We start from the raw sequence: 72089 nt of genomic DNA, 5'->3' as shown, positions 1-72089 counted from the left end.
CTAAGGGACTTACTGTAAGAACAGTATCCCGGCGGAAAGGGTGTTTCGGTATGCTGTGCACCATGTCACAATCTCCACGAACCCTAACCCCGCCAATTTATTAATCCTGCGGGGTCGAGGTTCAGAGAAAAAGTTTGACACAATTGGCAGACGTCATGAAAGATGCGGGGGCATACTCTCGGGCAGACGGGGTCAGGCCCGGCCTCAACGCGAGAGTCGACTCTGCTACCAACACACCGGGGAGACAACCACCCCCCCATGTTTATTGTAACAGGAGGTGGTTGCTCCCTTAACCCACTAAGAAACCCCAGAAACATAACTGCGCGTATACACAGGCTATACAATGTAGTTCAAGCGTTTCAGGTTTAAAAAGGGTTAACCCAGGCCACAGGTCATTGAGGGGGAGACCCGACCTGGGCCTGGAGGACTGGGACCTACACAGGGATGCATAGAGGAGTTGACAGAAGCAGCCTCCCCGACAGCCCCCTCCCATCCCCGGTTTAGCAGGGAGGGAGGGGTGAAATGAATAGACAAGGACCAACCCCCTAACATTGTGCAAAAAGGTACAACACAGTATGGACCAATCATGCCCCTGTTAAGGGCAACTCGAGGTGGCATCTATATGACACACACATTCATGACATCAACCGACCTGGCATTTTCCCCCCGGAAAAGCACAGAGTCCTTCGGGGTACCAGAACCTGTCTGTGCCCCGGCGGACAACGGGTTAAACTGATCCGATCCAGCGCGACCAGGACCAGTCCCGTGCCCTAGTCACGCCGCCGCCCTCAATCCTAAGATGGGGGGTAGGTACGAGTGTCGATCCAAAACATCACAGAGGGCGCCACCAAGACGGTCAGTACGCGAACGCACTGCTCCTGGTGGCCCACCCAACGGGCGTGAAACCCCCCTGCCAATGTTTTGATCTACCCCGTCATCTCCCCCGGAGATGTACATGAGCTGTCGCGTCTAACCTAGTGCACTGGCTCTCGGTACAAACAAAAAATCTCCTTCCCAGCTGACCGCATAAAAAATGCCATTATTATGCTATATTGGGCAACCAAGGCGCACCGGACCCACAAAGCATATTCAGTCATTGAAAAAACACCCTGGGCCAGCGCTGATCGGTCTCGTAAGACCATACGCTGATTTCCCCTTGCTGTCTGGGACGAGCAGCAGGGAGCCGGTCTAGAGACACAGGCTCACGAGCCTGGGAATAACAACCGCGTCAATTCTGCTCTACATATAAGAGGGGAAGACAGCGGTTATCCCAGAGAGACCTCACCGTGAGTAAAAACAATTGGAAAAGGTTCATGTGATAATTGGGCTAAGTGACAAAACCCAATAAACACTACTGATAGAGCGCAGAGCCAAAGAGCAGAAAAGTCTCGACTGCATTGCATCACCTAGCTTTTACAACGACAGCGGCCTGTAGCACAGGTCCTGAACTCACGGATATGTCTCATGGCCAATAAGAAAACGCGCCTGTGACATTTTCTATGGCCGGGGAGGGGTTATTTGTCCACCCCTCTCAACCACCTCACCCCAGATACGATGCAATAGAAAAAGGCAGAGCCGTGACACCAGTTGCATGGCGTGCTACATGAAAGCACATACTTACCTGTAGAGTAAAAGCTTTACATCATGCACGCCAGCCACAGCCGATAACCTCGTTTGTGTAAAAAACTGGTTTTATTCACAGCTTTCTCGTTTGTGCGAAAAAACCTGCCACCCGCTATTTTTGCCTCTACCCTTAAGCAAAGAAAAACTATTAGGCTAAAGAGACGGACTCAAAGGCCCTTGGTCATATGCCACATATGTACAACTCTGTAGGCTAACACCCAGACCAGTTGTGGACTCAATGCTACGTTCACCTAAACACACACAACTCTCATCATACAATAAAAACCCCAAGTTCACTTTTACTCACGTAAGAAAGAACGCTGTCTTTAAGTAGAGAGGACATAAGCCTTGGCCAAGTACTAGAACTACAAGCCTTGCTAAGCTATACACAATAGCGACCAACACAATTTTCAGAGAAAACTGCACAACACTCCAAGCAAGAATCGCAACCCCAGCATTCTTAGCTGTGGGCTTAAATTGCACATGTCGTATCCCCCAAAATGTAGTGAATCAACACACGTTTTGTTAACAAAAAATAGTCCCTCTTCAAGAGGGACCCTTTATTTAATGGACAAAATCTTATATATTTTTTTAGGGGGGGGGGGGCAGGGGTAGCAGGGGTAGAGTCAAGTTCAAGTTTCAAGTTTCTTTATTAGTTGACATGCAAAGATACAGAATACCTTCACATGGAATGCTTTTTTCTGTTATGCTCCTATGAGGATCATAGGACGCTTGGATCATACACATACAGCTCATTACAGTAATATTCCACAATTATTACATTTTAGATAGTAATAATGGTACAGAGCCTTGAGACAAACATATGCATATTCACCACCGCAAACAGACTGGCAGCCGTCATAGGCAGCGCCATTTACGGAAGGAGGGGGGAGTGGGTTGGGGTTGTTACAGGGCTGTAGGGGGGGGGGGGAGTGATCCCTCACACGAGGCAGCCGACAGTGCAGCGCCAATGCAGAGGAAGGGGGGGGGGGGGGGGGGGGTGGGGGGGAGTGCACAAGCCAAGTCCTGGGTGGGGGAGGTAGGGATTGCGGGTGGGGAAGCCGCTCGCCACTCTTATCTCCCAGAGGGCCTTCGACTCCAGCAGCTCCCTGTTTCGACCTTGGTCCAGGAATTTGTTTTGGCTGACTGACTGGCCCATTTATCCCAGCCACGTCACTTTAAATTTTATTTGAATAGAGTGAAATATAACTCTATTGATTTGAGTGGAGTGAGTTTTAACAACTCCGTCCAAATGACTGAATGCATTATTAGTCCAAGTGTCCAAGTGTCTTATCAGTTCATTTTGGTAGATCCTGTGCGCGGTAAACAGATCCAAAATCTTCTTATTGCAGTCCAAAAGCTTCGATAATCCAAAAATGACCACGTCTTCAAGTTGGTAGCCCGATTATGATGTCCCAATAGGCAGAGAGGGTTAGCCTTATTCTGCTTCTTGAAGAAAATATGCAATCCACTGATTAGATCCATTTAGAGTTGATTTGAGTATAGTCCGGCCACCGGCACGAAGCAGAGCATAGCAGCGTCGGGCTCCATGGAGCAGTAGAGGCGGCGGTAGGAACGGCCTTGAAGGCCTAGGGAGAGAGGAAAGAAATGCGACTTGTCTCTGCAAGAGGTGGGAGGAGAAGTGCCGCCCGTCACTTGTGCCGCCCCCCGCGCGCAGGGTGTCGCTTGCCCCCACGGGCAGCTGGCCCAGAGGGAAGGTGCTGGGGAGCCGCCTGGCCGTGTCGTTCCCTACCGTTCTCCCCGGGCGCAGGATGACTGGCAGCACTTGTGGTAGTGGCTCCTCCACTCTTGGCCTTCTTTTTTGCAGGCCCAGCAGGGGCGGTGGCAGTGGTGAAGGACGCAGATCTCTGCCGGCGTTGTCTCCGCCTCACGTCCCTAGTCGCAGTAGGGTCATTCTACGAAAGCTTGCCATTTTCACTTTTTAATGTTTGATTTTGAAAGTATTGTTTTAAAAGTTTTGGATAATTTTTTTTTATTAAGTGGATTCTTATCTCTCAGACAAATGTACCGTGCCATCTCAGGCTATTATATTTTTAATTGTTTTCACATTTAAACAACATGCATATTTGTTTTTCGTCAGCCCTGTTACTACATATCAATTACTGTTTGAAAAGGTTATAAATACATATTTAGAATTATGATATCATATGTGTAACTGAGGGGTACAATTCCCTGACTGTATTGATAAGTATGGTATCATTAAACCACTACCGCTTTATGTACTTTAATTACTGGCCATACAGTACATGATATATAAATATGATGAACACTTCCCACATTGAATCGGTTCCACACAAAGGTATAATCAAGTATTTATTGCAGCAAAAGATTGATTGATTGAAAAGTTTATTAACAGATTGCAGAATGGGTACAGTACAGTACAGCTCAATACATACAATTGTTAAGGGGATGCAGACCAGAGAAAGACTTTCGTCTTGTTTACATCAGGGTCCCCCATTTTCAATTCATCATAACATATATGACATACATGACATACAGATAGACAGTACTGCTACATCTATACATTTATGACATATCAGATTTGCAAATACAGTACTGTTTGTGATACAAAAGTGTCCAGCAAAGGAGTGTATATACATTTGGCATAGAAACTGTACATTGGAGGAGGTTGGTTGGGTGGGGTTGGGTGGGTTGGGTGAGGGCTGTACATTGGAGGTGGGGGGGGGGGGGGGGTTGGGAAGGGGACACACACACATTTTACACTGTACATTGGAATATTGACAAAGCCTTACTTGGTCATTTACTGTACAACTAGGTTAGGACATTTGTAGGGGCCAGTTTCGAATTGCAGTCTCACGTAGGTGTTTTTTGAGAGTGTTTTTGAAGGTGGGTAGTGATTCACATTCCTTTACAGCTTTAGGCAGGGCGTTCCACATTGATGTGGCATAATTGCGAAACGTGTTTAGTCCCTTGTTTGAGCCGAATCTGGGTTTTACATGATTTGTGGAGCTCCCTCTGGTGTTGTGATCGTGGTATTCACTGACCTTTGGGAAGTATTTTGACATGTACATGGGTACCTTGGTCGCGTAGTGTATCTTGTAGACCAGGCCCATTGCAAGTTGCTGTACTCTGTCGTCTACTCTAAGCCATCCTAGGTTGTCAAAGTGGGCAGGGGTGAGGTGGGTTCTAGGAGTCAGGTCAAGTAGTAGTCTGACTAGCTTGTTTTGAGATGTTTGTAATTTGTTTTTTAGTGCCTTTGAGGTGCTTTGGTACCATGAGGTGCAAGCATAGTCGTAGTACCCTTGAATGAGTGCTCCTGCTAGAGTCTTCAGGGTATTCTTGTTTACCAGAGAGGAGATCCGGTACAAGAATCGCGTTCGTTGGTTGACTTCTTTTATTACATTGGATGCCATTTTGTCACAGGAAAGATTAGCCTCTAGGATGGAACCCAGGTAGGTAATTTCATCTTTCCTTGTGATAATATTGTCACCCACTGTAACCGAGAAGCCGTCGGTCTTGCTGAGTTTGTTATTTGAACCGAAGAGAATGGACTCTGTTTTGCCCATGTGTAATGATAGTTTGTTGTCGGCGAGCCATATGCAGATTTTGCCTAGTTCCGAGCTGAGGGCTTTTTCAACCTGTAACTTGTTCTTGTCAGAGACCAGCAGGGCTGAGTCGTCCGCAAACAGGAACAAGTTGCAGTCACAAGCTGACGACATGTCATTTGCATAAATTAGGAATAGTAGCGGTCCTAGTATGCTTCCTTGTGGAACACCACAGCTCACTGTGAGGGGGGGGGATAGTGTACCGTTTACTTCCACCATCTGTTCCCTCCCCTCCAGGTAGGATTGTATCCAGCTCACTGATAAACTATCAAAACCAATTGCTTTTAGCTTGTCAATCAGAATGGTGTGATTGACAGTGTCGAAGGCCTTTTGTAGGTCCAGCATGACCATGCCGCAGTATTTGCCCGCGTCCACCTCTTGTTTGATGTGGTCGTTCAAGTAGAGAAGGCATGTGTCAGTGGAGTGGGATGTTCTGAAGCCAGATTGGAATTCGTAGATTAGATTTTTTTCCGCGAGGTACTTTTCGATCTGTTCGTATACTATTTTTTCCATGACTTTCGAGATGGATGTAAGGATAGAAACAGGGCGGTAGTTACCCGGGTCTAATTTGCTGCCCTTTTTGTGCAGGGGTGTTACTCTCGCAATTTTGAAGTCCTTGGGGACGTGTCCCTGTTTTATGGAGAGGTTTATTATGTGTGTGATGACTGCGGTGATGGCTGCTGCTGAGTCTCTGAGGAATTTGGAGGGGATGTTGTCATGGCCAGTGGCCTTGTTTGGATGCGCTTATAAGGCGCTTATAAGGCAAAGGAATGTGCGTAGGCAAATCAATAATGAATGTCCATTCTCTGGTTACGCAGGAGGTAATTATACAACCTGAATCTTAGGGAATTATATCTATGGTACACTAGTAATATATAGCGGGAGATACTGGAAGGGTCCCCCCGGTTGTAAGCCAGCAGGGGTAGAGGATCTGTCGGTAGTAGAGAGTCTGGTCAACGATGACTAAGGAGACTCCAAGTACAGGAGACGGTGCAATAGTCTCTTGATCCACAGACGAATACAGCTGTTCTCCGTAGACTGTAGCTCCACAGTGAAGAAAGCTAGCCGGCCTCAGGCTCTCTGAGGCGCCGACTCGACCTGGCTCCTCACAGGGTAAATCCCACACGTGTAGGCGTCGGCGATTCTCCGCTCCATAAATCACAGGACCAAAACAAATATAATCCAGCCGCAAAGGGCTATGTAGTCGTCAGGTAGATTAATCCAGTGTACATGTCCACACGGTTCTCGTCTAGGTCTCCTCGGGTGAAAGCGCCATGAAAGCAGCCCAGCCTGGATAAGCACTCTAGCTGGTACGAGGAAGCGTTGGTGATGCTGGTCACTGTAGAACTTTAGCCGCACGATACACTATACACAAATAGACTATTACTGACTTAATAGAAATATGTCGCACTCGACGGTATAGCGCCAAACTCTGACAATTCAGTTATTAATTCGCACGCGGTCTCAATGCTCTATTTGGGGCCAAACAGGCCATACTTCACCGCACGGAGTATCGTGGGTGAGGCTTCAACTTATTGGGTAACTCTAAGACTTCTGACTAAGTGCTTCTGTATTCACCTGCGCCATATTTATATGCACGGCGAACAATCTAGTGCCAACCTCATTTCTGTCTCGTATTCCTGGGCAAGGCCGGGCATGTACAGACATGTCCTGACGGTAGCCTTGAACCTGACTCTGGAGGCATGGCCCTGGCGCCTGTGGACCGCTGTCCAATAGGAGAACGAAACATCATGGTCCGTACTAGGCTAAAGGGATATTCCGTGTATATGTACAAGGAATATACAAGGGATATCAAACGATATACAAATACTATGCAATATATATCAATCAATAAATATATATATTCGGTTTAATCTGATCCTTTGTAACAGCCGCCTCCTAATTAGTCCCACCTAATTAGCTAAGCAGAGACAGATTAACCGCACTGTCCACTACTCAATGTCTGTTGTGAGGGGTCGGGCAGTTCACAAAGTCATGGGGTCATGGTCGTCATCGATAGTATCGGGGAGCCTTGGCAGTTCTATTAGCCTCGCCACGGGTCGGGTGTAGATCCGTCCTTGGACGAGCACTTCGGCTGCTCGGACCTTTCCGTCGGCACCGGTGATCACTTTGCTTACGCGGCCAGCCGGCCACATAGCTCGGGGTAGTGACTGGTCGATAATCATGACGACTGTTCCTTCTGTCAAATTGTCTCTCTCTTTCACCCATTTCTGGCGGGTCTGTAGAGACGGTAGATAGTGGAGTAGGAAGCTGTTCCAAAACTTGTCAGCCAATACTTGACTGTACCTCCACATTCTTCGGCCGTTCGCTTCTTCAGGCCTGTACATTGTCTGTGGTAGCGCGGGGTCCAGCCGCCCCATCAAGAGTGTGTTGGGGGTGACTGGGTCGACATCTGCTACATCACTTGAGACGTAACCGAGGGGCTTTGAGTTCAATACTCCCTCGATCTCCGTGAGGACTGTCATTAGGACTTCTTCCGCCACGGTCTGGGCCCCAAGCACGGCGTACAGGGCTGTCTTTATTGAACGTACTTCTCGTTCCCAAGTTCCACCGAAGTGAGGTGCGTTCGGGGGATTCAACTGGAAGTCAATCTGGGATGGAGCGAGGTGGGTCTTAAGTTCTGGGCCCATAGCTTGGAAGCTCTCTCTCAGCTCTCTTTCTCCGCCTTTGAAGTTTGTCCCGTGATCAGACAATAATATAGACGGTTTGCCTTTCCGCGATGTGAATCTTCGGAAGGCCATAAGGAATGAGTCTGTGCTCATGGTTGGAAGGAGTTCTATATGCATCGCTCGGGTGGTCATGCATTTGAATACAATACCCCACCGCTTCTCGGTTCCTCTTCCTTTCTTTATATACAGCGGGCTGAAACAGTCCATACCGGTGGAGTGAAAAGGCTTGTCGCCGAGTCGGAGGCGACAGGGAGGTAGGTCAGCCATCCGGGGTATACTGGGCTGCGCTCGCCACTTACGACAGTCTAGACAGGTTCGCTGGAAGCGCCGCACTGCTTCTCTCCCTTGCAGTATCCAATAACGACGTCTGATCTCCGCGAAGACTCTCTCTGCCCCGGCGTGATGCACATCCTCATCGTATTTCTTTATGATCAGCTCTGTGACCTTGTGTCGGCTGTTTAAGACTATCGGGTACTTGACGTCATCCGGTAAGTCTGGAGCTCTCCGCAGACGACCACCCACTCTGATGAGACCATGGGCGTCGTTCTCGGGGGCTAGGTGGAGCAGTCTGCTGTCTGATGGGACGGGCTTTGCTCCCTGTAGACAGTCTAGCTCATCGGGGAACGAGTCTCTCTGGGCTCGTTGTAGGAGAAGAAGTTCTGCTTCTTCGTAGTCAGCTGCTGTAATGTCGGTAGTGAGCTGAACCTCTGGGTGGTGCCACAGGAATGTCTTTAGCTGCGCACTCTCTAGGGTGAGGCAATCGTCTATGTCGGGGTCTGTGGAGACGAGTGTGTTCAATCCACAGAACATAGATTTCTTGTTTTCTGCCTCCTCTTTACTCGCTTCCCGTGGGGTGGGTGTAGGCCACTCTTCTTCCGGGAGCTTGAGGAACTCTGGCCCGTCACTGTATAGGTTGTGACGGGTGAGGTCATCCAGGGACATTCCCCGGGTGATGACGTCAGCTGGGTTGTGTTTTGTGTCCACATACCTCCAGCTTGCTACTTCTGTTAAATCTTGAATCTCTGTGACTCTGACTCCCACGAAGACCCCGTATCTGCACGAATCAGACCGGATCCATGTGAGTACTGTCGTGGAGTCTGACCACAAGATTGTTCTTTGCACCGGAATGGTGAGTTCACGTTGGATTAACGTGGCGAGTTGCACTCCTGCTAGGGCTGCGCAGAGCTCTAGACGCGGGATAGATTGTTGCTTTCGTGGGGCTATTCTTGAGCGAGCCAGGATGAAAGCAGTATGTATTTCTCCTCCCTCCTCTCGGGCACGCAAGTAGGCCACCGAACCGTAGGCTACTTCGGAGGCGTCGCTGAAGACGTGCAGGTCCATCTGGCACGTCTCCAGCCTCACTGTGGGTGGGAAGTAGCTGCGGCGTATGTTGACACCTGGGAGTGAGCTGAGTTCCGTCTCCCACTCTCTCCATGTGGATGCAAGGTGTTCGGGTATGGGGTCGTCCCAGCCCTGGTCCTTGTCCCATAGCGCTCTTACAATCATCTTTGCCCTGGTGGTGTAAGGTAGAATACATCCCAACGGGTCATATTGTCTGGCGAGTGTTCTGTATACACTCCGTCTGGTGGTCGGTAGTGCAGTCGACCTTCCCTGCTCCTTGGTCAGGGGTGTGTGTTTATAATGGAGCGAGTCTGTTTTGAAGCGCCAGACTAGTCCTAATGTCATTTCTTGGGCTTCTCCTGGGATGGTCGCCATCCAGGTCTCGCTGCTTGCTGCCTTGTCCTCGGGGGAGAGGCTGCGCAATACTTGCGGGTCGCTGCTGGCCCACTGCCTGAGATCAAAGCCGCCTTTGATCAGGGAGGCGCGGAGCTTGAGTAGAAGGGCCTCGGCTTCTTCTGGCGTCGAGACGCTTTGCAGACAGTTGTCCACGTAGAAACTATTTCCTACACTTTGTCGGACCTCTTCATCAGCTGCTGGGTCCTCTGCGACGTGTTTTTGCAGTGCAAACGTAGCACAGCATGGGCTGCATGTGGTTCCGAAAGGGAGGACTTCCCATTGATAGATGGCTGGTTGCTCATCCCCGATCCTCTCTCTCCATAGGAACCGCAGCAGGGGCTTGTCCTCCTCCACTAGTCTCACCTGCAGGAACATCCCTTTGATGTCGCCGCTGATGGCCACCTTGTCTTGGCGGAAATGTAGTAACACGCCTAGTAGAGAGGGGCCGAGTGTTGGGCCGGGCAAGAGCTCTTTATTCAGATTTTGTGATCCGATCTGGTAGCTGCAGTTGAACACAATACGATCCTTGCCGTTGTGGTGGACTTTGTGGTGCGGCACGTACCATGATTCGGTCGTCTGATCGGCCTCTTTAATGTCAATTTTCTTTATGTGTCCCGCTGTGATTAGCTTGTTAATCTCAGCGCGGTACACAGTCTCTTGAGCGGGGTCTCTGGCTAGGCGCCGCTCTGTGTTCAATAGATACCGCTCCGTCGCTTCTTTTGGGGCGTGGAAGGTAGGCATACCCTCTCGCCTCAGGAGTGGAGTTGCGTATCTCATCACTCCGTTGACTTTGACTCTCTTTGTCCCCTGCTCGAGGAGGGCTATAGCGTAGATGTCTTCCTTGGAACGAATGTCTTTCTTTTCGTTCTTAAAGGGCATTGTCTCTAGTGTCCATAGCCTCTCGACATGCTGTAGGAGGGTGGTGTCTTCTTCTGTCACTCTGGAGTGGAGGCAGTTAGTGGCTGCTGTTCGGTTAAGAGACTTAGCGAGGGGGCCTTGTAATGTCCATCCTAGGCGGGTCTCGACTGCTGCAGGACAGCCTCTGGGCCCTGTGTGGACCCGGTCTATCGGGACGATGAGGTCTGCATGGTCGGAGCCTATCAGCAGGGTCGGGGTGGCACCGTCTATGAGCGGTATAGGTAGTTGACGCAGGTGCACATATTTATCCATCAGCTTGGCGATGGGGTAGGTGTACTGCGACAGGCCTATTTCTTGGCTGGTGAAAGCATTAGTAATCCTATACCGTCTCTCTGGCTGCCCGCTTGCTGCGATAGTGAAGGAGACATTCTCGCCCTTTATCGTCTTTAGATCTCTTCTTATTGTCCGAATCGTCATCTGGTTTTCGCTCCCCCGCAGCCCCAGCTGGGCCGCAGCGGACGCGAGGAGAAGGGTCTTCTCTGACCCGTCGTCAAGGACGGCGTAAGTGTCCATGACCTTGTCTTGGTAACTCAGTGTTACGCGGACCACCTTTAAGAGCACCCGGGCGCCCCCGCTGCTGGCGGGGTCAATGTACATAACACTTGCCTTTGTGCTGCTTGAGGGTGCAGGCTTTCTTCTGTTACTGTCGTGTAGGACATCTAGGTGGGCTCCGTCACACCGATTACACCTCTTCTTTAAGCGGCAATCGGCTGCCATGTGACTGCGCGCACATCGGTAACAGCGTCGGTTGGACTTTATCCATTGACTCACCTCGTCGGCGGTCATCTTCTTGAATGTGTCACATTGTGACAACCAGTGTTCCTTTTCGCAGTACGGGCACACCATCTTCCACTTCTCTTTCATCGAGGGGGTACTGTGGTTCTTGCTGCTCGGTACTGATTCTGATTGGTGCATGACGGTCACCAATCTGCGGCCATCGTTTGCTCTCCTAGGTCCCTCTCTGGAGCTTGGTGTGCTCCGCATGAACGTATCCAACCGTAGGCTGTTGACTTCTCTCGCCAGGAAGTCGGCTAGGTCTAGGAGGGATGGCTCGGGACCGTTAGGATCACGGTGGTCTCTTTGCCGCCTGAAGCGCTCTTGTCGGGCGGGCGGAAGCTTCTCTAAAATCCTCTCGACATTAGAGTTCGCGTACAGTTCGTGCATACCCTTTTCTCTTTGCGCCCCCAGCATCCCTACCAGGGATTGTACCTTGATAGACAGGTCATCTAGTGAGCGATTGTCTGTGGCTGGGGGTAGGCGGTCAATATGCCTTATCTCTTGTATTACGTAGTCCCATATGCGTCCATATCTTTGGTCGAGTGCTGCTAGAGCCGCTGTGTATGGGGTAGTAGAGGTGGCATAGGCCAGCGCTATATTGTGCGCTCGGGGCACCTTGAGGTGCTTCAGTAGGATAGCATACTTCTACGGTTCATCAGCTACATCGGACATCATTGTCTCTAAGCACATTCGTAGCTCCGTGTACTGTGCTCTGTTCTCGTGGGTGAAGTCCGGAAACGTCGGTGTGCCAATGTATGATGCCATGGATGGCTGGCACATCGGTGAGCGTTGGAAGAGAGGCCTCCTAGGCGAGTCTCCTCTTACGCCTCTTGGTGGGCTGGTACCTGCTGGGTACCATGGCCCGCGTATCCAGGTGCTGTTCCTCGGGGCTGGTCGTGCGTCAAGCTCACCCGTGAATTGAGTCAGGGTCTGTAGCGCAGAGCCGCGGGGGTAGAGCCTGGGCTGTACTGGACCTCCTGGTCCTGTGGAGTACTGTGCTGCTGTCGGGCTTGACTCTCCTCCTCTCCCTCTTCTTCTTCCTCTGGCAGGTCCTCTAGATCCTGTAGTCGTCTATTTAGCCTCTCCGCGGTGTAGACCGTTTTTTCCTTGTAGCTGGGTCTCACTCGGACCGGTCGGGGAAGGGGTTCGGAGGGGGGTATAGGCTCTCTCTGGTGGTCGGGCTCAGGGTCGCTTGATCGGGTAGGGGAGGGTGCCCTTGACCCTTGTCTTGACGAGGCCCTGGAACCCCGTGCGGAGGGAGGGGGTGTTGCCCTGGTGATCAGCTGCTCCATTATCTGCGCTTGTAATCGGTCGCGCTCGGCTTCGCGCTTGGTGAGAGCGAGGTCGCGCTCTGCTTCTCTTTGGGCACCGGCAGCGGCGCGCTGGGCTTCGGCGGCGGCGCGCTGGGCTTCGGCCCGGTCCCTTACCATATTCTCTTCCGTCTGAAGGCGTCTAATCTCTAGACGTATACGATCTTCGTCGCTCCGTTGCTGCGCCTGAAGGCGTTCTCTTTCCATGGAAGAATGTTCGCGCTCACTAAGCGTCTGTGCTTGGAGTCGATCGCGCTCTGTTGAGGCTGCTAGGCTGGCGAGGAATGCCTGTGCCAGCATCTTGTCCGCCTCGCTGGGGGAAGACGCTGGTTGAGGTGATCCGCTCCTGGCAGTACTCGTTGGAGATCTGTTCTCCTGTGGCGAGTCCTGGAGATCCATCTCCGGGGTGCTCTCCTCTTCTTGTAGCGGGTAGAGTTCCATCCCTGGAGAGCTGTCTTTATCCTGGAGCTCTCCGGGGACTACTTCTTCGGTCTTGGCGGGGGGTAAAGTCATGTCGGGTCCCTCCTGGTCCCTACCGTGAGCTTGGTCAGTTACGTTAGAACCCACTAGGGCCTCTATTGGCGGGGTAGCCTGGTCGATAGGGTCGGACATAATTTTACTATCTACTTTTTCCGCGTTTACCGTCTGTAGAAAGCTAGGTAGTATATTGGCAACGTAATCCTCTAAGTACTGAGGTGTCTGCCGTCTACGCTGCGGGCGATCTACTTTAGGAGAACCGTTTTGTGGAGTGTTCATCATAGGCCATGTCAATATTAATACCACTATATTAATATTACACTAGTTACCCTCCGGCTCGAAGGACCAATTGTAACTGAGGGGTACAATTCCCTGACTGTATTGATAAGTATGGTATCATTAAACCACTACCGCTTTATGTACTTTAATTACTGGCCATACAGTACATGATATATAAATATGATGAACACTTCCCACATTGAATCGGTTCCACACAAAGGTATAATCAAGTATTTATTGCAGCAAAAGGTACATAATATACTTCTCTATTATACTTTGGATGCGCTTATAAGGCAAAGGAATGTGCGTAGGCAAATCAATAATGAATGTCCATTCTCTGGTTACGCAGGAGGTAATTATACAACCTGAATCTTAGGGAATTATATCTATGGTACACTAGTAATATATAGCGGGAGATACTGGAAGGGTCCCCCCGGTTGTAAGCCAGCAGGGGTAGAGGATCTGTCGGTAGTAGAGAGTCTGGTCAACGATGACTAAGGAGACTCCAAGTACAGGAGACGGTGCAATAGTCTCTTGATCCACAGACGAATACAGCTGTTCTCCGTAGACTGTAGCTCCACAGTGAAGAAAGCTAGCCGGCCTCAGGCTCTCTGAGGCGCCGACTCGACCTGGCTCCTCACAGGGTAAATCCCACACGTGTAGGCGTCGGCGATTCTCCGCTCCATAAATCACAGGACCAAAACAAATATAATCCAGCCGCAAAGGGCTATGTAGTCGTCGGGTAGATTAATCCAGTGTACATGTCCACACGGTTCTCGTCTAGGTCTCCTCGGGTGAAAGCGCCATGAAAGCAGCCCAGCCTGGATAAGCACTCTAGCTGGTACGAGGAAGCGTTGGTGATGCTGGTCACTGTAGAACTTTAGCCGCACGATACACTATACACAAATAGACTATTACTGACTTAATAGAAATATGTCGCACTCGACGGTATAGCGCCAAACTCTGACAATTCAGTTATTAATTCGCACGCGGTCTCAATGCTCTATTTGGGGCCAAACAGGCCATACTTCACCGCACGGAGTATCGTGGGTGAGGCTTCAACTTATTGGGTAACTCTAAGACTTCTGACTAAGTGCTTCTGTATTCACCTGCGCCATATTTATATGCACGGCGAACAAACTAGTGCCAATCTCATTTCTGTCTCGTATCCCTGGGCAAGGCCGGGCATGTACAGACATGTCTTGTCGGTGACTTTGAACCTGACTCTGGAGGCACGGCTCTGGCGCCTGTGGACCGCTGTCCAATAGGAGAATGAAACATTATGGTCTGTAATAGGCTAAAGGGATATTCCGTGTATATGTACAAGGAATATACAAGGGATATCAAACGATATACAAATACTATGCAATATATATCAATCAATAAATATATATATTCGGTTTAATCTGATCCTTTGTAACAATATGAAAGATAAAAGCCCCTTGTTACAATAGTGTGTTTGTAGAGTTAGAATATTGACGAGTTAACTTTTTTACCATGAATAAATATGCCCATTCACAATGGACCCTTTCACAGCATCTTTGATTTAAGAAAAAGTTATGAAAGCAAAATAATAATATCCCAATTTCTTTAAGGGAGCCACTGGTTTCTATTACTTAACATATAAAATGAGTTTGTTTTACATTTTTATTTTATTTTCTTAAATTACATCAGAATATTGTACAATTAACAGGGCTGACACCCTCCCATTCTCCACTGCAGATAGAGTCATCCTAAGAAAATCATATAAAATACAAATACAAAAGTCACTTTAACATTGGCTGTAACCTCTTACTATTGGTAAGGGAACTATATTTTCATGTACACACAAAAGCATATACTTTTGTCAGCCCTGTTACCATTCAATCAACCCTGTTACCCATTGAAAAGTAACAGGGCTGATGGTATCAGGGCTGACGAAAAAGGCAACTAGCAGCCATTACTAGCCATATGCTAATGGTCTTGACACCACATGGTGTGCATTCATGAGAGGAAATAATGATGTTAAATATGTATATTCACAATTTCAAACAAATAACTTTTTAACATGCGCATTTATGGTAACAGTTCTGACGCAACAAGCTCGTCCCCCTCTGTTGGACATCACATAACTCGAAGAAAATGCATGAAAAGAGGAGCACACTTACTTGTCTTTTCTCCACCATCTTTAGAAAAGGAAGATGATGTCAGTTCCTGGGCTATATGTAAATTTCAAAACAGTCCATTATCTCTGAAGGGGTGTAACAGGGTTGACAACAGGGTTGACAACAACATGGGGACACAACTAAAAAGAAGTTTTTTGTACACATTTGCAACATATTTTAAAAAAATGCATTCATGCGTAGTGAAACAACACTTGTGCCTTGATATAGGTTTAAGTTTTTTATGTTCTAGTTTGGATTTTTTGGCCTTAATAGCTAGTGGAAGTAGAACAATCTTACTGAGGGACAGGTCATTTTTCATTTTTTTGCAAGATGCTTCGCACAAAAGTGTTTAAAATTCTTTTAAAAACAAAAAGCAAAATACATTTTATTTGTTTTTATGTTACATGACACATCAGGAATCTAAATTATGAAATGTTTTATTGTTCATTCTTTTTTTATTAAAATTGACAGAGGAGTTTTGTTCGAGGGACACAAAATGGCAAGCTTTCGTATAATGACCCAGTAGCGTCGGGTCGGGGAAAGTGGGACTGGAGCACGGAGCGCTGCTCCTCCATGTCCCTGCAGGCAGCCGTCATCTGGTGCATCGCCGATCCAAATAGTCCAGCGTCAAAGAGGGGGGCCATGAGAAGGGGGATCCTTCGCTGATCCGGTACCTCCGCCTGCTCGAGCCAAAGGTGGCGCTGGATTAGAGTGGCCAGGGCGCGCTGTTTCCCGGCGGCTATCGCCTGCAGCTGCGTCAGGTGCAGGATGGCTCCAGCCGCCTGGGCGTGGAGGTACTGTTGATGGTCATCCTGCACCGCCCCGTCCGCCATCAGCCCCGACATGTAGCGCGCCAGCTGAGCTGATAATATGGCCATGACCCCGCTTATATAGGAGCGGATGTGGGAGTGGTCAGGCAGGTGGGCAGGTGCGGACACGTGGTGAAAGTTTTCATGATAGTATATGATTAAAGGGATAGTTCCAATAGAGCAGAGCGTAACATAACAAAATATAACCCAAGTAGGCAGGTGCACGGTCTGTTGCTCCGCTCGCGCTCATTATAATACTGCGCTGGAAAAGCGCAGACTTATCTAGATTAGAAGAATCGTCACAACAACACGGCGGCGCTTCCAGTTCCAGACACATAATGTAATATTTGTCACGCGAGTATAAAGGCTATTTCCTTTACATTTATTATTCGGACGTTATCAAAAATAGGTGTTGCATGCATATATACACTCGCGGTGCTGACATCACACAACAAGCGCAGTTCTATCTGTTGCTGCAGCGAGAAACATTCAATAATCTGCTTCTCGTTTTTGCATTGGACAGCACTCTCTAAACGGAAAGGAAATTGTTGGGTCGGTAGTTGTTGGGTGTTGTGTGTCTCTCTCTCTCTCTGGTTCTCTCTATCTCTGACTCTCCGTCTCCCTCTCTCTCTGGTTCTCTCTATCTTTCTCTCTCTCTGTGTGTCTCTCTCTCCCCCCCTCTCTCTCTCTCCCCTTCTCTCTCTCTCTCTACTATCTCTCTCTCTCTGCCTCTCTCTCTCCCCCCCTCTCTCTCTACTCTCTCTCCCCCCCCCCCCCTCTCTCTCTCTCTCTCTCTCTCTCTCTCTCTCTCTCTCTCTCTCTCTCTTTCTCTGGTCCTCGTCAGAACGGACAGTAGCTGCAGCAGCGATGAGCTTCTTCGGTTTCGGCACCAGCGCCGAGCTGGACATAGTTCTGAGTGACGCCGAGACGAGGAAGAAAGCGGAATACAAAGGTGAAGACGGCAAGAAGGACCGGTACTTTCTCTTCTACGACGGCGAGACGGTGTCGGGGAAAGTCAACGTGACTCTCAAGAACCCCGGCAAGAGACTCGAACACAACGGGATCAAGATCGAGTTCATCGGGCAGATCGGTGAGTGGTTCTGGTTCTGAATACTCTCTTTTTTTGACACTTTTGTATCACAAACAGTACTGTATTTGTAAATCTGGTATGTCATACATGTATAGATGTAGCAGTACTGTCTATCTGTATGTCATGTATGTCATGATGAATTGAAAATGGGGGACCCCGATGTAAACAAGACGAAAGTCTTTCTCTGGTCTGCATCCCCTTAACAATTGTGTGTATTGAGCCGTACTGTATTGTACCCATTCTGCAATATGTTAACAAAGTTTTCAATCAATCAATTACACGCTGTTCGGCATACAGTCAACAACAGTGTCGTTACAATGTAACGAGTCACCACCACTAGGAAGTGTCATGTTGTCACGTGACAGATGTGCTCACGCAGCCGCCTGATCCAGTTCTGTTTCCCTGCGCCGTTCAGTCGGTCCCCGTCAAGTCAGAAATTTCTGAGTTTATATACCACCAGGAAGTTGCACTCGAACTCACTTCTATGTTCACTTACTCACTATGAATTGAAAATGGGGGACCCTGATGTAAACAAGACGAACGTCTTTCTCTGGTCTGCATCCCCTTAACAATTGTGTGTATTGAGCCGTACTGTATTATTGTACCCATTCTGCAATCTGTTAAATAAAGTTTTCATTCATTCATTCAACTCGGACAGGTTGCATGGTGATGACCCGTCATGGGCCATGGCGTTGTTTCACTCACTCTTTTCTGGTGCAAATATACTTTATTATGAACACGCGAATAGAGCTGCCGCGGTATTGATGTTTTCCTTACCGCACACATTTGCAATATATTTCCTACCGCCGCGGTATTACCGCACACACACAAAAAAAAAAAAGTTTGAATGCATTTTTTTTGTAGTCTACTCTTTATATAGCATATAGCCTGCCTCTAGTCTAAATGTCTATCTTTAGAGGATGACTTTGCAGCATGAATATTGTTTGGGATTCGGCATGCACGCATTCGTTATTAAAAGTGAAACACTGATTCGAAGTCTCCCCTCGGTGTCGCGCCCGCCGGTTACCCCCCGACCCTTTCTTCTTCTTATTATTATAACGTTACTACTTATGATTACAAAGGCATTCGATTTGTGGCATTAACGTTAGTATAGTTACACGTTCGTATTTACCGGACCACATAGCAAGGCAAGCGTTACTCAATTAATATCTAAGTTCCTTTCTTTGCTCAGAGCGTGCCGAGTTGTACCCATTCTGCGGTCTGTTAATAAAGTTTTCAATCAGACAAGTGTATAGAACGAAGGGCTTTTATTATAACATTTCGTTGCAGTAAAATCATTATGCCTCGTTCCCTGAGGAGCGACGGTACGTCGGTAATACACTCCGGTCTCCGGTGGGAGCTAACGTATATTAGCCGTGTTGTGACTGAGCTCTGATCAATGGCTGAGATTCAGGAAGTAAAAGCACTGCAAGACGATCCAACGTGTGAAGCGTCTCTCTTCTGACCAATCAGTGGTCTGCAATGTTTCATGTGACTTTTCTGGTACCCAATAGGGTCGCTTGGAATCTCGACAGAGAAGTAGGGTATATCTGCAGAGCCGCAAGCCCAACGAGAGCGTAATAATAATAATAATATAATAAAAAACAGCGGTGATGCCGGTATTCAGCCCAACGCTGCGGTGGGCATGATGTAACAGCGATACCGCGGTAATACCGATACCGCGGCAGCTCTACACGCGAGTATCATGGGATCATCATCATCATCCGAAATATGATGTTGTTGACATGCTGGGATTCCTTACAAAATCACCCCCAGAGGACGGTCCCTGGATCTATATAAGGACATATTTGGAGAATAGTTATGACTGAAAGTAGGATTGTTTTGTCTGTATTCTCCACTTGCACAACCTGAAAGTAGGCACTTCCGGCTGACTGGCTGCGAATGGTACTTCCTGTCCCATCCAAATACATTGTTTTTAGCTACTTTTCTCCCGTTATTTAAACAACTTTGTCGTCACAGAGAGCTGAGAGAGGCAATGAAACGTTTGTATTATTATAGTATAGAATGTATTTAATAAGCAAACGTTTGTCAGCAGGGTTTTTGGGCTGTATTTCATGTAAAAACGTTTACTGTTAGTTTACTTGCTCACGCTAATTAAGGCTAATGCTGGCTAACAGAAGCTAGCGCAAGAAACGACGCCGCAAAGTATTGTTTATAGTGCATTTCTTGCCACCTTATAGCATTTGTACATTTGTATGACAGTCTATAATGCTCCCGTGAGGTTTTTCCGGACGTTTTGGTAATGATTTTCACTATAAAATCATATTTCTAAATTACAGGAAGTTGATGAAAACTGGCCGGAATAGCTTTGAGCTAACGATCTTTGCTGATGCATTCTATTCTAAATGTAACGTTAGTTGTTCAAAACATTACCTGTCTATATAATTTGTTCCTCAACGTTATATAGACAGGTAATGTTTTGTAAACTAACTGCAGCCTGCTACAGTTAGAAGCTAACGTTAGCCAGCAAGCTGCAGCCTGCTACAGTTAGAAGCTAACGTTAGCCAGCAAGCTGCAGCCTGCTACAGTTAGAAGCTAACGTTAGCCAGCAAGCTGCAGCCTGCTACAGTTAGAAGCTAATGTTGAGGAACAAATTATATAGACAGGTAATGTTTTGAACAACTAACGCTACGTTTAGAATGGAATGCATCGGCAAAGATCGTTAGCTCAAAGCTATTCCGGACAGTTTTCATCAACTTCCTGTCATTTAGAAATATGATTTTATAGTGAAAATCATTACCAAAACGTCCGGAAAAACCTCACGGGAGCATTATAGACTGTCATACAAATGTACAAATGCTATAAGGTGACAAGAAATGCACTATAAACAATACTTTGCGGCGTCGTTTCTTGCGCTAGCTTCTGTTAGCCAGCATTAGCCTTAATTAGCGTGAGCAAGTAAACTAACAGTAAATGTTTTTACATGAAATACAGCCCAAAAACCCTGCTGACAAACGTTTGCTTATTAAATACATTCTATACTATAATAATACAAACGTTTCATTGCCTCTCTGTGACGACAAAGTTGTTTAAATAACGGGAGAAAAGTTGCTAAAAACAATGTATTTGGATGGGACAGGAAGTACCATTCGCAACCGGAAGTCAGCCGGAAGTGCCTACTTTCAGGTTGTGCAAGTGTAGAATTGTACTGTTTGTGAGTTTAGTTTTGTCTGTATTGTATTGTACTGTATTGTATTGTTTGTGAGTTTAGTTTAGTCTGTATTGTACTGTATTGTATTGTTTGTGAGTTTAGTTTGATTTGTATTGTACTGTTTGTGAGTTTAGTTTTGTCTGTTTTGTACTGTATTTATGTTGAGCTGTTTTGTGTTTCAAACTATTAATAAAAAAAAATTAAAAAAAATCACCCCCAAACCACCGGCATCAAGAAATAAAGGTTGACTAATCTGGTGTTGAATCTGCTGCCTTGCTGCACCTGATCGGTCCTGCCTTTGCTAACTAGCACATCCGAACGTTTTGTCGCCTTGTACCATTTTGGTCACGTGACAAATGTCCGACTTCACAAGGACCGACCAAATGCACCATATCGCTCCAGACACATGGGGTGGGGGGGGGAGGGGGGGTTAGCCGTTGAGCCAGGGACAGGGAGGAACCTTGAGCTATCTGTCGACCTTTGACATGATTCATGCAGTGAGTGATCGAAACTCTTAAAGGGGCATGTATCATTTTTTTTTACTATTTCACAATGTGTCTCTCTACCCCTATAGTCATTTGAATTGGATAACGGAACAGTGACAGAACTACTAAAGTCTAAAAATGGTGACATGTGCCTTTTTGTTTTCAGTGGAAAGGTTAACGGCTAAATTGATTATTACGTATTAGATCTGTTTTACATTCCCAGGGTGGCTGTTTTCAGCCAGATATGAAATTGTGAGGTCAAAAATACAATAGAAGCAGATTGAAGAGTGCAGCGTACATCCAGAACCGTCAAGGCAGGTGCTGGACTAAACAAAAATATTAGTGCTGTCAATAGATTACATTTTTTTTGACTAATTAATCTCACAATTTTCTGTAATCTAGATTATAATAAATAGCATTTTTCTACTTAAGACCGAAGCTTGTAACAGATATCTACTTGAGTAAAATCATGGAATTAATGTAAAATCAACACAAAGAAAGTATATTTAGATTCAAAGACTATTTTAATAGCTTTCTTTGAATACAGTTTCTCTCCTGTGAAATACAAATGTTCAACAAAACCATCAACATTGACTCAGCTTTAAAGACCTCTTTCTTATATCCGCGGCGCTAGCAGAAATAAAAACAACCCAGGCCTATGTTAAAGTGCAGATTGGCTTAGAGGACGATAATGTCTTGTATGAACTACCAGTAATATAAATCATATTAACAACAAAAATGTGTTCCATCTTCATGTCAGATGATTTTCAAAAAGGTGCATGAGTCAATGCAAAAAAAGAACAAGCAAAGATACTGCTGAAAGTTCAGAACGTTGAAGATTTTTCACTCCATAGATTAATCTAGATTAATTTATTTTAATGCTTTAAATAATAATAAAAAAAAATGTGTATCTCTCTTTCTCCGATTTTTCTCTGTTTTTCTCCCCGTCCCAATTTAGTCGTTGTGCCAATTCCCCCCCTCCCCTACCTGGTTGTTGTGCGCATGTTCTCCTACTGGTCGGTACAAGGGAACCCTGAAGTCCACCACATGCTTCCTCCGACACGTGCGGCGACAGCCAGTGGCTCTCTTCTCACCTGGCAGCGAGGGCTCTCATTGGTGAAGCGTAATGCGTGGGAGGTCACGCTGCCTTCCTCAAGTCCTGCCTCCGCTGAGCAAGCGCCCAGACCTGACCTGTAGGCGTCACTGTCCACAACGCCAGTCCACCCACGGCTCCCCTCCCCCTAACCCAGCCAAACGAGTTAGTATGACGATCAGCCCAAGCCAAGGCAATGCTGACTCCGGGAGTCGAGACCGCAGCCTCTTGCATTGGTGACGAGCGCAATCTCCGCTACGCCACCTGACCGCCCTAATGCTTTAAATAATTTTAATTAATCTCCAAAGTTAAAGCATTAACTTTGACAGCCCTAAAAATTATACATACAGAAATATATGTACAGAAATATATATGTACAGTATATATGTATACAGAAATAAGTAAAGTCTGCATACTGTGGCTTCCTTTATACTCACTGCTTTATACTCACTGCTGCCAGGATGTCGAACTTCTAGCAGTTAGTATCAGGCCCTACTATGTTCCCCGGGAGTACTCTCACATAGTCGCCATTGTTGTTTACATCCCCCCTCGCGCTGTCCCGGCAGTGGCGTGTGACGTCATCCACCACAACACTGTCGCGAGATTTCAGACTCGGCATCCTGATGCATTCATCCTGATCTCCGGTGACTTTAACCATGTCAGCCTTGCCTCTCATCTAACTGGCTTTGTACAATATGTTAACTGCCCCACAAGAGAGAACAACACACTAGATCTACTGTATGCAAATGCCAGGAAAGCATATACTGCCACAGCACTCTCACCAATTGGCAGATCAGATCACAATTTGGTTCACCTTCAGCCCTGCTACAAACCCTGTGTGCAGAGGCAACCTGTAACCACTCGGACATTTAGAAAATGGACACCAGAGGCCAGTGAGTCCCTGAGAGCCTGCTATGAGTGGACAGACTGGGATGTATTGCAGGACACAGATGGGGACCTTGGACATTGACAGGAAGGCTGACTGTACCACCAGTTACCTGACCTTCTGCAGGGACATGATTGTACCAGCAAGGACTGTGCGCTGTTTTCAAAACAACAAGCCCTGGATCACCGCTGACCTTAAGAGGCTTGTTAATGAGAAAAAGGCGGCATTCAGGAAGGATGATATAGAGAGGCGCAAGCAGGTGCAACGGGAATTAAAGAGGAGTCTGAAGCAGGCCAAGGAGGACTATGAGAGGAAGGTGGAGATGAAGCTGCAGCACAACAACACCAGAGAGGTGTGGAGGGGAATGAAAACCATCACCGGCTATAAGCAGGTAAACTGCCAGGCAGAGGGTGATGTGGACAAGGCCAACGAGTTTAACCAATTCTACAACCGGTTTGACACGGCAGCCAGGGCTCGCTCTGCCCCTGTTGACCAGGCCACACCAACACCCCCTCCCACCTCTCCAGCTGCAGCTCCTCCCCCTGCACCATCTCCTCCTCACTGCTGCAACCACAACTCTGCAGTTCCGTTCCCTGGCCCCACCCCCTGTCACCTAGCCCCCCCCAGTGACCTAGTCCCCCCCCCTGTCACCTGCCCCCCCCCCCCCCTGTGTCACCCAGCTTGTCCCTCACAGTAGATGAGGTGAGGGCGGAACTTAGGAAACTGCGTCCAGGAAAGGCGGCTGGCCCGGATGGCGTGTGTTCGAGGCTGCTGAAGCTCTGTGCAGACCAACTGGCTGAGCCGCTCCAGAAGCTCTTCAATATGAGCCTGCGGGACGTGAGGGTGCCGGTCCTGTGGAAAACATCATGTCTTGTGCCGGTACCCAAAGCTGGGCGCCCGGCAGAGCTCAACGACTACAGACCGGTGGCCCTCACGTCACTAGGGATGGGTACCTTTCACATTTGAACCGATACCGGTACCGGTACCTGTGAATCGATACCGGTACCCAACGGTACCTTTTTTCGGTACTTTAGTCTCAAAAAATTTTATTCGAAAAAAAAAAAAAAATCCAAACTTCAAATAACTACAATTTCGACAGTTTTTGGCTTGTCATTGCTCCGACTGCTTTGTTGTTGAATCAAGTCAAATCCTAGGTAAGCATATATTGTGCGTGTGAACGTTGACATGAAAAGAAAAAAGCAAAAAAAAAAAAAAAAAAAAAATTTGTATCTCACTTGATTCGATACTCGGTAGTACCGACGTGTTTCGGTTCGGTACCTCAAAAGTACCGAATTCGGTACCCATCCCTACACGTCACACATCATGAAGACACTGGAGAGGCTGCTTGTACACCATCTGAGGCCAGAGACTGAACACGCCCTTGACCCCCTGCAGTTTGGGTATCGGGAGAGCATCGGAGTGGACGACGCGGTCCTCTACATGCTCCACCGGGCCTACTCCTACCTGGATGAGCCGGGGAGTTATGTGAGGATTATGTTTTTAGATTTTTCGAGCGCTTTTAATACTATTCAACCTCCCATACTTGAAGACAAGCTCAGGAAGATGGGGGTGGATCCCTCCTTCACTTCCTGGATCACGGATTACCTGACAGACCAACCACAGTTTGTCAGAATGGGCAACTGTGTCTCGGAGACAGTGGTCAGCAGCACTGGGGCTCCACAGGGGACTGTTCTCGCTCCGTTCCTGTTCACCCTCTACACGGCAGACTTCAACTACAACTCTGAGTCTTGCCACGTCCAAAAATACTCGGACGACACAGCGATTGTGGCGTGTGTGAGGAAGGGACAGGAGGGAGAGTACAGGGACCAGGTGGGAGCCTTCAGCGACTGGAGCGAACGGAACGGCCTTCTCCTGAACGCAAAAAAGACCAAGGAGATGGTACTGGATTTCCGCAGGTCGAAACCACCTCTGCAACCAGTCAGCATACGGGGAAACAACATTGCGACGGTGCAGACATACAAATATTTAGGTGTGCACCTAGACGATAAGATGGCCTGGGCTGCAAACGCGGAAGCGCTCTACAAGAAAGGACAGAGCCGGCTGTTCTTCCTTAGGAGGCTCAGGTCTTTTAATGTGTGTGGGGAAATGTTGTTCATGTTCTATCAGGCAGTGGTGTCAAGTGTGCTCCTCTATGCCGCTGTCTGCTGGGGTGGTAATACCACGGCCAGGGATGCCAGGCGGCTGGATAAGCTGGTCAAGAAGGCTTGCTCAGTGGTGGGGAGGAGACTGGACCCACTGGGGACCGTGGTGGAGAGCCGCACGCAGAGCAAGCTGCTGGCCATCATGGGCAATACCAACCACCCTCTCCACCACACCCTGGTGGGGCAGAGCAGCAGTCGCAGCGGACGGCTCATCTTCCTGCACTCATGGACTGAGCGGCACAGGAGGTCCTTTGTCCCCACAGCCATCAGACTGTACAACAGCGTAATATAGTGCGGGGGACCTTGACCTCTGACCCACACACCTGTTTTTACACCTGTTTTTACAACTGTTTTTACACCTGTTTTTATACACTGTTTTATACACCTGCTTGTATCTAATCACGCTCCTATTAATATTGATGGATATGATTTAATAGAATTTTATCATGTGCTTATTTTTAATTCATGATGCAGACATAACGTATAATAACTGAATGAGAACTGTCAATGTCTGTATACTGTGTGAGCTGCGAGATACCCTGAATTTCCCCAAGGGGATTAATAAAGTATCGATCTATCTATCTCTATCTATCTATCTATCTATCTATCTATCTATCTATCTATCTATCTATCTATCTATCTATCTATCTATCTATCTATCTATCTATCTATCTATCTATCTATCTATCTATCTATCTATCTATCTATCTATCTATCTATCTATCTATCTATCTATCTATCTATCTATCTATCTATCTATCTATCTATCTATCTATATCTTTAATCTAGCATCGCAACATGTGACGTGTCCAGCTCACACTATTTTCTGAAATCTCTGATTGCACATTGTTTTCTTACTGCATCAATCACAGGCCTGGGTATCATAGGGGAAATATCTCTAATGCCAATTGTAACTGAGGGGTACAATTCCCTGACTGTATTGATAAGTATGGTATCATTAAACCACTACCGCTTTATGTACTTTAATTACTGGCCATACAGTACATGATATATAAATATGATGAACACTTCCCACAATGAATCGGTTCCACACAAAGTGGTAATTAAGTATTTATTGCAGCAAAAGGTACATAATATACTTCTCTATTTTACTTTGGATGCGCTTATAAGGCAAAGGAATGTGCGTAGGCAAATCAATAATGAATGTCCATTCTCTGGTTACGCAGGAGGTAATTATACAACCTGAATCTTAGGGAATTATATCTATGGTACACTAGTAATATATAGCGGGAGATACTGGAAGGGTCCCCCCGGTTGTAAGCCAGCAGGGGTAGAGGATCTGTCGGTAGTAGAGAGTCTGGTCAACGATGACTAAGGAGACTCCAAGTACAGGAGACGGTGCAATAGTCTCTTGATCCACAGACGAATACAGCTGTTCTCCGTAGACTATAGCTCCACAGTGAAGAAAGCTAGCCGGCCTCAGGCTCTCTGAGGCGCAGACTCGACGTGGCTCCTCACAGGGTAAATCCCACACATGTAGGCGTCGGCGATTCTCCGCTCCATAAATCACAGGACCAAAACAAATATAATCCAGCCGCAAAGGGCTATGTAGTCGTCGGGTAGATTAATCCAGTGTACATGTCCACACGGTTCTCGTCTAGGTCTCCTCGGGTGAAAGCGCCATGAAAGCAGCCCAGCCTGGATAAGCACTCTAGCTGATACGAGGAAGCGTTGGTGATGCTGGTCACTGTAGAACTTTAGCCGCACGATACACTATACACAAATAGACTATTACTGACTTAATAGAAATATGTCGCACTCGACGGTATAGCGCCAAACTCTGACAATTCAGTTATTAATTCGCACGCGGTCTCAATGCTCTTATTTGGGGCCAAACAGGCCATACTTCACCGCACGGAGTATCGTGGGTGAGGCTTCAACTTATTGGGTAACTCTACTTCTGTATTCACCTGCGCCATATTTATATGCACGGCGAACAATCTAGTGCCAACCTCATTTCTGTCTCGTATTCCTGGGCAAGGCCGGGCATGTACAGACATGTCCTGACGGTAGCCTTGAACCTGACTCTGGAGGCATGGCCCTGGCGCCTGTGGACCGCTGTCCAATAGGAGAACGAAACATCATGGTCCGTACTAGGCTAAAGGGATATTCCGTGTATATGTACAAGGAATATACAAGGGATATCAAACGATATACAAATACTATGCAATATATATCAATCAATAAATATATATATTCGGTTTAATCTGATCCTTTGTAACAGCCGCCTCCTAATTAGTCCCACCTAATTAGCTAAGCAGAGACAGATTAACCACACTGTCCACTACTCAATGTCTGTTGTGAGGGGTCGGGCAGTTCACAAAGTCATGGGGTCATGGTCGTCATCGATAGTATCGGGGAGCCTTGGCAGTTCTATTAGCCTCGCCACGGGTCGGGTGTAGATCCGTCCTTGGACGAGCACTTCGGCTGCTCGGACCTTTCCGTCGGCACCGGTGATCACTTTGCTTACGCGGCCAGCCGGCCACATAGCTCGGGGTAGTGACTGGTCGATAATCATGACGACTGTTCCTTCTGTCAAATTGTCTCTCTCTTTCACCCATTTCTGGCGGGTCTGTAGAGACGGTAGATAGTGGAGTAGGAAGCTGTTCCAAAACTTGTCAGCCAATACTTGACTGTACCTCCGCATTCTTCGGCCGTTCGCTTCTTCAGGCCTGTACATTGTCTGTGGTAGCGCGGGGTCCAGCCGCCCCATCAAGAGTGTGTTGGGGGTGACTGGGTCGACATCTGCTACATCACTTGAGACGTAACCGAGGGGCTTTGAGTTCAATACTCCCTCGATCTCCGTGAGGACTGTCATTAGGACTTCTTCCGCCACGGTCTGGGCCCCAAGCACGGCGTACAGGGCTGTCTTTATTGAACGTACTTCTCGTTCCCAAGTTCCACCGAAGTGAGGTGCGTTCGGGGGATTAAACTGGAAGTCAATCTGGGATGGAGCGAGGTGGGTCTTAAGTTCTGGGCCCATAGCTTGGAAGCTCTCTCTCAGCTCTCTTTCTCCGCCTTTGAAGTTTGTCCCGTGATCAGACAATAATATAGACGGTTTGCCTTTCCGCGATGTGAATCTTCGGAAGGCCATAAGGAATGAGTCTGTGCTCATGGTTGGAAGGAGTTCTATATGCATCGCTCGGGTGGTCATGCATTTGAATACAATACCCCACCGCTTCTCGGTTCCTCTTCCTTTCTTTATATACAGCGGGCCGAAACAGTCCATACCGGTAAAATGAAAAGGCTTGTCGCCGAGTCGGAGGCGACAGGGAGGTAGGTCAGCCATCCGGGGTATACTGGGCTGCGCTCGCCACTTACGACAGTCTAGACAGGTTCGCTGGAAGCGCCGCACTGCTTCTCTCCCTTGCAGTATCCAATAACGACGTCTGATCTCCGCGAAGACTCTCTCTGCCCCGGCGTGATGCACATCCTCGTCGTATTTCTTTATGATCAGCTCTGTGACCTTGTGTCGGCTGTTTAAGACTATCGGGTACTTGACGTCATCCGGTAAGTCTGGAGCTCTCCGCAGACGACCACCCACTCTGATGAGACCATGGGCGTCGCTCTCGGGGGCTAGGTGGAGCAGTCTGCTGTCTGATGGGACGGGCTTTGCTCCCTGTAGACAGTCTAGCTCATCGGGGAACGAGTCTCTCTGGGCTCGTTGTAGTAGAAGAAGTTCTGCTTCTTCGTAGTCAGCTGCTGTAATGTCAGTAGTGAGCTGAACCTCTGGGTGGTGCCACAGGAATGTCTTTAGCTGCGCACTCTCTAGGGTGAGGCAATCGTCTATGTCGGGGTCTGTGGAGACGAGTGTGTTCAATCCACAGAACATAGATTTCTTGTTTTCGGCCTCCTCTTTACTCGCTTCCCGTGAGGTGGGTGTAGGCCACTCTTCTTCCGGGAGCTTGAGGAACTCTGGCCCGTCACTGTATAGGTTGTGACGGGTGAGGTCATCCAGGGACATTCCCCGGGTGATGACGTCAGCTGGGTTGTGTTTTGTGTCCACATACCTCCAGCTTGCTACTTCTGTTAAATCTTGAATCTCTGTGACTCTGACTCCCACGAAGACCTTGTATCTGCACGAATCAGACCGGATCCATGTGAGTACTGTCGTGGAGTCTGACCACAAGATTGTTCTTTGCACCGGAATGGTGAGTTCACGTTGGATTAACGTGGCGAGTTGCGCTCCTGCTAGGGCTGCGTAGAGCTCTAGACGCGGGATAGATTGTTGCTTTCGTGGGGCTATTCTTGAGCGAGCCAGGATGAAAGCAGTATGTATTTCTCCTCCCTCCTCTCTGGCACGCAAGTAGGCCACCGAACCGTAGGCTACTTCGGAGGCGTCGCTGAAGACGTGCAGGTCCATCTGGCACGTCTCCGGCCTCACTGTGGGTGGGAAGTAGCTGCGGCGTATGTTGACACCTGGGAGTGAGCTGAGTTCCGTCTCCCACTCTCTCCATGTGGATGCAAGGTGTTCGGGTATGGGGTCGTCCCAGCCCTGGTCCTTGTCCCATAACGCTCTTACAATCATCTTTGCCCTGGTGGTGTAAGGTAGAATACATCCCAACGGGTCATATTGTCTGGCGAGTGTTCTGTATACACTCCGTCTGGTGGTCGGTAGTGCAGTCGACCTTCCCTGCTCCTTGGTCAGGGGTGTGTGTTTATAATGGAGCGAGTCTGTTTTGAAGCGCCAGACTAGTCCTAATGTCATTTCTTGGGCTTCTCCTGGGATGGTCGCCATCCAGGTCTCGCTGCTTGCTGCCTTGTCCTCGGGGGAGAGGCTGCGCAATACTTGCGGGTCGCTGCTGGCCCACTGCCTGAGATCAAAGCCGCCTTTGATCAGGGAGGCGCGGAGCTTGAGTAGAAGGGCCTCGGCTTCTTCTGGCGTCGAGACGCTTTGCAGACAGTTGTCCACGTAGAAACTATTTCCTACACTTTGTCGGACCTCTTCATCAGCTGCTGGGTCCTCTGCGACGTGTTTTTGCAGTGCAAACGTAGCACAGCATGGGCTGCATGTGGTTCCGAAAGGGAGGACTTCCCATTGATAGATGGCTGGTTGCTCATCCCCGATCCTCTCTCTCCATAGGAACCGCAGCAGGGGCTTGTCCTCCTCCACTAGTCTCACCTGCAGGAACATCCCTTTGATGTCGCCGCTGATGGCCACCTTGTCTTGGCGGAAACGTAGTAACACGCCTAGTAGAGAGGGGCCGAGTGTTGGGCCGGGCAAGAGCTCTTTATTCAGATTTTGTGATCCGATCTGGTAGCTGCAGTTGAACACAATACGATCCTTGCCGTTGTGGTGGACTTTGTGGTGCGGCACGTACCATGATTCGGTCGTCTGATCGGCCTCTTTAATGTCAATTTTCTTTATGTGTCCCGCTGTGATTAGCTTGTTAATCTCAGCGCGGTACACCGTCTCTTGAGCGGGGTCTCTGGCTAGGCGCCGCTCTGTGTTCAATAGATACCGCTCCGTCGCTTCTTTTGGGGCGTGGAAGGTAGGCATACCCTCTCGCCTCAGGAGTGGAGCTGCGTATCTCATCACTCCGCTGACTTTGACTCCCTTTGTCCCCCGCTCGAGGAGGGCTATAGCGTAAATGTCTTCCTTGGAACGAATGTCTTTCTTTTCGTTCTTAAAGGGCATTGTCTCTAGTGTCCATAGCCTCTCGACATGCTGTAGGAGGGTGGTGTCTTCTTCTGTCACTCTGGAGTGGAGGCAGTTAGTGGCTGCTGTTCGGTTAAGAGACTTAGCGAGGGGGCCTTGTAATGTCCATCCTAGGCGGGTCTCGACTGCTGCAGGACAGCCTCTGGGCCCTGTGTGGACCCGGTCTATCGGGACGATGAGGTCTGCATGGTCGGAGCCTATCAGCAGGGTCGGGGTGGCACCGTCTATGAGCGGTATAGGTAGTTGACGCAGGTGCACATATTTATCCATCAGCTTGGCGATGGGGTAGTTGTACTGCGACAGGCCTATTTCTTGGCTGGTGAAAGCATTAGTAATCCTATACCGTCTCTCTGGCTGCCCGCTTGCTGCGATAGTGAAGGAGACATTCTCGCCCTTTATCGTCTTTAGATCTCTTCTTATTGTCCGAATCGTCATCTGGTTTTCGCTCCCCCGCAGCCCCAGCTGGGCCGCAGCGGACGCGAGGAGAAGGGTCTTCTCTGACCCGTCGTCAAGGACGGCGTAAGTGTCCATGACCTTGTCTTGGTAACTCAGTGTTACGCGGACCACCTTTAAGAGCACCCGGGCGCCCCCGCTGCTGGCGGGGTCAATGTACATAACACTTGCCTTTGTGCTGCTTGAGGGTGCAGGCTTTCTTCTGTTACTGTTGTGTAGGACATCTAGGTGGGCTCCGTCACACCGACTACACCTCTTCTTTAAGCGGCAATCGGCTGCCATGTGACTGCGCGCACATCGGTAACAGCGTCGGTTGGACTTTATCCATTGACTCACCTCGTCGGCGGTCATCTTCTTGAATGTGTCACATTGTGACAACCAGTGTTCCTTTTCGCAGTACGGGCACACCATCTTCCACTTCTCTTTCATCGAGGGGGTACTGTGGTTCTTGCTGCTCGGTACTGATTCTGATTGGTGCATGACGGTCACCAATCTTCGGCCATCGTTTGCTCTCCTAGGTCCCTCTCTGGAGCTTGGGGTGCTCCGCATGAACGTATCCAACCGTAGGCTGTTGACTTCTCTCGCCAGGAAGTCGGCTAGGTCTAGGAGGGATGGCTCGGGACTGTTAGGATCACGGTGGTCTCTTTGCCGCCTGAAGCGCTCTTGTCGGGCGGGCGGAAGCTTCTCTAAAATCCTCTCGACATTAGAGTTTGCGTACAGTTCGTGCATACCCTTTTCTCTTTGCGCCCCCAGCATCCCTACCAGGGATTGTACCTTGATAGACAGGTCATCTAGTGAGCGATTGTCTGTGGCTGGGGGTAGGCGGTCAATATGCCTTATCTCTTGTATTACGTAGTCCCATATGCGTCCATATCTTTGGTCTAGTGCTGCTAGAGCCGCTGTGTATGGGGTAGTAGAGGTGGCATAGGCCAGCGCTATATTGTGCGCTCGGGGCACCTTGAGGTGCTTCAGTAGGATAGCATACTTGTACGGTTCATCAGCTACATCGGACATCATTGTCTCTAAGCACATTCGTAGCTCCGTGTACTGTGCTCTGTTCTCGTGGGTGAAGTCCGGAAACGTCGGTGTGCCAATGTATGATGCCATGGATGGCTGGCACATCGGTGAGCGTTGGAAGAGAGGCCTCCTAGGCGAGTCTCCTCTTACGCCTCTTGGTGGGCTGGTACCTGCTGGGTACCATGGCCCGCGTATCCAGGTGCTGTTCCTCGGGGCTGGTCGTGCGTCAAGCTCACCCGTGAATTGAGTCGGGGGTCTGTAGCGCAGAGCCGCGGGGGTAGAGCCTGGGCTGTACTGGACCTCCTGGTCCTGTGGAGTACTGTGCTGCTGTCGGGCTTGACTCTCCTCCTCTCCCTCTTCTTCTTCCTCTGGCAGGTCCTCTAGATCCTGTAGTCGTCTATTTAGCCTCTCCGCGGTGTAGACCGTTTCTTCCTTGTAGCTGGGTCTCACTTGGACCGGTCGGGGAAGGGGTTCGGAGGGGGGTATAGGCTCTCTCTGGTGGTCGGGCTCAGGGTCGCTTGATCGGGTAGGGGAGGGTGCCCTTGACCCTTGTCTTGACGAGGCCCTGGAACCCCGTGCGGAGGGAGGGGGTGTTGCCCTGGTGATCAGCTGCTCCATTATCTGCGCTTGTAATCGGTCGCGCTCGGCTTCGCGCTTGGTGAGAGCGAGGTCGCGCTCTGCTTCTCTTTGGGCACCGGCAGCGGCGCGCTGGGCTTCGGCGGCGCTGGGCTTCGGCCCGGTCCCTTACCATATTCTCTTCCGTCTGAAGGCGTCTAATCTCTAGACGTATACGATCTTCGTCGCTCCGTTGCTGCGCCTGAAGGCGTTCTCTTTCCATGGAAGAATGTTCGCGCTCACTAAGCGTCTGTGCTTGGAGTCGATCGCGCTCTGTTGAGGCTGCTAGGCTGGCGAGGAATGCCTGTGCCAGCATCTTGTCCGCCTCGCTGGGGGAAGACGCTGGTTGAGGTGATCCGCTCCTGGCAGTACTCGTTGGAGATCTGTTCTCCTGTGGCGAGTCCTGGAGATCCATCTCCGGGGTGCTCTCCTCTTCTTGTAGCGGGTAGAGTTCCATCCCTGGAGAGCTGTCTTTATCCTGGAGCTCTCCGGGGACTACTTCTTCGGTCTTGGCGGGGGGTAAAGTCATGTCGGGTCCCTCCTGGTCCCTACCGTGAGCTTGGTCAGTTACGTTAGAACCCACTAGGGCCTCTATTGGCGGGGTAGCCTGGTCGATAGGGTCGGACATAATTTTACTATCTACTTTTTCCGCGTTTACCGTCTGTAGAAAGCTAGGTAGTATATTGGCAACGTAATCCTCTAAGTACTGAGGTGTCTGCCGTCTACGCTGCGGGCGATCTACTTTAGGAGAACCGTTTTGTGGAGTGTTCATCATAGGCCATGTCAATATTAATACCACTATATTAATATTACACTAGTTACCCTCCGGCTCGAAGGACCAATTGTAACTGAGGGGTACAATTCCCTGACTGTATTGATAAGTATGGTATCATTAAACCACTACCGCTTTATGTACTTTAATTACTGGCCATACAGTACATGATATATAAATATGATGAACACTTCCCACAATGAATCGGTTCCACACAAAGTGGTAATTAAGTATTTATTGCAGCAAAAGGTACATAATATACTTCTCTATTTTACTTTGGATGCGCTTATAAGGCAAAGGAATGTGCGTAGGCAAATCAATAATGAATGTCCATTCTCTGGTTACGCAGGAGGTAATTATACAACCTGAATCTTAGGGAATTATATCTATGGTACACTATTAATATATAGCGGGAGATACTGGAAGGGTCCCCCCGGTTGTAAGCCAGCAGGGGTAGAGGATCTGTCGGTAGTAGAGAGTCTGGTCAACGATGACTAAGGAGACTCCAAGTACAGGAGACGGTGCAATAGTCTCTTGATCCACAGACGAATACAGCTGTTCTCCGTAGACTGTAGCTCCACAGTGAAGAAAGCTAGCCGGCCTCAGGCTCTCTGAGGCGCAGACTCGACGTGGCTCCTCACAGGGTAAATCCCACACATGTAGGCGTCGGCGATTCTCCGCTCCATAAATCACAGGACCAAAACAAATATAATCCAGCCGCAAAGGGCTATGTAGTCGTCGGGTAGATTAATCCAGTGTACATGTCCACACGGTTCTCGTCTAGGTCTCCTCGGGTGAAAGCGCCATGAAAGCAGCCCAGCCTGGATAAGCACTCTAGCTGATACGAGGAAGCGTTGGTGATGCTGCTCACTGTAGAACTTTAGCCGCACGATACACTATACACAAATAGACTATTACTGACTTAATAGAAATATGTCGCACTCGACGGTATAGCGCCAAACTCTGACAATTCAGTTATTAATTCGCACGCGGTCTCAATGCTCTATTTTGGGGCCAAACAGGCCATACTTCACCGCACGGAGTATCGTGGGTGAGGCTTCAACTTATTGGGTAGCTCTACTTCTGTATTCACCTGCGCCATATTTATATGCACGGCGAACAATCTAGTGCCAACCTCATTTCTGTCTCGTATTCCTGGGCAAGGCCGGGCATGTACAGACATGTCCTGACGGTAGCCTTGAACCTGACTCTGGAGGCATGGCCCTGGCGCCTGTGGACCGCTGTCCAATAGGAGAACGAAACATCATGGTCTGTACTAGGCTAAAGGGATATTCCGTGTATGTACAAGGAATATACAAGGGATATCAAACGATATACAAATACTATGCAATATATATCAATCAATAAATATATATATTCGGTTTAATCTGATCCTTTGTAACACCAATATAATTATGACATTTGAGACAATCTGCGCAATTGATTACCATGACTGTAAGTTGGTGTTCCTTGAGATTCTGGTTTGACTCTTGTTTAGCCCCTTTCACCGGCTCCGCTCTGGAGCCTCTGAACCGTATTGATGCTCTCTGGCGAACCAGCCCACGTTTACACCTATTTAAGGAGAACCAACGTTCCACCGTCCTTCGTAAATCAACGGGGGGCATTACTTAGGCGGAGATAAACACAACCATTATGAACACGACAGTGGCAAAATGTGCCCTATATAAAACAGCTTCGGTTCGGCATTGCACCATGCTGATCCACTCAACAGGTAGCGATCTCAAGATGAGATCCGATTCAAATGTATTGTCATTATACAGTACAATACATCATCATAAAGTGGATAAAGAAATGCATAAATTAATAATAATAAAAAAACATGTGTAACTGAGATATTTGAACCTGGGACCATAGGATCCACAGGCAGCTGCATTAACCAGTTGAGCTAAAGGGTCCGACGTTGACTGCAACTGACTAATCCATCATTTACACTTGTCAAGAGCCAATTGCGCAGTCTTCAGTATTGGCATATTAATACATCAGATGTCATCATGCTAATAATGTCATGTTCTACAGTAGGACTTACCGTAATTTTCGCACTATAAGCCGCACCTGAATATAAGCCGCAGCAGCTAAATTGAATGATGTGTACATATATAAGCCGCACTGGACTATAAACCGCAGGTGTTTTAATGTTTAATTACCATAATGTAATTAGCATTGGGACACAATACTGTCGGACAAATAACAAGAATTAACTCATTTACAAGTTGTATTAAGTTTAGCAAATAAGGGAACAGATAAATAACATTTCAATGCAGTCAAAAAAGCAATATTTTGATTTTGACATTTTCGGGTTTGGTCACGTCGAGTCACATAAGCCGCACCGTTATATAAGCTGCAGGGTCGAAAAATGGGGGGAAAAGGTGCGGCTTATAGTCCGAAAATTACGGTACTTCTATGATACCCAATAAAACAAGTCATTAGAATAATAGAAGCCTATGTTGCTGGAACGATGTAATTTTCGAACGTATACGTGTGTGCGTGTGTGTTTTTGTGTGTGCGCTTGCCACCGAGGCTCACTTTCACTTTCTCCACGCATATTTATTTCTGAAGCATTTATTTATCCACTCTGGTTGGATGGTGTATTGTACTTGTGCTGTATAAAAACAATACATTGGAATCTAATCTCGTTTTGAGATCAGTCGCAAATCGCTTCGTATGGAGTGCAATGCCAAACCTCTGCCGTTCGCCACTTTCGCTTGTCCTGACAGCCTAGAATATGACACGCCCACTGATGATGTCACGGTTCGCACGGAAAAAACAACAATTTTTCCGTTCCAGCTGAGCACCGATTTTTCACGTTCCGAACCAATTATTCCCGGTGTGAACGTGCCGGCCGGTTCGAGATTACGGGTGGGAACCGGCTCCAGCACGGAGCCTGGCCGGTGTGTGAAAGGCCTATTGGTGTGCCTTGAGATTCTGGTTGGACTCTTGGTGTGCTTTGAGATTCTGGTTGGACTCTTGGTGTGCTTTGAGATTCTGGTTGGACTCTTGGTGTGCTTTGAGATTCTGGTTGGACTCTTGGTGTGCTTTGAGATTCTGGTTGGACTCTTGGTGTGCTTTGGGCCCAGAACGGTTGGGAACCACTGCCCTAGGGCCTAGTCTGGCACTGCAGGCAAGCCTGCCTACACTCTGACCTCTCCTAAAACCTCATGCAACAACACAACTAGCAGTAGTCAGCAGTGAGTCATGCTGACAAGCAGGGAGAGACTGGTGTTTAGAGAGGACACACTATCAAGCAGAGAGACACTGATGTTTAGAGAGGAGGACACATTATCAAGCAGAGAGACACTGATGTGTAGAGAGGAGGACACATTATCAAGCAGAGAGACACTGATGTTTAGAGAGGACACATTATCAAGCAGAGAGACACTGGTGTTTAGAGAGGACACATTATCAAGCAGAGAGACACTGATGTTTAGAGAGGACACATTATCAAGCAGAGAGATACTGATGTTTAGAGAGGACACATTATCAAGCAGAGAGACACTGATGTTTAGAGAGGACACATTATCAAGCAGAGAGACACTGGTGTTTAGAGAGAACACATTATCAAGCAGAGAGACACTGATGTTTAGAGAGGACACATTATCAAGCAGAGAGACACTGATGTTTAGAGAGAACACATTATTAAGCAGAGAGGACACTGATGTTTAGAGAGGACACATTATCAAGCAGAGAGACACTGGTGTTTAGAGAGGACACATTATCAAGCAGAGAGACACTGATGTTTAGAGAGGACACATTATCAAGCAGAGAGACACTAGTGTTTAGAGAGGACACATTATCAAGCAGAGAGACACTGATGTTTAGAGAGGACACATTATCAAGCAGAGAGACACTGATGTTTAGAGAGGAGGACACATTATCAAGCAGAGAGACACTGATGTTTAGAGAGGACACATTATCAAGCAGAGAGACACTGATGTTTAGAGAGGAGGACACATTATCAAGCAGAGAGACACTGGTGTTTAGAGAGGACACATTATCAAGCAGAGAGACACTGATGTTTAGAGAGGAGGACACATTATCAAGCAGAGAGACACTGATGTTTAGAGAGGACACATTATCAAGCAGAGAGACACTGGTGTTTAGAGAGGACACATTATCAAGCAGAGAGACACTGATGTTTAGAGAGGACACATTATCAAGCAGAGAGACACTGGTGTTTAGAGAGGACACATTATCAAGCAGAGAGACACTGATGTTTAGAGAGGAGGACACATTATCAAGCAGAGAGACACTGGTGTTTAGAGAGAGGACACATTATCAAGCAGAGAGACACTGGTGTTTAGAGAGAGGACACATTATCAAGCAGAGAGACACTGATGTTTAGAGAGGACACATTATCAAGCAGAGAGACACTGATGTTTAGAGAGGACACATTATCAAGCAGAGAGACACTGGTGTTTAGAGAGGAGGACACATTATCAAGCAGAGAGACACTGGTGTTTAGAGAGGACACATTATCAAGCAGAGAGACACTGGTGTTTAGAGAGGACACATTATCAAGCAGAGAGACACTGATGTTTAGAGAGGAGGACACATTATCAAGCAGAGAGACACTGATGTTTAGAGAGGAGGACACATTATCAAGCAGAGAGACACCAGTGTTTAGAGAGGACACATTATCAAGCAGAGAGACACTGATGTTTAGAGAGGAGGACACATTATCAAGCAGAGAGACACTGGTGTTTAGAGAGGACACATTATCAAGCAGAGAGACACTGATGTTTAGAGAGGACACTTTATCAAGCAGAGAAACACTGGTGTTTAGAGAGGACACATTATCAAGCAGAGAGACACTGATGTTTAGAGAGGACACATTATCAAGCAGAGAGACACTGATGTTTAGAGAGGACACATTATCAAGCAGAGAGACACTGATGTTTAGAGAGGAGGACACATTATCAAGCAGAGAGACACTGGTGTTTAGAGAGGAAGACACATTATCAAGCAGAGAGACACTGGTGTTTAGAGAGGACACACTATCAAGCAGAGAGACACTGATGTTTAGAGAGGACACATTATCAAGCAGAGAGACACTGGTGTTTAGAGAGGAAGACACATTATCAAGCAGAGAGACACTGGTGTTTAGAGAGGACACAATATCAAGCAGAGAGACACTGGTGTTTAGAGAGGAAGACACATTATCAAGCAGAGAGACACTGATGTTTAGAGAGGACACATTATCAAGCAGAGAGACACTGGTGTTTAGAGAGGAGGACTCATTATCAAGCAGAGAGACACTGGTGTTTAGAGAGGACACATTATCAAGCAGAGAGACACTGATGTTTAGAGAGGAGGACACATTATCAAGCAGAGAGACACTGATGTTTAGAGAGGACACACTATCAAGCAGAGAGACACTGATGTTTAGAGAGAGGACACATTATCAAGCAGAGAGACACTGATGTTTAGAGAGGAGGACACATTATCAAGCAGAGAGACACTGATGTTTAGAGAGGACACATTATCAAGCAGAGAGACACTGATGTTTAAAGAGGACATCAAGCAGAGAGACACTGATGTGTAGAGAGGACACATTATCAAGCAGAGAGACACTGATGTTTAGAGAGGACACATTATCAAGCAGAGAGACACTGGTGTTTAGAGAGGAGGACACATTATCAAGCAGAGAGACACTGATGTTTAGAGAGGAGGACACATTATCAAGCAGAGAGACACTGATGTTTAGAGAGGAGGACACATTATCAAGCAGAGAGACACTGATGTTTAGAGAGGACACATTATCAAGCAGAGAGACACTGATGTTTAGAGAGGACACATTATCAAGCAGAGAGACACTGATGTTTAGAGAGGACACATTATCAAGCAGAGAGACACCAGTGTTTAGAGAGGAGGACACATTATCAAGCAGAGAGACACTGATGTTTAGAGAGGACACATTATCAAGCAGAGAGACACTGGTGTTTAGAGAGGAAGACACATTATCAAGCAGAGAGACACTGATGTTTAGAGAGGACACATTATCAAGCAGAGAGACACTGATGTTTAGAGAGGACACATTATCAAGCAGAGAGACACTGGTGTTTAGAGAGGAGGACACATTATCAAGCAGAGAGACACTGGTGTTTAGAGAGGACACATTATCAAGCAGAGAGACACTGGTGTTTAGAGAGGACACATTATCAAGCAGAGAGACACTGGTGTTTAGAGAGGAGGATACATTATCAAGCAGAGAGACACTGATGTTTAGAGAGGAGGATACATTATCAAGCAGAGAGACACTGGTGTTTAGAGAGGAGGACACATTATCAAGCAGAGAGACACTGATGTTTAGAGAGGACACATTATCAAGCAGAGAGACACTGATGTTTAGAGAGGACACATTATCAAGCAGAGAGACACTGGTGTTTAGAGAGGAGGACACATTATCAAGCAGAGAGACACTGATGTTTAGAGAGGAGGACACATTATCAAGCAGAGAGACACTGATGTTTAGAGAGAAGACACATTATCAAGCAGAGAGACACTGGTGTTTAGAGAGGAGGACACATCATCAAGCAGAGAGACACTGGTGTTTAGAGAGAGGACACATTATCAAGCAGAGAGACACTGATGTTTAGAGAGGACACATTATCAAGCAGAGAGACACTGATGTTTAGAGAGGAGGACACATTATCAAGCAGAGAGACACTGGTGTTTAGAGAGGACACTTTATCAAGCAGAGAGACACTGATGTTTAGAGAGGAGGACACATTATCAAGCAGAGAGACACTGATGTTTAGAGAGGAGGACACATTATCAAGCAGAGAGACACTGATGTTTAGAGAGGACACATTATCAAGCAGAGAGACACTGATGTTTAGAGAGGACACATTATCAAGCAGAGAGACACTGATGTTTAGAGAGGACACATCATCAAGTAGAGAGACACTGATGTTTAGAGAGGAGGACACATTATCAAGCAGAGAGACACTGATGTTTAGAGAGGAGGACACATTATCAAGCAGAGAGACACCGGTGTTTAGAGGAGGACACATTATCAAGCAGAGAGACACCGGTGTTTAGAGGAGGACACATTATCAAGTAGAGAGACACTGATGTTTAGAGAGGAGGACACATTATCAAGCAGAGAGACACTGATGTTTAGAGAGGATACATTATCAAGTAGAGAGACACTGATGTTTAGAGAGGAGGACACATTATCAAGCAGAGAGACACTGATGTTTAGAGAGGATACATTATCAAGTAGAGAGACACTGGTGTTTAGAGAGGAGGACACATTATCAAGCAGAGAGACACTGATGTTTAGAGAGGACACATTATCAAGCAGAGAGACACTGGTGTTTAGAGAGGACACATTATCAAGCAGAGAGACACTGGTGTTTAGAGAGGACACATTATCAAGCAGAGAGACACTGATGTTTAGAGAGGACACATTATCAAGCAGAGAGACACTGATGTTTAGAGAGGACACATTATCAAGCAGAGAGACACTGATGTTTAGAGAGGACACATTATCAAGCAGAGAGACACTGATGTTTAGAGAGGACACATTATCAAGCAGAGAGACACTGATGTTTAGAGAGGACACATTATCAAGCAGAGAGACACTGATGTTTAGAGAGGACACATTATCAAGCAGAGAGACACTGGTGTTTAGAGAGGAGGACACATTATCAAGCAGAGAGACACTGATGTTTAGAGAGGACACATTATCAAGCAGAGAGACACTGATGTTTAGAGAGGAGGACACATTATCAAGCAGAGAGACACTGATGTTTAGAGAGGACACATTATCAAGCAGAGAGACACTGGTGTTTAGAGAGGAGGACACATTATCAAGCAGAGAGACACTGATGTTTAGAGAGGACACATTATCAAGCAGAGAGACACTGATGTTTAGAGAGGAGGACACATTATCAAGCAGAGAGACACTGATGTTTAGAGAGGACACATTATCAAGCAGAGAGACACTGATGTTTAGAGAGGAGGACACATTATCAAGCAGAGAGACACTGATGTTTAGAGAGGACACATTATCAAGCAGAGAGACACTGATGTTTAGAGAGGAGGACACATTATCAAGCAGAGAGGACACTGGTGTTTAGAGAGGAGGACACATTATCAAGCAGAGAGACACTGGTGTTTAGAGAGAGGACACATTATCAAGCAGAGAGACACTGATGTTTAGAGAGGACACATTATCAAGCAGAGAGACACTGGTGTTTAGAGAGGAGGACACATTATCAAGCAGAGAGACACTGGTGTTTAGAGAGGAGGACACATTATCAAGCAGAGAGACACTGGTGTTTAGAGAGGAGGACACATTATCAAGCAGAGAGACACTGATGTTTAGAGAGGAGGACACATTATCAAGCAGAGAGACACTGATGTTTAGAGAGGACACATTATCAAGCAGAGAGACACTGGTGTTTAGAGAGGAGGACACATTATCAAGCAGAGAGACACTGATGTTTAGAGAGGACACATTATCAAGCAGAGAGACACTGATGTTTAGAGAGGACACATTATCAAGCAGAGAGACACTGGTGTTTAGAGAGGACACATTATCAAGCAGAGAGACACTGGTGTTTAGAGAGGAGGACACATTATCAAGCAGAGAGACACTGGTGTTTAGAGAGGACACATTATCAAGCAGAGAGACACTGATGTTTAGAGAGGACACATTATCAAGCAGAGAGACACTGATGTTTAGAGAGGACACATTATCAAGCAGAGAGACACTGATGTTTAGAGAGGAGGACACATTATCAAGCAGAGAGACACTGATGTTTAGAGAGGACACATTATCAAGCAGAGAGACACTGATGTTTAGAGAGGACACATTATCAAGCAGAGAGACACTGATGTTTAGAGAGGACACATCATCAAGTAGAGAGACACTGATGTTTAGAGAGGAGGACACATTATCAAGCAGAGAGACACTGATGTTTAGAGAGGAGGACACATTATCAAGCAGAGAGACACCGGTGTTTAGAGGAGGACACATTATCAAGCAGAGAGACACCGGTGTTTAGAGGAGGACACATTATCAAGTAGAGAGACACTGATGTTTAGAGAGGAGGACACATTATCAAGCAGAGAGACACTGATGTTTAGAGAGGATACATTATCAAGTAGAGAGACACTGATGTTTAGAGAGGAGGACACATTATCAAGCAGAGAGACACTGATGTTTAGAGAGGATACATTATCAAGTAGAGAGACACTGGTGTTTAGAGAGGAGGACACATTATCAAGCAGAGAGACACTGGTGTTTAGAGAGGAGGACACATTATCAAGCAGAGAGACACTGGTGTTTAGAGAGGACACATTATCAAGCAGAGAGACACTGGTGTTTAGAGAGGACACATTATCAAGCAGAGAGACACTGATGTTTAGAGAGGACACATTATCAAGCAGAGAGACACTGATGTTTAGAGAGGAGGACACATTATCAAGCAGAGAGACACTGATGTTTAGAGAGGACACATTATCAAGCAGAGAGACACTGATGTTTAGAGAGGACACATTATCAAGCAGAGAGACACTGGTGTTTAGAGAGGAGGACACATTATCAAGCAGAGAGACACTGATGTTTAGAGAGGACACATTATCAAGCAGAGAGACACTGATGTTTAGAGAGGACACATTATCAAGCAGAGAGACACTGGTGTTTAGAGAGGACACATTATCAAGCAGAGAGACACTGGTGTTTAGAGAGGAGGACACATTATCAAGCAGAGAGACACTGGTGTTTAGAGAGGATACATTATCAAGCAGAGAGACACTGATGTTTAGAGAGGACACATTATCAAGCAGAGAGACACTGATGTTTAGAGAGGAGGACACATTATCAAGCAGAGAGGACACTGGTGTTTAGAGAGGAGGACACATTATCAAGCAGAGAGACACTGGTGTTTAGAGAGAGGACACATTATCAAGCAGAGAGACACTGATGTTTAGAGAGGACACATTATCAAGCAGAGAGACACTGGTGTTTAGAGAGGAGGACACATTATCAAGCAGAGAGACACTGGTGTTTAGAGAGGAGGACACATTATCAAGCAGAGAGACACTGATGTTTAGAGAGGAGGACACATTATCAAGCAGAGAGACACTGATGTTTAGAGAGGACACATTATCAAGCAGAGAGACACTGGTGTTTAGAGAGGAGGACACATTATCAAGCAGAGAGACACTGATGTTTAGAGAGGACACATTATCAAGCAGAGAGACACTGGTGTTTAGAGAGGAGGACACATTATCAAGCAGAGAGACACTGATGTTTAGAGAGGACACATTATCAAGCAGAGAGACACTGATGTTTAGAGAGGACACATTATCAAGCAGAGAATAAAATAAAAATAAAAACGACTGAGTTTTCTTTAGTGTAGAGGCGAGTTGTGATCATGTAGAAACATTAAGTCGTGGTTAACGGAATATTTTTAAAGGGGGCTCGAGGAAGAGGCCTAGTTGGTCTTCGTTCAGCTTCACATAAGAAGACGTCAGTTATTCACACCTCCAAATGAGCTCTGCTGCACTCCAGCCTGTTTACTGAACACAGTTCCATGGCCTCTACTTCATTTGTTCAACAAAGTTACTTAGTTAAATACAATCCATTGCCGTGTGTTAGTGTGTATTTTATGTACATGAAATTGCCAATAAATCACACAAAAATAATAAACTTCCTAACTGATTCCTTGTATGAACAATGGGTGGCGATTGTGTGAAGGGGGGAGGGCAGTAACGGCCGGGCACAGAAAAGGCAGTCAGTTTGAGCAGCCTCGCTACACAAGTGCAGTTGGCTTGTTTTTCCAACGGGTGGCACTAGAGCTCGATGAAAACATCCTGCAGTACAGGAAAATGGAGAGAAAATATATTAAAAAGACAAATTAATGACTGTCGCAAGGCCATTCGGTTATCGTTATGCATTTACATTTAGGCCTAACAAAAATAATAGTTGGTTTCAGGTTGGTTGTCAGTTTGGCCATGGGTAGGTAGGGAATTTATTTTATTTTATTTTTTTATTTTATTCTTTCCCACGGCGACTATGGATAGGGAATTTCTTTATTTAATTAAAATGTTCACAACAACATGGATGCATGTACTCTGCCAGCATGTTTAATATCCATAATACTAAATGTTTGACTAAGATTTCTATGAAACTTTATTCTTTAAAAAAAAAAAAAAAAAAAATCTGATTCTTTTTTTTTTTTTTTTTTTTATATATAATTTTTTTTTAAAACTCATAAAATATATTGGGTCGCACCTAAATCGGCAGGGTCGGTCGGCAACCTGAAACCAACCATTATTTTTGTTAGGCCTTAGTCATTTAGCGGACGCTTTTATCCAAAGCGACTTACAAGTTCTGTACAACAAGTCATCAGGAAGGGCACAACTCTATCAGCTGAGTAACAATGTTCATCAGAGTGTTGCATGTTACAGTGTAGGTTAGTTTATTAGGACAATATTAATTTCCTTTTGTCTGTATGATTCTGATTCAAATAAAACGTGTTCAATCAATGTTTCTTCTATAGATGAATTTGATTTTAGAGCGTTTACCACGTGATGAGGACGAGTTGAGAAGTAGAATCTAGTAATACAATTCTTACAATTCCTCCATGGTTACATTCTATGCAAGTACAGTAAATGTCCATATTATATTATCGGTCGTTGAGTGAGAGCACCATACATTATACACGGAGACATTATGCATCGTCTCGTTATGCATAAACCACGACCGAGAGTGCGCTTTCCGGGAACGACCCCGCTCTACCCGACAGTTTGTGGTTATCGCTTCTCGGCCTTTTGGCTAAGATAGTGGGTACGCAGTCTGGATACACGACAACGCCAACATACATTGTTGGCCGATTGTAAGAGATTGGCCACGGTTGGGCTGCTGTCGGGCCTCACGGTTATCGGGCTGGACAGGCCAAATTTCAGGTTAGTCACGGTCCAGACGTACAACCCGTTTGTGACCGACCAGAGTTTGGCCGCCTTTCTGAGCAGGTACGGGGAAGTACGTGTACGACCCGTGGGGTATATGGACCGGCCGCAGTCAGTACCAGGACAGTACTGCTCCATCAGGACAAGGAAGGGCACAAGGGCCTCAGTCACCCCCCGGCCCTCTACAACCTGGGCAGTGACCGGGGGTTTCCTGTTCTACTCCCGGGAGCCGCCTTACTGCCATCTGTGCAGGACGTCAGGCCACACCGAGGCAGCATGTAGTGGGGCTTCATGCAGCGGCGCAGCCAACGTCCGGAGCGGCCTTCATGGCCCGCTGTAAAAGGCCGCGGGCGCTTGAGCTTCCGGCTGAGGGAGGCGGGAAGAGGACAAAGGAGACTGTGGGCGACGGGTGGGAGAGGGCCCTCGCCGAGATGGATGCAGGCTCGGAGGAGTCATCGGGGGGACGAGATGGGCATCGATTACGGTGCCTTCCTGTCCCCCCAGGAAGTCTAGTCCTGGGCAGACGAGGCGGAGGAACTCTTCAGGGACTTTGCTGATTATTATAGATGGGACACACTGACGTGCAGAGAGACACTAGTGTTCAGGCTGCTGACGGTTTTGAGAAATTCATGTATTTAATTCGATGCTAGAATGAATGATAATCTAGATACCAGACGGGGGATAAATCCTGTCCCTATACTGGCACTAAAACGGACCAGAGGTAGAGATGTGGACCTGCAGGTGTCTGATGTGATATATATATATATATATCTGTGTTTCAGATCTCTACTATGACCGAGGGAACCACCACGAGTTTGTGTCTCTAGTGAAAGACCTGGTTCGCCCCGGGGAGCTCACACAGTCGCAGACGTTTGACTTTGAGTTCACACACGTGGAGAAACCCTACGAGACGTACACCGGTCAGAACGTGAAGCTACGGTAAGCGGCGTTGAGCCAATACAAAAGGATTTGTACACAGTTTGCCTGAATTATTTTACATAGACATTGGATAAAAGCGTCAGCTAAATGACTAAATGTAAAAAAGACTTTAGCGACTGGCATCAATAGTTCTCATCTTTGTCGCTGAGTGTCTCATTGTAGAAAACAGAATGCCTCATTGTAGAAAACAGAATGCCTAATTTTAGAAAACAGAATGCCTCATTGTAGAAAACAAAATGCCTAATTTAAAAAAACGAAATGCCTAATTTTAGAAAACAGAATGCCTCATTGTAGAAAACAGAATGCCAGAAAACAGAATGTCTCATTGTAGAAAACAGAATGTCTCATTCATTGTAGAAAACAGAATGCCTCATTGTAGAAAACAGAATGCCTCATTGTAGAAAACAGAATGTCTCATTGTAGAAAACAGAATCCCTCATTGTAGAAAACAAAATGCCTAATTTTAGAAAACAGAATGCCTAATTTTAGAAAACAGAATTAAACAGAATGCTCTATTGTAGAAAACAGAATGCCTCATTGTAGAAAACAAAATGCCTAATTTAAAAAAACTAAATGCCTAATTTTAGAAAACAGAATGCCTCATTGTAGAAAACAGAATGCCAGAAAACAGAATGTCTCATTGTAGAAAACAGAATGTCTCATTCATTGTAGAAAACAGAATGCCTCATTGTAGAAAACAGAATGCCTCATTGTCGAAAACAGAATGTCTCATTGTAGAAAACAGAATCCCTCATTGTAGAAAACAAAATGCCTAATTTTAGAAAACAGAATGCCTAATTTTAGAAAACAGAATTAAACAGAATGCTCTATTGTAGAAAACAGAATGCTCTATTGTAGAAAACAGAATGCTCTATTGTAGAAAACAGAATGCCTCATTGCAGATTTACATTTACATTTAGTCATTTAGCTCAGTGGTTCCCAAAGTCGGGGTCGCGACCCAAAGGTGGGACGCGAGCAGTCACGGGTGGGCCGCGAGATGATTTAAAAAAAAAATTATTTATTTATTTTTGTGTCAGGCCACTGAACTTAGAAGCAGGCCAGGACAGTGTTTCTAGTTGTATTCTATTTTATTGTATTCTAAAATGTGACTATATGGTTTTATATTAACTTAATAAATAAACAAAAACTAAAAAATCTACTTATTTCAACGAACATTTCAAACTAAATAACAGATTATGCACATAAAACGCTGAAAACAACCGAAGCAACAATAGTATTTTAATGAGGCTATTATTATTATCATTATTATTTTGCAACAAGTTAGCCCTCTCATAAATAGCACATATAAATGAATAACTAACTTGAACTAACGTAATAGGATTGAAGTGATATTTGGCTTAAAAAATTGGTCGCTTGGCAAAAAAAAAGTAAAAAAAAAAAAGCCTGACGATGTGCATTGGGCCGCGGCTCTCTGACGCCTTATTTTCTGGGTCCTGGCCTGAAAAGTTTGGGAACCCCTGATTTAGCTGACGCTTTTATCCAAAGCGACTTACAAGTTCTGTACGACAAATGATCAAAGATGATCAAAGATGATTCTGTCAGTGAGTCTACTTCATGATGAGGAAGTGGGCCATGGTCCAGTGGTGTTTTGTTGGATGGTCTGACCTCTCCTACTTGCAACTAAATGTCAATAAAACCAAAGACATGGTTATTGATCTCAGAAAGATGATCTTCTGAGATGACAACAATGCAGACCTTTGTCAACAGAGAGACTGTGGAGTCGGTTGATCAATACAAATATCTTGGAACTTTTACAAACAAACTAAGTTTGGAGGCTGATGTTCATTCAATCTTCATGTAATCTTGAAAGATCAAAGAGAGCAAGCTCTCATTCACAATGACGTCAAGAGGTACAGTACACGATGTGCTATTTGTGTAAAGATCAACTAGAGCTCATTCTTCCTAAGGAAACGTTGCAGCCTTAGGGTTGATAAGACACCCATGACCATCTTTTATCATTTCTCTCATTCTCTGAATCAATTCTGACATTCTGTCTGATCTGCTGGTTTGATCATCTTGACCTGAGGAGCGAGAACAGACACAGCAGCAGGATCATTGGTATCATGAGCCTCGCTGACCTTTATCATCTGTGTGAATCCGGGGCTGTTCTCATCTGGGCGCAGATATAGGCTCCCTAGATGCAAAACGAATAGATCTAAGTAAGGATGTTACTATTAAAAAATCGATCAATAATGTTCACCAAATTTCACATTTATCTATGGGACAATGACCAAAAAGGCAAACCGAATGCTTCATTGTTACTCCTCCTAGTCAGGAGAGTTGACTTCTAGTCAGGAGAATGTGACTTCTAGTCAGGAGAATGTGACTTCTAGTCAGGAGAGCGTGACTTCGGGGCGGCCGGGTAGCGCAGCGGACTAAGCGTCTGTCTACCACCACATAGCCAGTGGGATCGAATCCGGCTGTGGTGCCTCCGGCTTGGCCGACCGTCCATACTAACACAATTGGCAGTGTTAGCGGGTGGGTCCTGGTCGTTGTAAACAGCGACTCCTACAGTTCGGTCGGGGCGCCTGCACAGCGAGGGAAGGATCTGGAGGGAGGTAGTGTGACCCTTCCACACGTTACACTCTCCCAGTGAGAGTCCGCGCTGCCAGGTGAAAAGAAGCGGTGGGCTGGCTACACATGTGTCGGAGGAAGCATGTGATAATAGTCTCTGCCCTCCCAGACCGACGATAGGGGGTAGAGTGCGCAACGACCAGGAAGGGGATTGGGAATTGGCATAACGACTAACATTGGGAGGGGAGAAAAACGGAAAAAGAAGGGGGGAAAAAGATAATAAAAAAATAATAAAAAAGCAGAGCGTGACTTCTAGTCAGGAGGGCGTGACTTCTATCAGGAGAGTTTCTGAAGTGTCTATCGGTGGTTGGGGTCATGTATTTAAAGGCATGTAGGTGTTAAACTGGCCCGAACCCACCTTGACCCATCTCACTTTGAGATCATGAGATGGCTTAAGGTGGAAGACAGAGTAAACCAGATAGGGATGTGCCTAGTTCACAGAATAGTGCACGGGGTAGTGCCAGTGTACTTTAACAACTACTTCAACCGAATCAGAGACACCCATGCATACCAAACTAGGTGCAGCTCAACTGACTTTGTGCCAGTCAGATTCAGGAGCTGTATGGGGAAGGAGTCATTTCTGTATTCAGCAGCTGTCTATTGGAACAGTCTGCCCAGTGACCTGAAAATCGTAGACAATGCCGTTAGATTCAAGTCCAGCCTGAAGACATGGCTCAAAAGGGACTATACTTGACCTAGACACTTAGCTTAAGGCACCCTTGTATGTTGTACGAGTCTGTTATGTATATAAATGTTAAATGGTATATGTGATGTGTTGTGATGTCACGTTTTGTATGATGCATGTATTAAGCATCACACTCCCCCACCCCCCTACAAGGACCACAATGGAAATAAGCTCTGAGCTTTTTTGTGTTTCATCCTTGGCAGTATATCCTGACTGTGCTCTTCTGTCACATGTTTATTTTTTATATTGTCAAATAAAGTCATTCATTCATTCATTCATTCCTGTGTTATTATCATTCCAGCTACTTCCTGAGGGCCACGATGGGCCGGAGGATGAACGACACCATCAAAGAGCTGGACCTGGTCGTGCACTCGCTCAGCTCCTACCCTGAACTCAACTCCTCCCTCAAGATGGAAGTGGGGATTGAGGACTGTTTACACATCGAGTTTGAATACAACAAGTCAAAGTATGATATATGGTTTTTACAGACTTGATTAATTAGCCGGCCGATCTTTTAATCGCCCAATATTGGTCGACATAATCGGTATCGGCCGATATGTTTGCAGATACCAGATATTAGAACCTTTTTTTAGAGCGTTCCACGTGGGCCGCGTTCCACGTCGTGGGGAAATGGGAAGTAGGGAGGGGATACATGTAAACAACAACATTCATCTTGGACCCGCTATGATGAATTAATTAAGTAAGGGATAATGTATAGCTACGAGGTCATTGTCGCAAAATAATTGACCGACACGGAGTTTAAAATACAGAGGCGCCTCGCCGAGGTGTTTTAAACGTCAGTGAAGGTCAATTATTTTGCGACAATGACAGAGTATAGCTATACATTATCCCGCTTATTACATGGCTAACTTACTAACAATATACCTAATTAATTTTACATCGACAAGACGAGATCAAATGCAGACGCAGTTGTTCTGTGGCTCTGTCAGCCCAAATAAAGTGATTATTATTATCGCCGGCAGCCCGGCAGGTGTGTCTGATGGCACTGAAACAGTGTGTGTCAGTGGGCTTGATTACTCCAGCTGCGAAAAACAATAATCACCGGTGGTTATCGAAAAATAATTCACCGCTGTCAGGGGCTATTGACCAATCACAATCAAGCATTTCGGCGAATGTTAAAACGCCATGTAATAATCGATAATCATTTTGTGGGGAGAAGTACGACTTTTATTCGGCACCTTTCTAAAATCTCTGGATGTATTATTTTTAAGAAATGATTACTCTACATACAAATGTTATCTATAGCACCTTTAACCTGTTAAGTCCTAGCCCTATTTTCTGAAAGTAAATGGAAGATTGCTCCACTTGTCCATTTGCATGTTCTTGGTATCTAGGGACATCTATGGATCTCAGGGAATGTATTCCCAGTGTCAGAAATATTGTTTCTTTCTGTTACTAGGCTTGAGTAAATTGTGATGAAACAAAGGAGAATATAAATTAGGATTTTTCTTTGCATCTTTGACAGTAAATAACACCATGCTAAAAATGACCAGACATGAAAAACTGCCCCTGAGCTCGTTCAGCACCTTCTTGAGATCACGTGTACAAACATCTAAGGAAATGAATAAAGGTTTTGTAGATACAGTACTGAATTCTGCCATCCGGACACATGCTATTTGAAATATTATTATAGAATATAGAATATCAGGCCTATTATAGCCAACTTGCACAACTATGGATCGGGCCAAATCTACTCTTTCCAATGCCAGAGTTCAATTTGGATTTAGTATCACCATGCGTGCAGGAAGAACCGAGAATGAAATCTACTGTATGTACAGTTCCATTCTTATAATGGACATGACTCTGCCATTTTGGATCGGTTTGCAACAGGGATTGTTGCTAAATGTTCACAGAAGGTAGACACACTAACTGTGCTCCAATCTATGCCAATAATGTTCAGTTTTGTGGTATATAATCCAGAGAAATAAGAAAAAAAATATATAATAACCAGGAAGTAATTTGCTTGCAGGAAGCTAGAATCGGCTGGGAAAGGTAGTTTTTCGAAATTCCAATGCTCATTGAGAGCTCTGGATGCCCTCTCCTCATATGACTACAAAACTTTTAGCGACACTAATTCAAAATGGCGGATATTCGCTAAATTATAAAGACATTCCATAAACTAAAATCTCACTAATAACACTTTACCCTATTGGTAAACAAACGTATTGTTGAAAATATACACTATGACTCCTGTTGGGACATGGTTAGGGTCTTTACTCTCTGATACATTTGGAAAAAAATGCTACTTATAGTAATACAGTCTGGAGAGATTGATTTATGAGTGACGTGATGTCATTTTGGCCCCCGGTGCCGGACCCGTCGGGCTGAAGAGGTTAAGGTTTTTTATTATGATCTCAATTATGAGTTTGTGAAGCACTTTGTTGCTTAATTGTATTAACGAACCCTGAGTAAAGGTTTACTTACTTATTTACTTACTTACAGAAACATGTTGAGTAACAGGCAGATTTTACAATAGATTTACAATAAAGACAACTTCGTCTTTGAGGACTGAGTAGAGAATGGAAAGATACCGTCCAGTATTACCTGACCCGTTGCCGTCACTGAACCCATTCATCTGAGACGACACCTCCACGTCTCTCCGCAGGTATCACCTGAAAGACGTGATTGTGGGGAAGATCTACTTCCTGCTGGTGCGGATCAAGATCAGACACATGGAGATCGACATCATCAAGAGGGAGACGACGGGCACGGGCCCCAACGTCTACCACGAGAGCGACACCATCGCCAAGTACGAGATCATGGACGGAGCGCCCGTCAGAGGTAGCAGCGCCAGGCTCGTATTTTGCTCTGGTTATTTTTGATTGGATATTAATAACCCTAGCTCTCTGTATAGTAGGGATGGCATCAAGAATAGTTTTCAAATTACTTTGGGTATAGGGCGGCCGGGTAGCGCAGCGGACTAAGCGTCTGCCTACCACCGCAGAGACAGTGGGATCGAATCCAGCTTCCGCGGTGCCTCCGGCTTGGTCGGTCGTCCATACTGACACAATTGGCAGTGTCAGCGGGTGGGAAGCCGGCGGGGTATGTATCCTGGTCGTTGTAAATATAGCGACTCCTACAGGTCGGTCGGGGCGCCTGCTCAGCGAGGAAGGGATCCGGGTGGCCTCTATCCCTTCTACAACGGCACTCAGGTTCCGGGTTCCTCTGATTGGCCACGACGCCCACGTGACCCTACTCTAGCCCGCCCCCTTCCTGCCGCGCTGCGCTCCCTCAGCTTCCTCAATTTATAACGAATCATTAAAAAATATATACCGTTAACTGGAATATATGTTGGATTATGTTAACTGGAATATGTTGTTTCTTTACACATATGTTGGATTATGTAATTGGTTTGTCATGACAAACCAATAAAAATCGCGAATTAACCGGTGGCCACAACAACACACAGTACTGGTGGTGGTGGAGGACCGGGGGGCTCCACGTCTCGGGGCGGTAGGGGGAGAGCAGGCAGCCGGGGAGGCGGCAGGGGAGGTCGAGGGGGAAGACGGACGCCTGTCTGCAAGAAAGTGGTCTACGACGACCACGAGAGTGAAGAGGAGGAGGACGACGCGGTCAGCTTGCGATCTGAGGACGACGAGTACTGTGTGTTGTTGTGTTGTTGTTTCCAATAAAAAATCGCGAATTAACCGGTGGCCACAACAACACACAGTACTCGTCCTCCTCTGATCGCAAGCTGACCGCGTCGTCCTCCTCCTCTTCACTCTCGTGGTCGTCGTAGACCACTTTCTTGCAGACAGGCGTCCGTCTTCCCCCTCGACCTCCCCTGCCGCCTCCCCGGCTGCCTCCTCTCCCCCTGCCGCCCCGAGACGCGGAGCCCCCCGGTCCTCCACCACCACCAGTACTGTGTGTTGTTGTGGCCACCGGTTAATTCGCGATTTTTATTGGTTTGTTATGACAAACCAATTACATAATCCAACATATGTGTAAAGAAACAACATATTCCAGTTAACGGTATATTTTTTTCATGATTCGTTATAAATTGAGGAAGCTGAGGGAGCGCAGCGCGGCAGGAAGGGGGCGGGCTAGCGTAGGGTCACGTGGGCATCGTGGCCAATCAGAGGAACCCGGAACCTGAGCGCCGTTTTAGAAGGGATAGAGGCATCTGGGTGAGGTAGTGTGATCCTCCCACGCGTTACACTCACCCAATGAGAGTCCTCGCTGTCAGGTGAAAAGAAGCGGCTGGCTGACTCTGCATGTATCGGAGGAGACATGTGATAGTCTTCAACCCTCCCTAGACCGGCAAGTGAGGGGCAAATGCGCGCAACGACAGGGAAGGGAGGTAAGGGAATTGGCATAACATCTCAAATTGGGATGGGAGAAAAATACAGAAAAAGGGGGAGAAAAAGTAGATCAAAAAAGAAAAATTACTTTGGGTATGCAATCATGCAAAATTTGCAGGACTGTTAAGAGGTTAAGTCAAAACAAAATCGATTAGTATTCAAATATTCTAATAGCAATTTAGTGAGTTTTACTGTATAGACCTGGGTCGCCTGTATATTTTCCCCAACGGAGTTTCACTTCCGCGTTCGGTTTGCACGATCTGATTGGCCACTGACGTTTCTCTCAGCGCCAATCGCGTTACTCCTAACAAACTGGTTAAGCTTGGCGACTCTTTCGAAGTTGGTTAAGGTTAGGGTTAAGGTTAGGGTAGGTTAGGGTTAGTTGGTTAAGGTTAGGGTTAAGGTTAGGGTTAGTTGGTTAAGGTTAGGGTTAAGGTTAGGGTTAGGGTTAGTTGGTTACGGTTAGGGTTAGGGTAACAGCCTGCTGGCGTGATTCTTAGGAGTAACACGATTGGCGCTGAAAAAAACGTCAGTGGCCAATCAGATCGCGCAAAAACCGAACGCGGAAGTGAAACTCCGTTGGGGAAAATATACACGCACCTGGGTCACATGATAGTTCTAAGACCCGCCTGGTACCAGACGAGTTTTACATTTATATTTAGTTGATTGAAGAAGTGTGTTTTTAGTTGACGGCAGAAAATTGGGCGGGTTTCAGCTGTCCTGACTGGTGGGAAGTTTCCAGACGTAGCTGGGTTTATGCGGTTACACTTACTCGGTTGGCCTGACATTTGACGGGAGCAGAGTTGAGCATAACTAAATGAGAATTGTGTTTTGAAATGTTAAAAAGGTCACTGTACCTAATGGCTCTACAATTTCCATCATACACTACAAGCCCAGTCCAGAGCGAATGCTGTATAGCTGAGAGGACAACATTACGAAACCAAAAGAATCAAATAAACAATAGACAGAATCCACTATTGGATTTACATCTTACTCTTACCTCACTGTACCTGTTTTTCATTGCCTTAATCTTGGTGATATTAAGTAGGGATGTTCGATATTGGCTTTTTTGCCGATATCCGATATACCGATATTGTCCAACTCTTCATTTCCGATACCGATATCAACCGATACCGATATATGCGGGGGTCCCCCCCCCCACGGAATAATTTCAGGTAATTAACATTACATATCTCGTGTTGTGGAATTAACACAACATTATGCATACTTTTGACAATAAATAAAATAAGAATTTGTTCTTACTTGCTTGCCTGGGTAAATAGAGGTTAAATAAATGTAAAAAATAAATATATATATATTCTTTTGAATACCGATAATTTCCGATATTACATTTTAATGCCAATATCGGCCGATAATATCGGTAGGCCTGTTGGCGCAGCAGCCATTTCCAGCTAGGTCTAGACAGCCTTGGACTTCTGCGGAGGAATAAACGACACCACACACTTCATTGTAGTTTCACATACCACTGACCGAATCCCACAAGTGAGCCGGCAATGATCCCTTTATTAGAACCAGCTGTTTAATTGTCAGGCTGACAAGTATGACGTCAGCATAAGAGCATTAAAGAGATGCATCGTTCACGACTGTTCAACAAGGCTGATAATATCGGACATCCCTAATATTAAGTGTTCCTTGTTGTGGTGCAGGAGAGTCCATCCCTATCCGTCTGTTCCTGGCTGGCTATGAGACGACTCCCACCATGAGGGACGTCAACAAGAAGTTCTCAGTGCGTTACTATCTCAACCTGGTGCTCATCGACGACGAGGAGAGACGCTACTTCAAACAGCAGGTACACAGGCACACGCACACACAGAGACACACACGCACACACAGAGACACACACGCACGCACACAATGACCAGCACGCACACACACAGACACACACACATTCGCATAGAGACACGCACACACACACAGACACACGCACACAGAGACACACACAGAGACACGCACGCACGCACACACACAGAGACACACACACACGCACACACAGAGACACACACGCACGCACACAGAGACACACACGCACACAGAGACACACACACATTCGCATAGACACACGCACACACACAGACACACACAGCTTCCATTTTCAGGTCCTAGTGACTCAAACAACTCTACACATGCAAAATATTGTATTTAATTTATTTTAATGTACGTTTGTAAAAGAAATGCTGATAAACATCATAGTGAAAGTATATTTATTGTATGTTAAGTGTGTTAAAAGTATATTTCTACCTATAGTATACTTGCAATGTATTTCTGTTTCTTTCCTGCACTAATTCAAAGTACAGCATAATAAGGAAAAGGGACACAATAAAGACAATGAGCACAATATTAAATAACATGGACATCAAATAAAAATAACAATATATACAGTAATATACATAACAATATACAATAATAACATATACAACCATATTAATACACAGAAGTAAAACCCATCACTGTGCTTTAGACCTGTTGGATTTGCATTTAGATTCAAGATGATTTATTGTCATGTGCACAGTACACAGTTTGCCGTACAATTAAAAACGTACTTAGTCCGCCCTTCACGCAAAACCACACAATACTTAACTGGAATGAACAACTTCAAGTTTCAAGTTTCTTTAATAGTTGTCATACAGAAGTACAGAATACTTTTATACAAAATGCTTCTTACTGTTGCGCTCCAGAGACTGTGCAAGACAAGATAAGTATGAAATAAAATAACATAGTAAAATTAGAAGTAAAAAAAATGAGGTCACAGTGTTCAGTTTAGACATATGTACAATGTTCGATGCAGAATAGACGTAGTTACCATACAATATACAATACTGTGCAGTGTACTAATATACAATACTATATAGTGCAAGGCAGAAATGGAGAAATGGGACGAGGTGCAATTTAGGTACAATTCACAGTAGGTGTACGAGTTGTAGTGCAAATCCTTTATCAATAAATATAAAGTGTAAGTGTGTTTGTGTGATCTAAAGTGTGGAGAGTGGGTGCTGCAGTGTGTTGTTTGTTTGAGTGAGTGTGTGCGTGTGGGTGTGTGTGCTGTGTGCATTTGATGGTTGTTGCATAGTGATTATTGTTCGTTTAGCAGCCTGATGGCCTGGGGATAGAAGATAAACTTAAATACAAGCAAATGCTAAAAATAAGGAGATCTATACAAGACATGAGTGAGTAACATTAACATTATCGCACCTTCCGTTCACAGTGTAGGATCAAGGTGACACTGGGTCACAGCAGCAGTTAAAGTGTCTTTTGTGTCTATAGCGTTCACAGTTCGGGGGAAGGGTGACGGTGAGGTCACAGCAGCAGTCAGAGTGTCTGCCTTCACAGACGGACACAAAATAATATTTTATACAGGGAGCGTATACAGTATCTACACCCAGAGGAGAGCAGATTAAACTCCTCAAACAGAGGGTGCTGGGAGCCTCACAGTATAGACTGGGTCTGACATTTGACCCCTGATCCACACGGATGAGAAAGGTCAGCGAGCCTCACACCAATAACCCTGCTGCTGTGTTCCAGTCTGTTCTCGCTCCTCAGGTCAAGATGATCACACCAGCAGATCAGACAGAATGTCAGAATTGATTCAGAGAATGAGAGAAATGATAAAAGATGGTCATGAGTGTCTTATCAACCCCGAGGCTGCAAAGTTTCCTTAGGAAGAATGAGCTCTAGTTGATCTTTACACAAATAGCACATCGTGTACTGTACCTCTTGACGTCATTGTGAATGAGAGCTTTCTCTCTTTGATCTTTTGAGATTACATAATAATAATAATAATAATAATAATAATAATAATAATAATAATAATAATAATAATAATAATAATAATAATGCATGAAGATTGAATGAACATCAGCCTCCAAACTTACTTTGTTTATAAAAGTTCCAAGATATGTGTAGGATCTATGGGTAACAGTACTGTATATTTGCATATCGTATATGTCACAAATGTAACAGTACTATATACCTGGCTGTATGTCATGTATGTCCCTATGCCATAAATGTGTTATGGTTTGTAACCGACCCCAATCGCACAACACAAGACAGGTATGAGGGTAAGCCAAGAAACGGGCATTTATTGAAACAAAGGGAAACCGGCACTGTCCCTTTAAGGGAGAAACACAAAATACTGGAAATAACAAGAGGGGAAGGAACAGGCTAAGGGAACGCTAGGGGAAGGTTAAGGGAACACTAAGGGAAGGCTAAGGGAACGCTAGGGGAAGGTTAAGGGAACACTAAGGGAAGGCTAAGGGAACGCTAGGGGAAGGTTGGAAGAAACAGGGAGGAACTAGGAGGACCGGACGGGAGGACTAGGAGGAACTAGAGAGGGGAGAACTAGGGACAGAGGGACAGGTACTGGGGGACATAGGGAACAGGTTCTGGGGAACAGAGGGCCAGGTTCTGGTGACAGAGGGACAGAGGCCCGCGGAGGCGGGCTGGGGACGAGGAGGACTAGAAAGGGGAGAACAGGGACAGAGGCCCGCGGAGGCGGGCTGGGGACAGGGAGGACTGGGAGGACTGGTGGGAAACATCAGGGCCGCTCTGCAGAACTCTCTCGGCAGATCTCCGAGGTGGGTAACGGCGGCCGAGAGGGAGAGAGGAGAGGGTTAAAGTACAAAGGGGAAAACAGAGCAGATGCAGGAGAGGTGACTAGTCCAAATACAAAAGTTATCAAAGTAAAAACTATCTTCGTGTAAAATACACAAAGAGCAAAGTTCCAAAAACAATCCAAAAGTGAATACTATCTTCGGTGTGAACAAACACACAGTGGGAGATGTAACGTCCAAAATAATATCCCAGTGAAAACAAACAGAGGCACACGCTGGGTGAGTGACTGTCTGAATAAAAAGGTGGTTATCTTCAGTGTTAAGAAACACACGAAAACGGAGATGATCAAGACAGTCAAATAAACTCACCCAGACGTAATGCGTATAATGCGTAAAGGAGCTGGAACAGCAGCGGGGCGAGGGCGTCGCCACCGGGGAGCCGGCTGTCCGAGCCGAGGTCAGAGTGGTGCTGGAACAGGCAGCGGGGCGAGAGCGTCGCCACCGGGGAGCCGGCTGTCCGAGCCGAGGTCAGAGTGGTGCTGGAACAGGCAGCGGGGCGAGAGCGTCGCCACCGGGGAGCCGGCTGTCCGAGCCGAGGTCAGAGTGGTGCGCCACTGCTTGGAGTGCGCGCCGGAACCGAGAGACGCATCTGGGGTGCGTCTGCGTGGAGGAGTGTGCCAAGCTTGGAGGTCTGGATGATGCGCGTCTGTGCGCTGGTACGGAGGAGCGTGCCAAGCTCGAAGGTCTGGAAGATGCGCGTCTGTGCGCTGGTACGGAGGAGCGTGCCAAGCTCGAAGGTCTGGAAGATGCGCGTCTGTGCGCTGGTACGGAGGAGCGTGCCAAGCTCGAAGGTCTGGAAGATGCGCGTCTGTGCGCTGGTACGGAGGAGCGTGCCAAGCTCGAAGGTCTGGATGATGCGCGTCTCTGTGCGCTGGTACGGAGGAGCGTGCCAAGCTCGAAGGTCTGGAAGATGCGCGTCTGTGCGCTGATACGGAGGAGCGTGCCAAGCTCGAAGGTCTGGAAGATGCGCGTCTGCGCGCTGGTCTGGATGTGCGTCAGGTCGATAGCTGCGCGGGGGTCTGAAGTGGATCACTGGGATGCCTCCCGTAGAAGTCTAGGGAGCGCAGACCAGTCTCCCCCTCAGGCAACGGCGACAGCAGGCGAAGGCTGGAGCAACATCTCTACGCCGGAGAATCAAAACAGCATAGGCAGAACAGAGGACCTCCCGAAGGAGTCTTGATGTTTGAGAATATGATACGGCATGTTTACAACACGACCCCACGCCGAAACGAGGGGAAGAGCCCTGGTATTTAAAGCCCACAGGGGAACTAATTAGCCTGCCACCACAGGTGCGAGAGGTAATTGATAATCGAACTAAAAGTGTGAGTTCGGCACCAGACCAATCAAACACATAATGACAGGTAGTCCAGGTGTGGCCACTGAGAGTAAACGAGAGTAAAGTACGAGAGGGTGGGGGCTAGAGAGAGTGAGTGAGAAGAGAATTCCTAAACAGTAGGCTTAAAGAACACAGAGAAAGTTGGTGAGCAGCGGACAAAACCTCACAGTACCCCCCCCTCAACGGGAGCCACCCGGCGACCCAAAAAAAATACAGACAGAGTGGCAGGGGGCAAAACAAGGCAAAAACAAAAAGGTACTGGCCAAGCCAGCAGGGGAAGCCACCACAAGAGTGGGGCTAGCAAAAGAAACAGGGTCGCCGAGGGGTAACTAGGGTAGCAGAGGGGCAACTGGAGGAGCTGAGGGGTAACCAGAGGAGCTGAGGGGTAACTAGAGGAGCAGAGGGGTAACCAGAGGAGCCGAGGGGTAACTAGAGGAGCAGAGGGGTAACCATGGTAGCACCGGGAAAAGAACTAGCAGAGGGAAGGTTAGCTGCCAGGGCACTGATAGCTACAGGGCCTATGCTAGCTGTACTGCTACATCAACATAGAGGCTGCGCAAGCTGCCGGAGCTAGGCTAGCAGAGGGAAAGGGTAGCTGCCAGGGCACTGATAGCTACAGGGCCTATGCTAGCTGTACTGCTACATCAACATAGAGGCTGCGCTAGCTGCCGAGCTAGGCTAGCAGGGGGAAAGGGCAGCTGCCAAGGCACTGATAGCTACAGGGCCTATGCTAGCTGTACTGTTACATCAACATAGAGGCTGCGCTAGCTGCCGAGCTAGGCTAGCAGGGGGAAAGGGTAGCTGCCAAGGCACTGATAGCTACAGGGCCTATGCCAGCTGTACTGCTACATTAACATAGAGGCTGCGCTAGCTGCCGGAGCTAGGCTGGCAGACAGGGCTGGACCAGCATGAGAGAACAAGCTAGCTGGAAGGACAGTCCTAGCTGTGTGAGATAAACTGACCTTGCTAGCTGAAAGGGCAGTCCTAGCAGTGGGAATACTGACCTTGCCAGCTGAAAGGGCAGTCCTAGCAGTGGGATAAACTGACCTTGCTAGCTGAAAAGGCAGTCCTAGCAGTGGGAGCAAACTGACCATGCTAGCTGAAGGGGCAGTCCTAGCAGTGGGAGAGAAACTGACCTTGCTAGCTGAAAGGGCAGTCCTAGCAGTGGGAGATAAACTGACCTTGCTAGCTGAAAGGGCAGTCCTAGCAGTGGGGATAAACTGACCATGCTAGCTGAAAGGGCAGTCCTAGCAGTGGGGATAAAACTGACCTTGCTAGCTGAAAGGGCAGTCCTAGCAGTGGGAGATAAACTGACCTTGCTAGCTGAAAGGGCAGTCCTAGCAGTGGGGAAACTGACCTTGCTAGCTGAAAGGGCAGTCCTAGCAGTGGGAGATAAACTGACCTTGCTAGCTGAAAGGGCAGTCCTAGCAGTGGGGATAAACTGACCATGCTAGCTGAAAGGGCAGTCCTAGCAGTGGGGATAAAACTGACCTTGCTAGCTGAAAGGGCAGTCCTAGCAGTGGGAGATAAACTGACCTTGCTAGCTGAAAGGGCAGTCCTAGCAGTGGGGAAACTGACCTTGCTAGCTGAAAGGGCAGTCCTAGCAGTGGGAATACTGACCTTGCTAGCTGAAAGGGCAGTCCTAGCAGTGGGAGAAAACTGACCCTGCTAGCTGAAGGGGCAGTCCTAGCAGTGTGAGATGCTACACAAAAAAGTGGAGGCCATGCAGAGGGACCGGGTTAGCTGCTTGGGCCTGGCTAGCTACAGGGCCTATGCCAGCTGCAAGGCTGCATTAACATAGAGGCTGTGCTAACAGCCGGGGCCAAGCTAGCAGACCGGGGCCATGCAGAGGGAATTGGGTTAGCTGCCTGGCATGGCTAGCTACAGGGCCCATGCCAGCAGCAAGGGCTGCATAAAACATAGAGGCTGTGCTAGCAGCCGGGGCTAAGCTAGCAGACTGGGGCTCTGCTGAGGGACTGGGTTAGCTGCCAGGGCAAGGCTAGCTACAGGGCCTATGCCAGCAGCAAGGGCTGCATAAACATAGAGGCTGTGCTAGCAGCCGGGGCAAGGCTAGCAGACAGGGGCCATGCTGGTAGTAGAGGCCTAACAAGCTGCAGGGGGGTCAAACAGGGCTAACAGGGAAGCCAACAGGGCTAACAGGGGAGCTAACAGGCTAACAGGGGAGCTAAACTGGGCTAACAGGGAAGCCAACAGGGCTAACAGGGGAGCTAACAGGGGAGCTAGAGGGGAACTAGAGGGAACAAGAAAAAAAAGGCAAACTCAACATACACCGTCTGTGCTGGCTGGGGTCGTCGATTTGGTGGGGTCGTACTGTTATGGTTTGTAACCGACCCCAATCGCACAACACAAGACAGGTATGAGGGTAAGCCAAGAAACGGGCATTTATTGAAACAAAGGGAAACCGGCACTGTCCCTTTAAGGGAGAAACACAAAATACTGGAAATAACAAGAGGGGAAGGAACAGGCTAAGGGAACGCTAGGGGAAGGTTAAGGGAACACTAAGGGAAGGCTAAGGGAACGCTAGGGGAAGGTTAAGGGAACACTAAGGGAAGGCTAAGGGAACGCTAGGGGAAGGTTAAGGGAACACTAAGGGAAGGCTAAGGGAACGCTAGGGGAAGGTTGGAAGAAACAGGGAGGAACTAGGAGGACCGGACGGGAGGACTAGGAGGAACTAGAGAGGGGAGAACTAGGGACAGAGGGACAGGTACTGGGGGACATAGGGAACAGGTTCTGGGGAACAGAGGGCCAGGTTCTGGTGACAGAGGGACAGAGGCCCGTGGAGGCGGGCTGGGGACGAGGAGGACTAGAAAGGGGAGAACAGGGACAGAGGCCCGCGGAGGCGGGCTGGGGACAGGGAGGACTGGGAGGACTGGTGGGAAACATCAGGGCCGCTCTGCAGAACTCTCTCGGCAGATCTCCGAGGTGGGTAACGGCGGCCGAGAGGGAGAGAGGAGAGGGTTAAAGTACAAAGGGGAAAACAGAGCAGATGCAGGAGAGGTGACTAGTCCAAATACAAAAGTTATCAAAGTAAAAACTATCTTCGTGTAAAATACACAAAGAGCAAAGTTCCAAAAACAATCCAAAAGTGAATACTATCTTCGGTGTGAACAAACACACAGTGGGAGATGTAACGTCCAAAATAATATCCCAGTGAAAACAAACAGAGGCACACGCTGGGTGAGTGACTGTCTGAATAAAAAGGTGGTTATCTTCAGTGTTAAGAAACACACGAAAACGGAGATGATCAAGACAGTCAAATAAACTCACCCAGACGTAATGCGTATAATGCGTAAAGGAGCTGGAACAGTAGCGGGGCGAGGGCGTCGCTACCGGGGAGCCGGCTGTCCGAGCCGAGGTCAGAGTGGTGCTGGAACAGGCAGCGGGGCGAGAGCGTCGCCACCGGGGAGCCGGCTGTCCGAGCCGAGGTCAGAGTGGTGCTGGAACAGGCAGCGGGGCGAGAGCGTCGCCACCGGGGAGCCGGCTGTCCGAGCCGAGGTCAGAGTGGTGCGCCACTGCTTGGAGTGCGCGCCGGAACCGAGAGACGCATCTGGGGTGCGTCTGCGTGGAGGAGTGTGCCAAGCTTGGAGGTCTGGATGATGCGCGTCTGTGCGCTGGTACGGAGGAGCGTGCCAAGCTCGAAGGTCTGGAAGATGCGCGTCTGTGCGCTGGTACGGAGGAGCGTGCCAAGCTCGAAGGTCTGGAAGATGCGCGTCTGTGCGCTGGTACGGAGGAGCGTGCCAAGCTCGAAGGTCTGGAAGATGCGCGTCTGTGCGCTGGTACGGAGGAGCGTGCCAAGCTCGAAGGTCTGGATGATGCGCGTCTCTGTGCGCTGGTACGGAGGAGCGTGCCAAGCTCGAAGGTCTGGAAGATGCGCGTCTGTGCGCTGGTACGGAGGAGCGTGCCAAGCTCGAAGGTCTGGAAGATGCGCGTCTGCGCGCTGGTCTGGATGTGCGTCAGGTCGATAGCTGCGCGGGGGTCTGAAGTGGATCACTGGGATGCCTCCCGTGGAAGTCTAGGGAGCGCAGACCAGTCTCCCCCTCAGGCAACGGCGACAGCAGGCGAAGGCTGGAGCAACATCTCTACGCCGGAGAATCAAAACAGCATAGGCAGAACAGAGGACCTCCCGAAGGAGTCTTGATGTTTGAGAATATGATACGGCATGTTTACAACACGACCCCACGCCGAAACGAGGGGAAGAGCCCTGGTATTTAAAGCCCACAGGGGAACTAATTAGCCTGCCACCACAGGTGCGAGAGGTAATTGATAATCGAACTAAAAGTGTGAGTTCGGCACCAGACCAATCAAACACATAATGACAGGTAGTCCAGGTGTGGCCACTGAGAGTAAACGAGAGTAAAGAACGAGAGGGTGGGGGCTAGAGAGAGTGAGTGAGAAGAGAATTCCTAAACAGTAGGCTTAAAGAACACAGAGAAAGTTGGTGAGCAGCGGACAAAACCTCACAAAATGTCATGTATGTTGTGTATGTCATAAATGTCACTATGAATTGAAAATGGGGGATGTAAACAAGACAAACGTCTTTCTCTGGTCTGCATCCCCTTAACAATTGTGTGTATTGAGCCGTACTGTATTGTACCCATTCTGCAATCTGTTAAATAAAGTTTTCATTTATTCATTCATTCATTGATTGTATTGATCAACCGACTCCACAGTCTCTCCGCTGACAAAGGTCTGCATTGTTGTCATTGACCTCTTTCTGAAATCAACAACCTTGTCTTTGGTTTTATTGACATTTCATTGTAAGTAGGAGAGGTCAGACTAAATAAATTGCAATAATGTAATTTCCTGCAACTTAAAAACATAATTTCAATAAAATAGTTATTTATTTAAGTACAGTGTATAATACTGTTTAGTGCACAATAGTTTAACGTTGAACACGAAAACACACACACACAATTTGTAAGCAAGCCGAGAAATCCCGTATTAGACAATGCTGTCTGTTTCTAAGCTGGCCCCAAGATTTCACTGCAAAAAGAGAATACACATATATTTATTTATGTGTGTATTTATTTATTTTAAACACATGGTGGCGCTGGCGCGTCGTCATAGTGCCACTGTGCCCCTGTACCACTGTTTAGGGGAAGCCCTGCAACAAACCCCACCACTAAACCGTGGAGCCACGCCCTCCTCATGCAATTCACCTGCACAACTGTCACCTCATCTCCAACCATTCGTTTTTTATGACCGGGGGGCGACAGTGGCTCAGGAGGTAGAGCGTTCGTCTGGTAATCGGAAGGTTTCCCGGTTCGATTCCCGCTCCTCCCGGGCACAGTGTCGAAGTGTCCTTGAGCAAGACACTAGAATAGAATAGAATAGAATAGAAATACTTTTATTATCCCGTGGGAAATTAGACACTGCAAATTGCTCAACATTTAAACATTTAGACAGGACAGGTCACAAATTAGAATAATAACACAAATCAAATCAAGTTGCCTAGGATAAGAGTAGAGTAAAATAAAATAGGATGAAATGAAATAAAATATACAGAAATAAATACAGTAAGAATATACTGAGCATGGGGTAAACAATTTGGTCAATATAATTATAATTTAAATCTAACTAAATGAAATATAAAATATATATATTCCAGTATTTAGTTGAACCCAAATTGAACCCTAACTGCTCCCGATGAGCAGGTTGGCACCTTGCATGGTCGCCTCCGCCGTCGGTGTGTGAATGTGTGAGTGAATGGGTCAAATGTGACGAACAAATTGTAAAGCGCTTTGGATAAAAGTGTTATACTGTATAAATGCAGCATTTACCATTTCTGAATGATCACCCCCGTCGTGTCGCTCTGTCCCCGTCTCTCAGGAGATCACGCTCTGGAGGAAAGGGGACATTGTGAGGAGGAGTATGTCTCAACAAGCGGCCATCGCCTCCCAGCGCTTCGAGAGCTCCTCCCACTCGGACCAACCCCAGGCTGCGGAGGAGGAGGGCAGCTGAAGACTCCAGACACGTCGTGTTTCACAAAAGTGTGTGTTTGAATGAGCGGGCGTGTGACTGTGTGTGCATGTACATACTGTATGTATGTATGTATGTGTGGTGTGTGTGTGCGTGTGTGTGTGTGCGCGGGCGTGTGCGCTCATCTTTCAGGGAATGTAGTGCATATATACATTGTCAGCAGATTCTGGGTGTGAATGTTATTGCTGGAGTGGAGATACAGTAGAATGCACTCGTGTCGTTTTAATACGAGAGGCCCTCAGAGACGATATAGCTGTACTGAGATCTGTTTTGTATGTGTTTTGTCAGGGAACAAGGAATGTGAATTCACACCAGAGTGCACTAGAGAGAAGCAAATGATGGCTTTGTTGAAGCTCGGGCGCCAGTGAAGGAGGTTTGCTTCTCCACTCTGTTATCTTGCCATCTCTCACGCCTCCTAGTGGAGTTATTCATTACTACAACCCGTCCCACTTACTGAGACTGAGGCTACGTTCACACTGCAGGCAAGAATGTATGATTTATCTTTCCTGTGAATCATATGTGACTCATATCTGGGTTTTTTTTTCAGTGTGAACAGCACAAATCACATGGAATCTGATCTTTTCAATTCAGATTTACAGTATGTGGTCCTAAATCTAATACAGGTCTGGTTTTCTTTCATTAGCCGGCCTCCACTGCATTCGGCCTTATAAATAATTAAATTCAGTGTCCTCCATGTTTACGTCCATCATCGTTATTGTTAATTTGCGCATTATGTTCACACTGGAATCTGACATTGGCCACATTAAAAAAAGAATAATAATAATAATAATAATAATGTGAACAGCCAAACACCAAAAAAAATCAGATTTTAGCAATGAATCTGAATTGTGAACGTAGCAGCGGGATGCCTGAGCGCCTCTGGATGCAGCCGTAGAGATGCGTTGTGTAGATACTGCAGGAAGTGCACAGCTCTATGCCGCACACTGACTCCACGCTCTTGAGGATGGAGGCTGACAGAGGTCAGAGGGCGTCCAGCCAAAACACAACTCGCTCATCCGCGCTCCAGACGACGAGATCCTGGCGGGGGGGGGGGGGGGGGGGGGGGGGCGGTCCGGTACGAAGCCGGATGGTAGAAAGAAACGGGGGGTCTAGGTTGAAAATGGTCTGAATTTTCCTTTAATCATTTCTAAAGTGCCACCTCTTTTCTAAACCGCTTTTAAACACGTCGGGCGTCTGTCTGTATCTTCTTCCTTCACATTCATTATGACGGGAGTTGGTACTTCTTGACTCAAAGCAGCATAGTGTTGGGAGGGTTTGGAGGGGTGACCTCAAGCGTCAGCGCCACCTAGTGTGGGTTTATGTGCAGTACATGACATGATGCAACCAAGCGTCTAATCATGTCCTTTAAAGGGGCACTTCACACAAAAAATAAAATGCTGATTTATTTTACATGTAATCTCATACACGTCCAAAAACGGATACAGTTTTGCTCACATTCATTTAGTTTGACAGTTAATGAGAGTAAATGAGTTTGGATATGGCCACCGCGGTGATGTCATCACCAGGGACATTGTATCCTTGCGTTAATTACAGCTTCATGAAATGATAAGGTATCGGTCCCTATAAGACAAGGTGTTGATGGAGCTGTAATTAACACAAGGATTCAATGCCCCCGATGACATCACTGGTGGCCATATTCAAACTAATTTACTCATTATTAACTGTCAAACTAAACGAATGTGTGTGCTACACTTTAGAGTTTTTGGACGTGTGTGAGATTATGTGCTTAAATATATATGTTTTGGTGTAGTGCCCCTTTAATTCAATCTCCCCTGGGAAAAAAACATGCTTTATTTAGTATGTGAGCATTTATCCTCCCGTCTTTTTGAAAGTAGTGACACCTCGGTTAGTATGCAAAAAAAGAACACCACGTTAAACGCACTCTAGCGAGAGGAATTGTGAATTTGGTCACTTTTTCTATTTAATAGTTGTGTCAGATCGCGCTCCTCATATTTTCATACATTCCTCAGCAGTGGGTGTGAATATAGCTTTCTTTTTTTTACGCAAATAATTTGTATGTATTTGACCAGCATTTCCATGGTTGATGCGTTAATCAGTTGAGCGATGAAGCCCAACGTGGCCTTGTGTCAGTGTTGCCACTGCTGCTAGGACTTGAGTGTCGCAGAGAGTTAACTATTAGAGAGATTTAATCATGGCATTTAAATTCCTAGTTCGTAAGCATAGCTCCGGATGCTTTTCAATGCAGTATTGCTTCCTGTTTGCACTTTGATAGCGTTGATGTTTTCATCCAGTGTCCAATAATGTCTCTGTAATGTAGCCACGTTTGCTGTGTTGGATAAATACAGGAGTTGTAGGAGCTTATACTGTGTGATAGTGGATATTATACTGTGGTATAATGTACTATGTACATCAAACCATAAAAGAATACTATGGTATAATGTACTATTGTACATCAAACCCTAAGAGAAGCATAACAGAAAGTCTTAAAGATGCATTCAGCTGATATGGAGACGGTGCTACACAAGTAACAACATCACATCAGAACAAGTAACAACATCACAGCAGAACAAGTAACAACATCACAGCAGAACAAGTAACAACATCACAGCAGAACAAGTAACAACATCACAGCAGAACAATTCAAATGAATTAAAACAACTACAGACCGAGGTGAAATGGTTGGCTATTATAAGAACTGGCCAATGGATACTAAAGTATTGAGTTTTAAAGTGCTTTGCAAAACATTCCATCCATGTGTCTGGGGCTGTTACAAGCTGGCAACAAGAAAGGGAGCCACAGGCACTGTCCTGCACGGTCCTCTCCACTAGCAGCTTCTCACTCATGGTGATGCATTTATTCAAGCGTCCCCTGTACTTTTTAAGTCGTTTTTGTTGTTCATCGATCCTTCTCCTGAGATTACAGTTCACCCTCAGCAAGTAATGTATTCTCCCCTCCTTCTCAAGGTCCAGCTTCGTATTACTTTCAAGGGTGGCCAACCTCAGCCCCGTAATAGTCAGTTTGGACACATTTTTATTGCTAGTTGCTTTGGCTGCATCATCTGGTCCCCAAAAGACGGACTAGTAGGCGATTAACTGTTTTGCCTTTGCAGCGGAGCCCTGAGCAGAGTGGGAAAAGGGAGTTCTGGGGTGAGCGGACCACAGGGGGGAAAGCCTCTCACAGGACTGGAGCAGTTTCCTCCCTGGAAGTCAAAATAATCACAAATGTTAGGTCCTTGCACGGTCGATTTTCCTTGGCTACTCTCCGACTGGGTCTCCGGTTTCCTCTTTCTGAGTGTTTCTTCCCAGGGAGAACCTGGTCAAACAACTCCTGCAATGTGGGATCATCCTTTTGTTGCTCACCAACTCACTACGAGAAACAGACGGGAAAGAAGGCACAGGAATAGCAACGTCTTCTGCCTTGATGCACATGGATGAATGAATTTTATTTGTATAGCGCTTTTCCAAGCAAAGTTACAAAGTGCTTTTTACAGACGTGTTAAAAACAGCCAACGGCAAACATCAGGAAAGGCGATAAAATCAAATAGAAAATAAAACAAGAGAAAAAAAGAAAAAAAATTATAGGCAGATCGTGGGAAGCCCAAATCGTAATTTATATTTAAACTTGATTAATCGCCCAGCCCTAAGATCAGCCATGAGAAATTACACCACGGAAGAATCTCCCTTAAATGTTGAATTGGCTCGAGATCAGGTTGCGTTTGTGTAAAGACCTAAGAATAGGACTTCTGATTTGAGACCAGTTTAACTCGCAAGGTTCTATGAACATGTGTCCTGCCCACTTATCCACTTATCTGAGATCAGTACTCCTACTCTTAGAATCTACACATACAGTAGGCCCTACAGTACAGGCCCTGGTGACTGATGCTTACTGATGGATGCTTCTTATAGTCTTAACTGGACTGAACCTGCCGATGATCCACTCTAGGATAGAAACGATGTTCAGAAAAGCCTACAAATAAAGGTCTGTTGGAGTAGGTGTGTGAACTCTCTGGTCTTCATTTAGTCTTAATGCCAGTGGTGGAAGAAGTACACAGTTATTTTACTTAAGAGAGAAGTAGAAATACTATGGAATAGTAAAAGTCCTCCATTCACGATTCTACTTAACACTAGCACAGCCATGGAGAAAATGCTACTGATTCCCGCCGGGAACGGGTCAGATGACCTGACAGCTTATATGAGAAAAATATAACTATATAATTACCTCTGAATATAAAAATATGAGGTTTACCACAATGAAATGTAGGTTTGAGTGACATAAAAAAATATATATATTATAATTATTATATATATATTTTTTGGATGGAAGAGCCACACATTGACGGGCAAAGAGCCACATGCGGCTCGCGAGCCACGGGTTGGCCACCCCTGTGCTAGATGCTCGCAAAGTGCTGTGACTTTCGTCTGTTCCAACGGCCCATTATGTGGAATAACGTTCTAATTACATTTTCCTGAAGTCATTTACAAATTTCAGAAACCGTGCCAGATAAAACGGGTACTTTTAGGAAAAGTCATTGAGTGACAGAGCTGGAGCTCGACCGAGTGACGAGGATACATTTATTGAAAATACCTAGGGGTCATTTGACCCCTTATCGGCTGTGCTAGTGTTAAGTAAAAGTATAGAAGCATTTGATATTGAATGTGTAAGATATTCCTTTATTGATCCCCTTGGGGAAATTTGGGCATAGTAGCATGGGGGAGGGGAGGTACAGGTATGGGCAAGGTAATAGTAGAAAGACATAAATATAGGCAATAAAATTAGACCTGACTATAAAAATATGAGAAAAATAAATAAACAAAGGTGCAGATGAGGGTCTGTATGCCCTATCGGTTATATTATATGTTAGTATAAATATAGGCGAAATATATTGAATGTACTCTAGTATGAAAAGTAAAAGTGCACATGCTGTATGACGTTCATGCATTCCAGCGCTTGGGGACATTTAATCCTCAAACCATTGGCCTCTGAAAGGTTACGTTAATGTGGTATGTAGTCCAGTTATGCCCGATTACATCGTCTTGAAGTCGACAGGATTTAAAGGTGAAAGTACACCATCTGTACTGCATTATCTCACGCTCTGTAGACAACATCACTTTCTTCAAAGTAACCAGTAGCTACTGCATTCAGATAAATGTAGTGGAATAAGTGAAATATTTTATTTGAAATCTTCCCCAGCCTTCATTTAGCCAGTTAGCTGTATTGATATGATAATGATGCTACATTGGAATTTATTGAATGAAAATGAATAAATCAAATGAATATATCATTCAATCTGAACCCGTTTTTGTGTGCATACCAGCCGATGTGTCTTTGTATCTTGATCGGAAGGAAAATAGATTACATTTTTATAAAAAATTTATCACCTGATTATTACCTGATTTGCGTAGAGGAGGAATGTGAGATTGAAAAGCTAGCGTGAATAATAATAAATGCAGGACACTGTTTTGAAATGTAAACGCCATTTGTAAAAAAGGAAAAATAATAATTGTTTATGAACATTGATTGTAATGACTGTTTGAAACTTTGATTTTAATCTTTTAAATCATGTGTACTTTTTTTAATTAAAGAGCCCACTGCCGTCTATTTTATTTATTTATTTATTCCTTGTGATACATTTGTCCATTGATTTTCAGCAGTCAAATACCAATTCAGTTTCATATTCATATTATACCAATACTCTCTCAGGTACCTGGATAAACCGACCAATAGGGGGCGACACAGCACAGTTTTGCCATCGCCTACCTCATTGATCCAGTTATGACCAATGTTGGTGAACCAAGCCCTTGTTTATATGGCCTAATTTGTGTATATATATATATATAATTTTGTCTAACTATAGATTGACCGTTTTTGAATTTCTATTCAGTG

At 46.5% G+C, this 72089-nt stretch overlaps 1 protein-coding gene across 1 annotated transcript; it reads left to right on the top strand.

Moving 5' to 3' along the window:
- The first annotated feature begins 16669 nt into the window (after positions 1–16669).
- On the top strand, positions 16670–67247 carry LOC311233018 (vacuolar protein sorting-associated protein 26B-like). Its single transcript, XM_084319872.1, has 7 exons — positions 16670–16691; positions 17196–17441; positions 46502–46658; positions 50240–50404; positions 52565–52740; positions 55928–56070; positions 66075–67247. Exons 2-7 carry the CDS (start codon positions 17219–17221, stop codon positions 66204–66206), a joined length of 996 nt encoding a protein of 331 aa, XP_084175998.1. The 5' UTR covers positions 16670–16691; positions 17196–17218; the 3' UTR covers positions 66207–67247.
- The last annotated feature ends 4842 nt before the right edge of the window (positions 67248–72089 follow it).

The sequence above is a fragment of the Notolepis coatsorum genome (assembly GCF_963971535.1).
Source record: "Notolepis coatsorum genome assembly, chromosome: 8".
Classification (NCBI taxonomy): Eukaryota; Metazoa; Chordata; class Actinopteri; order Aulopiformes; family Paralepididae; genus Notolepis; species Notolepis coatsorum.
The sequence above is the reverse complement of the archived record's forward strand: the minus strand, read 5'-3'. Positions and strand labels throughout refer to the sequence as shown.

Coding starts and splice junctions, on each gene's coding strand:
- LOC311233018 (XM_084319872.1), top strand. CDS start 17,219: ATGAGCTTCTTCGGTTTCGGCACCAGCGCCGAGCTGGACATAGTTCTG. Junction 50,405..52,564: donor TTTGAATACAACAAGTCAAA/GTATGATATATG, acceptor GTCTCTCCGCAG/GTATCACCTGAAAGACGTGA. Junction 56,071..66,074: donor GACGCTACTTCAAACAGCAG/GTACACAGGCAC, acceptor CCCGTCTCTCAG/GAGATCACGCTCTGGAGGAA.